The following is a 72,089-nucleotide window of genomic DNA, read 5'->3' as shown; positions in this document are numbered from 1 at the left end:
CATGAGTTATGAAAAGAGCCTGCTGAAATGAGCTGTGGGTCGGGATGTTAGGCTACACGATGCTGCTCACATGAGTTGGGAGAATCTGCAACAAATGCAGGGCCTCAGCCATCGGTAGATGACTGCCTTCGGATGTACTAACGTCCATAGTGTGAATACTGCAATAAAATAGAGAATTACGAGACAGTATCTGCAAGTATAGAGGTTAAGTTGTAATAAAGATTCTACAACGAAGTAGGTGAGTACTCTGAGGATCGTACCTAAGGAAGGCAAGCACTAGATTAATTCTTAACCTAAACACTTAAATGTGTAATTAATACTTTTTAAATTAGTTATAGCAGGAAAGTAAAATAAGAGATACTTTTAGGGTTTCTTAAACTAAGAGATACTTTTAGGGTTTCTTAAACTAATAAAATAGCATAAAAGAATTGAATTTCAAGAGGTAAAGAGAATAAAGTGAATCAAATTTGAAGATGGGTGATTAGCTTGTTTTAGCAATCCCAATCAATTGTCATCTCAGGTTTCTCTAACTAGTCACTACCCTAGCACGATCTTCCGGTCTTCCACTAACATAACGAGTTAGCAAAAACTACTTATCTTCTGACTTCACAGTCTAGACTGGCTTGGGGTAAAGGTGTTCACGAATGGGCAATACCAATTTTGGGTTAATTCCCATCTTGATGACTTCTCGGGGTTTTCAGACCTTGGGTTTGTTTCACGTTCTTCCTTTCCCAAATAGTTGATCCGTTGAGTAACCCTACAAAATAGTTAAGAGGTCATGCCTCCACTTGCTAATCTCCCATTGAAGGATTAGTTCCTCATGACTTTCATAAACAACAAGAAATAGATGGAAGAACTAATCATAGTGAATGAATTGAGTAGAGAGTTTAAGAAGAGCCTGATTAGTATTGATAATAAGTGTGAATCTATAGAAGTTGATCTCCTTTACAAATCAGATCTGTTGAAAGAAAACAAAGAACAAATAAACTAAAACTATGAAAACCTAAGAAAGCAAGAAAACAAAACTAAATCTAAGAAAGAATCTAAGTTAATAGAGTGTTTTTTAAGAAGTGACAAATGAGCCTATTTATAACCTTCAGCCTTCAGGTGGCCGTTGTCCTTAACCCTAGGTTAGCTGACATTCCTAAGCTTTAAAATTTGCTTGTGCAGACCAAAATGCCCCTTTTTTGTGTTTAGTTTCCATCATAGAGTCAATGTCGCGACACACCAGGACCTGTGTCGTGACATAGCAACCTTGTATGCTCCTTTGTAGCCATCTTCAGGGGTATGTCACGACACCCTCAGTCTGTGTTGCGACATCGAAGTCATACTTGAGTTTTCTTCATTATGTTCCCTATGTTGCAACATCAGACCTCCCGTGTTGAGACATAGCGTCCAATATCGGCCTAAAATGCCTTCTAATGGTCTTCTGCACACTCATAAAGTACGTTAGCTCTCCTTTAGGCCTCATTTGACCTTTGAGGTCAATAAAAGACTCAATTTGCACATTTTATTGAATGTAAGTAAAACTAAAGAAACTTAACTAAAATGTAATGAAAATGCTTGTATTCAGGCTCCTTAAGTGTGAAAACTGATTTAATCTACTATACCAAATTACGACAGATCAGTAAGACATCCAAGACCAGCACCCAAATCTGTAATAACCCTAATGGTATGTCATTTGTATCCTAAGCACTCACGAGGGTCATACGGGTCGTGTTTCATATCTATATCATTTAGTCATATACATATTATTTTATCACAATAACTCATACATGTAGTTTCCCATTTTCAAACATAACCTTAATTTAATTAACATTTCCATTTAGTTCATTTAGTCCATTTCGTTCTTTACCATTAAACAAGTAAATGAACTCAATCACATCAGATATAGTTAGACATTATATCACAAAAATAACAACTAATTAATTTAACTAAGTTAAGAACATACCTAATCCAAAAACAACAACAAACCCAACAAACCCAACATCAATGATTACACCGCTAACTTTCCTTTCCCACGATTATTGTCTGACTCGTTTCTTAATCTAAATATAATAATTTAATTCAATTATTCAATCAAATAATTTAAAATACTTAAATTCATATAATTTACCATTTATCAAAATTTTAAAATTTTACCCTAAACTTTTACCTTTTATTCAATTTAGTCCCTAAACCCGAAAATTTTAAATCTATCACAATTTAACCAAATCAATGCTAGCCGAATTTCATACATTCCCTATACAACCCATATTTATCCATTTTCACAAGAATTCATGTAACTTTACTATTTTTAACAATTTAGTCCTTAAACTTTAAAATGAACTAAAATCACTTTACAAAATAGTCCTATTTAATTATCAAACTTATAAATCTATCATAAAGCTTCAAAAATCACAAATTCATCCATGGGAAATTTCTAAACATTTAAATTTTTTCAAATTAATCCTTGAATTATTTAAATTAAGCTACAACGATCCCAAAAATACAAAAATCATTAAAATGGATAAGAAATACTAACTATGCAAAGTTAAATATCTTGGCGAACCTTGTGTTCTTTTAGCTATGGGGTTTCGGTGGTAGAATACAAAATATAAGGAAGAAGATGATGCTTTTGTTTTCATAAAATATCATTAAAATTTTCTTTTATTTAATTTTTGTCATTAAAACATTATTTTGGCTTATAAACTACACATATACCGTCCAATAACTCTAATTATGGTACATTTATCATTTAAAACCACCCACTTAACCATTTAGACTCATTTAATCTATAAAAACTAATAGTGATTAACTTTTGCGACTTTTACGATTTTGTTCTTTTTCTTAATTAACTATCAATTCACCAAATTTTTGGACCAAATTTCAATACACCTATATAATCACTCTATAAATATTTAATAAAAATATTTACATGCTCGATTTATAAAATGAGGTCTAGATACTTCATTTTCCAAAACCACTTGACTTTAGGGACAAACTACTTGTACTTAAATATTCATTCAATTTACAAAAACTATCAAATTAAAATTTATTATAATACTACATTGGACTCGTAAATATTAAATAATAATATTTATGGGCTCACTCGTCAGATTTGTGGCCTTGAAACCACCGTCCGAAACCACTGAAAAATGGGTTGTTATAGAAATTGAACTGATATATAGTTATAATATGTTGTTAAATGATGTTTGGAATTGATAATTGATTTAAATGAGATTTGAACCAATCGGAGAATAATCATAGAAAAAGGAAAATTGAGGATTAGTCCTTAACACCTTATCAGTCATTATTCTTTCCAGGTAAGTTCATATGGTATAATTATGCTTAAATCCCTATTTATGCTATATTTTGGTTTTATGTATTCTTTGTTAAAATTTAAAGTAAATTGCAATTTAGTACTAATGGGTGAGATTGGGATAATTGAAAGGAATAAATACATGAGCTTACATTATGAAAATTACCACGATGAAGCTTTGTTAATGTATCATACACATGGTTACAGGTTGATTTTTGATGATTTCGAGATCCAACATTTGTTGCAGACTTGAAGGTACGTGTGACATAGGTTTAGCTCAAATGAGTAACCTGATATTGTTTTATAGGTTCAGCCCGGACGGGTAACCTTACATGTAAATACAGCCCTGGCCAGGCAATTTGATGTGTCGATAAAAGGTTTAGCCCAGACGGGTAACCTGACACAAATGCATATGATTAGCTCGAATGAGCATCAGATATGATTAGTACCTGTGTATTTGAGTTCTTTTACGGTGTTTCATTGGGTAATTTACAATATGCGAAACGTGGAATTGAATTACAAGTTATGTGCTTAACAATCATATGTATCAAAGTGTAAGACTTAGTGACAAGCTTGTGTATACATATGTGATTGAAAGTTGGATGAATTGAGTTTCAAAGTTATAAATTGTTATGTTTAGTATTTGAATGTTACATAATTGAATATGAATCAAGCTCACCTTATTGTGATTGTGTTTTGTTATGTTAGGTAATTGAGTTATATACGTTATTTTAACCTAAGTACTTGTTATATGAGGTAAGATAACTGTTTATTATATATGAGCTTACAAAGCATTATGTAATGCTTACCTCATCACTTTTCTTACTCCTGTAGATTTTAAATTTTGGAACGTGTCGATCAGATCCTCGAAGAGCTCACACTATCCATCTTTTGATTAGGTAGCCTTTTGATCATTTTGAGTTTGGTTGTATGTTGCATGTACTTAGGAGTGTTAAGTTGTTTGTAATGTTAAGCATGTTTTGAGACATAGTTGATTATGAACACTTATAGTAATGTTAATTGGCTCATGTTCATAGTTTTGGTATTTTGCTATACACATATGGATGGGCAATTATAACAAATGAGGTATGCATGAATCAACTTATGTATGGAATGGATAAGTGATATATAATGATAAAAATAGGTTGAATAAATTTATTGTTTCATGTATCCTTATTGTGAATTGGTGCCAAATGTGGCATATTGGTTGTAACACTTCATACTCGGTCCAACCACTAGACTCGAGTTACGGGATGCTGCTACAGAAAATATAAATCATCATATGCAATTCTGATTTAAAAATCAGTTTATCATTTCATAATCCATGCAAAAGATGATTAACAACCTAATTCGGGTCTTAATCGAGCTTACGAAAGCTCTAAAACAAGTTCGGGATTGAACAGGGATTAAATTGAAACATTTCACAAAATAAAGGCAAAAATGTAAAATAGAGGTCACATTGCCATGTGAAAGGTTGAGACTGTGTAGTATTGATATACACAGCCGTGTATCTAGGCCGTGTAACTCACTGAGGTCATGTGGGTCAAAATGCAAAATTTCCAACAAAAGTCACACGGTCCTGTGACTGGGCCGTGTAACTAATTGTGTCTGTGTAACCTAATTTCAACCTATCATATAGTGGCACATGGCCGTGTGTTCAACCGTGTGACACTAAAACTTGTCATTTTTATGCTTACATCAAGCCAAAAATTAGGTATTTCTAAAAAACACATTTTGATACTTGCAAACATTGCTCAAAAACACTTCAAAAGCCAAACCAAAACATAATAAAAACAACCTATTAGTGCCTAACCAATATGCCATTTTGGCACCATCACAATCAAGATAATACATTATTAACCATTCACCAAGTCACAAGCATGGTACTTAAGATATCACTCACATACCAACAAATCCAATTTTGCCTAAGTTTATCAAGTCACAACCCAAGCTTGACCAGTTAGGTATTAAACATAAACTGCATTCAAGTACGCCAAAACTTATTGTAACACCCCTTACTCGGCCCGGTTGTTGGACCTGAGTAATAAGATGCTACTATAAAAATCCAACAAACAACAAATACTTTAAATAACAAAAACTCAATTCTTTATCATTAAATCATATATAATATCAAACATATTAACAATTTTGAATTCTACAAGGACCTATCTATGAGATACAAGTATATAGTGAGATTGAATTGTAACATTTTAAAGTTTAAAGGTTAATGATGAAAATCCATAGTTGTTATCGATACCAAATCGATACCAAAATTCAATTCTGTTTACTTTGCAAAACAAGGGTATCGATATTTATTTTATGGTATCGATACTTTATGAAAAAGTATCGATACTCAAATAAAAATCGGTACCACTTTGGTATGCTGTTTATTTTTAAAACTGTTCATATGGTTAGGTATCAATACCAAATGTGAAAATATCAATTCCTAAATTTAAAAATGGTAAAATTCCCCTTTAAAAGGTCCACTTTATTCCCAAAACTTACCTAAACTCAATTGATATGCCTAGACATAATTAAGGCATGCAAATCATCATCTAAACATACCTATTCATCTATAACCAAACAATCAATTTCATTTATAATACATACACCAAAGCATTATCAACCAAATGCAAGATTAACATGATTAAAAACAAACTATACAATCATGTGAAGCTTAAGTGTAAAAATGATTTGTATCCATATCATACTAAAACATAAACTAAGCATAGTAGGCATTAAACTATATTCAAGCATACCTCAAAAAATGCCTATCATATAAAATTCTCCACCATAAAACACTAAACACATTATCAAGACCACCATTAAGCTATCAACAAATTGTTCATTGCCAAAACACCTTATACAATTACATAGCTATGAAAACATCAAGGTTCCAAAATGCTATCAACTATGTTAACAACAATCCAACACAAGACTCTCTAGGTACATGCCAAGAACCAAAATAAGAACATCTCCAAATGTTGAGTCCAAGATTATCTTTGGATGTTGAGTTGACATGCAAATCGAAAAGTACCTAACCTATGCACGAAATTAAAATATACGCTGAGTATAACTCAATTGCATTTCCATAATCCAAACATTATTTGCAAAATATTATACATTAAAATATTCAAATTAAAACTAGAACATATTATTCTATTATATAAAATTTACTAATGTTAATTCATGGCAATTTCCATTCATACATATCCATTTCCTATATTAATCTCCAATACACCTTTCATTTCATGTTACTTGTCATTTCAAATCGATACTAAAAATGTAGCATTTACTTTCCCTATTAACACGACTCGGATACATGGATCTAACCAATACACTCATGTGACACCCAGTGCCTCATCGGATAAATTTGAAGCAAATGGTTGCACCCAGCGCTATAAATAAATTTGACAACTAATGTCTCATCGGTTAAACCGAAGCAAATTGGCACCCAGTTCCTCATCGGCTCATAGTCGAAGTAACCCTGAACTCTTCCTATCCTATGGCATGCCATCTATATCCGACTTAGCCCGAACAGTTATTAGGGTTTTTATTTCATATTTCCAATAACCAATGTTTCAATTTCATATACATTCTCAACATGTGTACATTTCTTCAACTTTATTTTCCCAAAAAATAATTTCAATTCATACATTTATAAAAACACATATATTTCTCAAATATGCATAATTGAATCCTCATAATCATAAATTACTCAAAGCAGCCCAATTGAGAAGAATTCTCACATCAAATTCCTACCCTAAACAAACAGATTAATAGGCAATAATTTATAAATTAGTTCGGATTATAGAAACACAAACCATAAACTCCGAGTTATTCATCGACGACCTTGTCTTTACGTAACTTTTGCAATAAAATAAACAACACATTTCATCAATTCACAAACATTTTCACCTTTAATTGCTAATTTACGTAACTTTTGCATTTAATTCAATTTAGTCTCGAAACCGGAACTAGCATAACTTTCACATTTAATCCTGAATTTTTATACCAATTTCATTTTAAGCTAAATTTAACTCCCTATTTCTTATTTTTACCCTTAAACTCTAAAATTTTTTCAATTTGGTCCCTATAACTCAAAATTAACTATTACTTCACAATTTAGTCCTTTTTCACTTCTAACCTAAAAATCTATCAAATTAGTCTCTAAAGCTTTAACTAATCAATAATGGTAACATCTAAAATCTTAAACAGTATTGAAAAATAGGACATGGGTCAGCTAGCTTATAGTATCGGGATTCCAAAAATATAAAAATTACGAGAAAATGACTAAATTGAGCATACCAATTTGAAACTTGAAATTTATAAACCCTAAGTCCGTTCTCACCCTTTTCTTCTTCTTCAGGTCGATTTGCATGTAAAATAGAATAAGAAATAGGTTTTGATTCTTTTAATTCCACTAACTATATTTTATTCCTTATAATTTTATTCCTTAACATAATTATAATCCCATATAAAACACATATATTATTAATTCATAACCGTCCACTATTATAATACCATATAATGTTTTATTTAATTTATAAGTCATTTATATTCATTTCTATTTGTAATTCCTTATAAATCTTACTTTATTCACTTAATCGATTTAGTCATTGTACTCTAATTAAGCACTAACTTAACGAAATTACCTACCCTAAATTCAATTCTCTTTTAAGATAACTCTGTAAATATTTAATAAAAATATTTTCGAGTCTAGTTTACGAAAATAGGGTCTTGAGACCACACTTTTTGACACCACTGTTTTTCAGGTCATTACACTTATCAACTTGGTCTAATGAATTCAGACATATGCTACACATTCCATTTAAGCATTACCATTTTCATACATTTCATGATTCAAAATCAAGAATACTTTTACTACACAAACATTCATCATTTACCATATCAACATGCCATAGAATTTTTAGAATTTAACCTTATATGTCAAACAATAAGCACACTTTACAACATCAACCTTTAAGCTCAAAAAATAATCCCAAAATAGCCTATATACATGCCATATAACCGAAGTAAAAACGATTTTAAATCTGCCAAAATTGAAGCTTAATAGTGTGAGCTCTAAAGTTGATTCGGCAGCCTTGCTTCGCAAAATGTCAACTACAAGAAACAGGAAACAAAACCGAGTAAACTTTACGAAATCTTATTAAGTTCATATAATAACGCATGCATAATCTTACCTTATCAACCAAAAATACAGTTATATAACTATGTATTTATGACACTTTCAATCCTGGTATTTCATTTCATAAGAAACATGAGTCTTTTATATACTCATGTAACAGAACAATCGATAACACATTTTAGTAAAATCAATACAAATATTAAATACATATTCAAGTCATCAAGTCATTCACTTCTTTTATTAATCAAGACAGCTCAATGAACAATAGTAAAAGAGTTCAGATACACGAGTTATAGTATCAAGATACACTGGGGTGATAAACAGAGCACGAAACTGAATATAAGAGCACAAAAGTACAAATAGGGCACCAGAGTGTATAACTGGACACAAATGTGCAGTCAAGGCATTGTAATGCAAACAAAAGCATGAATATGCCATCAAAAGCACCGTAGTGCTAACATGAGCATGGATGTGCTATTAGGAGCACCGTAGTGCTAATAAGAGTACGAAAGTACTATAAGAAACACTTATTTAGGATTTAGGAAATTCATGTTATCACAACACTTCCAACACTAAAGCATATATTAAATTCATCTCCATATCGTGCAATACTCTACACAGAGTTTAATTATCCCATACATATCTAAATACCTTTCATTTAAGTCCAAACTCAACATCATCAATGTCATTTCATTCAATATTAATTTAGAATATATATATATATATAAGTATTTATAGCACAATTAATCAACATTTATAATGATTAAAAACTGTATGAACTTACTAGGCACAAACAATAATAGTACGAGTGTCAAGGACTAATCAGAACTTTTCTTTTCCTCTACAACAAGTTATTTCCAATTATGAGTTCGAACACTTTAAATCATCTCATTTCATGTATATGATATCTTTTATTCATTTTCACAATTTCTCTAAATTTTTATTTTTATTCAATTCATCCTTACAATCGAAATAAACATATAATTCATTTTAATCTCCAAACTTTAAATCCAGGTTCAAACACATCCTTATACAACTCTCAAACATCTATATGTATAAGGATTTCATGTCAATTTCAACATATTCTCATTTTACTACCTAAACTCAAAACAAACAAAAATCACTTTATAAAATAGCTATATTTTCTATCAAAGCTTCAAGCTTAACCATATAACATCAAAACCTACAAATTCAACAATGTTAACTTTTCAAAAAATTTCAGTTTTACAATTTAATACCTAAGTAACTAGATTAAGTTACATTGATCTCAAAAAACATAAAATTTACAAAAAATGGACCTCGAATTAACTCACGTGCATGGAATGCGCCTTAAGCTGGAAATGAACAATGGCTTCCTTTGGTTTTAGGTTTAAGAAACAGTGGAGAAGAGCAATGACAAAGATGCCAACTTTTCTTTATATTTTATTAACCTTTAACTTATTATTTTTATTACATTTTAACAAAATTTTATTAAAACAAAAGCACTTAATCGTCCACTACAAACAACTATGGCATAATTGCAATTTAAAATCATTAAATTATGCTTTTAGAATCATTTAGCCCATTTAATAGTAATTAACTTTTATGATTTTTATGATTTAGTCCTTATACCTTAATTAATCATCTAATCACTAAAATTTTTGGGCCAAAATTAATTTTTGGGACAAAATTAAAGACACCTATATAAAAACTCCGTAAATATTTTTAATATTTACAGACTCGATTATGAAAATGAGATCCCGATACCTCATTTTCCAAAACCCCTGACTTTATTGTCAAACAACTTGTACATTAATTAACCATCCAATTAGAAAAATTTATCAAATCAAAATTCACTATTACACTGTGCTAGGAAATGTGTCCATATTGTAGTAAACATGTAACTCTTTTCTATTTATTTGAACGATGAATAAATAAATTTAATTTCACATTTCACTATTATGTCTTTTTAATTTCACATTTCACTATTATGTCTTTTGTATTTTCTGCCTTTTAAATTTTACATGCATAGCGAAATTGTGACAAGCAAATATTATTTCATTGATTGTCTAAAGTTCAAATTGAAGATAAGTGGCATTGTAAGAACGTTTACATTGCGAGAAAGATGACTTACTTCAGTAGATAATCTAAATGAGCCTGTAATCTCGTAAAAGAATCAAAGTAAGCATTTGATTGAAATACTGAAAAGGGTTATTATGTCGTCTACAATTCCAATTGGGGAGATGGCTAATCTTGGCAACCGGAGTAGTTGACTCCACGAGTAGAGACATAGATGTATTCATTGGTAGAATGATATATTAGACTGGACCCAAGATAAATTAATTCTGAATCCGTTTGTGAGTTAATTCACTTGTGACATTCATGGTGTGATTTACCTAAATCCTGAGTTAGAAACTGACCATGCATATGCAACTCATGTGCTTTGATATAAGTAGAGGCTTATGCTCTTTGATATAAAGAGTTAATGATATCCTTTCATTGGCATTGTGTGGATTGATAAATATCGAACGTGGTCGTGGGGTGCTTGTTCTTGAACGAGCAATTTATCCTAGTTATTTGTTGGCATTGATCATATTAATCATTAAGAAGACAAAATGGTGACAGAAAGATAAAATAGGAGTGTATTGAGTGAACGAATTAACTCAAAGGAATCAAATATATCATATGAGGGTAACACACACATGACAAGGTCATTGGACAAAGTAGTTGGATGAATTGCTTTCGTAAAAAGTATACAATAATGATTTTTCAATCATGCTACTTCTTGTGGACTGACTCCATGATTAAGTAATTGTGAATTATCGAAACGATGCTTCTAGACATAATTACAATCACTAGAGTCAAATTGTATATGTCGGATTGGTCCCTCCACTAGCTCAACAAAAGCTCGATCGGACTGCATTTGAATCAGAAGAAAATTCTATGACTTTGGAAATAATTTAATTGAGTCAATTTATTCGATGTGGAATTAAATTAGGTGGTCATGAGAATTTTTAGCCAGAGAATTTGATTAAAGAATATTCTTGAAAAATTAATTTGGAAAATCTAAGTGATTTTTGGAAAATTAATTTTGATCAAGTAAAATTAAATTAATCAAATTAATTAAAATTAATATGATATTTTTGGAAATTAATTTTCAAGTCAAACAATTGGCCCAATGGGTAATTGAACTTAAAAATTGGACCTGAGATCGTAAATTGGGCCTAGAAGCCCAGAACCGAGACCAAGACCCCAAAAATAGTCGAACCGGGCTTTGTTTAGAAAATCGGGTCAATGGTCAACTATTGGCTAGATCGTATCAAACGAGTTGTCACTGACCCGGACCGAACTGGTAGCAGTCGAATTGGCTCGGGGTGTCGTAAGGGTGTCGCACTTGCATCATCGGATATGGTGGTGCCGACAGTTGCGACAGCGGTGTCCCAATGGCCGATGGCGGTTGGTCTTCGGTGATTGAATAGTCGAATAGTTACCCTCCTATTGGGACTCTACCTGAGAATTTGATTTCAGATTAACTATTCCAAAAATAATAATATTTTAATAGTTTAATATTAAATTTAATTTAATACTTATCTTAATAGTATTTTATTAATTTAATATTAAAGTGATTATCTTAATATTAAATTTAATCTAATATTTATCTTAATAAATATTATATTAATTTAATATTAAAGTGATTAAGTTTAATTATAGTTGAACTCTCTAAACTCTCCCTGTATAAAGAGAGTCTTGGGTCATTATTTTTTACTAATTTGAATTCAAGAGAAAGTTGTAGAGAGAAAATTCTCTAAAGAGATTATTCCAGAAAATTTCTAGAGATATTTTTTCGATTTACAACTTGACCCAAAATTTTAATGAAATTATGAAATTACCCCACCGGTAATTTTAGTGAACAATTGTAACACCCCAAACCCGGCCTAGACGTTATGGTCAAATCTGACGATATCACATGGTAGTGCTTTTCGAAAAATATGTCGTTGCTAAATCCTCTTTTCTATTTAACCATTGTTTTATTATCTTATATCAACTTCAAATCGTGTCGTTCGTTTTCAAAACATTATTCATTTACAAATCGTTATTCAATTTCAAAACGTTTATTTTTATTTTTATTACGGAAGCTTTTAAACAGTTTTCTTATTCATGGTATTTTTGATAAAACATTAATTTCATTTGAAAACCCGAGTTTTACCTAACACTAGCAGATTTAAATCATAAAACCGTATAAAATCCAAATTTTAAACCAAAATTCGTAAAGGCCATAATTACAGCAAACTACTCCCAAATAAAAGTAAAATCATAAATAGGTAGTAAACAGTGTAAAAGAAGTCGTGTGGCCCCCACTGAGTCCTCCGCTGCACCGATCTGTCTATATTTAGGGACTACCTATACAGATTAAACAGAAGGGGTTGGTTTACGTAAACTCAGTGTGTAATCCCCATATAAATGAACAGACAGTAAACAAATAATCACAGTTTGGGCTTAAGCCCTTTTCAGTATCAGTATCAGTCCAGTTTGGGCCTTAGCCCATCTCAGTACAAAACAGTCATGCAGCAGGGCTTTAGCCCATTAGAGTATTAGTGGCAGTGACAAATATGCAGTCATAAAAATCCTACCCATCCAGCCTCTACACACCATCTCCGTCCAACCCTACACTCCATGTGGAGAGATAATCAACCCACTCATCCCTACACTCCAAGTAGTATCAAATGCGACACTGGACAGTAGTTTGCAGCTGAGCTGCCAGTAAATTTGGCTCGAGGCATTTCAGTACACTTCTTCCAAACATTATAATCCCCCAACCCAATGCAATGCAATATACAAATATGACATGCTATATCATAATATCACGCATGTAAATAGGGCATACAGTATCAAATCACTGGGACATCATCATGCTTAATCATATCAATCATACAGTCATTTTATTTAATTAGGGGTCTAGGTAAACTTATCGACCCTACAGTAGGTTCACAATTGACTTGGGCGACCCGTGCAACCTTATCAGTGAAACAGTGAAAATAGGCCAAAAGCCCATGATGTTCGCCCGTGTGGCCCACATGACCCAAATTGGCCTTGGCCTCGTAATCCATTTTAATATAACCCGTGCTAGTTACTTATTCATATGTGTTTCCACTATCTACCTATATGACCTTTCAGAGCTGTCTACTTGAGTCACAGTTACTAAATTATTTGTATCTTAAGCTACAGAATTCCAAATTAAGATTCGCAAATTTTTCCTGAAACTACTCATATATCTTCTTACCATAAAATTTTCAGAATTTTTGGTTTAGTCAATAAGTACAGTTTATTCTTTAAAGTTTCCCCTGTTCTGCTGTCTAACAGTTTCGACCTTTTCGTACTAAAAATTAATTATCTTCTCGTACAGAATTCGGATGATGTTCCCGTTTGTTTCTCTTGAAATAGACTCATTCAAGATTTTAAAAATAAAAATTATAACCCATAATTATTTTTATACAATTTTTAATAATTTCCAAATTCAGGACAGGAGATTCCAAAATCATTCTAACCCTGTCTCACTGAAATTCAAATACCTCATAATATGAAATTCTTTTGCTTACTTCGTTTCTTCTATGAGAAACTAGTCTCAAATATATTTAATCCCATATATTTTTCAGTCTCTAATTTTATTTCCACAATTTATGGTGATTTTTCAAAGTTAGTTTACTGCTGCTGTCTAAACAACAAACAATTTTAGCTTTTCGTCGAAACCCTTATTTTTTGTGTTTCGGGTACACGCCTGTTATCGTTTCACTGCAAATACGCTCCTAAACACTCCAAGACCTAAAAATAAATAATTAGAGCCCAATTTAAATCACTAAAGAAAACTCACAATTGAAAATCGTCTACATCAAAATCTATAGCGAACCTAAACACTTATCGACAACGAGCCGAAACCCAAACGATCAAATCTCTGCAAAAGCATCTACCGCTACATGATTTTCACCTAATCCGAAAGAACAAAACAACCCTTTTTCAAAAAACCAACCACAAAACGAGAGAAAATGGTAAAACGAATACTTACTGAATCGAGTGAGTTCATTCGTCGAGCACGATGGAGGCATAAAAGAAATCAAAAGAAAAGAGGGAGGAAACAATGAAAATTTAGCAGAAAAGGGGTGAATAAACGTCAGAATGATGGAAGAAATTTCGGGGAAGAGGGAATAGAATTTTGGATAAATCGAAATTAGCAAAAAGATTTTGATAAAATCCCAAAATCCCTTAATTATCTCACCACTACTCCCATTATACCTTAATTTCCTCCACTAATCCTACTAACCTACAACCACTCCAAAATCCCACTCTGCCGAAATACTCGTCCATCACTGCGCAAAAATAACACCTACACTTCAACATGGATTTGAACTCAAAACCTCATGCAATTAAACAGTCCACTTAACCATTAGACCAACGGGCCCATTCTGTTATTTATTACCGACTATTAAACTTAAGCCCTTTAAGCCAGGTTAAGGCTTTATTTATAAAAATATTAAAATTTGCCCAAGTCATGGCTTGAACTTGGGACCTCCCACATACACCCAGAGCACTTAACCACTAAAGCTGACAGATATTTGTGTCACACATTTACAATACCCAAAATTAAAATTTTAGCGCATTACAACAATTTTCTGATTCGAAGCGAGCCCACACTCGGTAGACATGAGCTTGAGGATAGCGGAGAAGACAACTTGGTTGAAGCGCTCATCCTAGACAAATCGAAAGGTATAATTTTGATTAAGTGTTTATTACTTTAGATATCACAACTAAGATCTTGTTTTGGAAAAAAATTTAAAACTCTGGTTTTTCCTTAAATTTATTTTCTGCTATTTTTCTAAACCTTTTTTTTTTCCAACAATTGGTATCATGAGCCAGGTTGTTTTCTATCTATAAGTATAAACAAATAATAAAAATTAATTTATCTTCTTTTTGAATGATTTGATTACATAAAAGTGACATTTTTAGATCTTATACATGTTTTGAGTTATATATGGTAATGGATGCGATATTATATATTTGTTATATAATTATTTTTTATTGCCGAGGTTGTGGTTCTTAGGAAATAGACTGTGGACTATCAGCTCCATGTAAGACTGTTTATTTTTTTAATTATTCATAGAATTCTTGTGAGCCGGAAATGGATATAAGACTGAAATGTAATTTTTCCAAAACAAGCCCATGACGAGGAAAATATGCAATGGTGGTTAAAGACCTAAGGAATGCATTGTGGCGAAAAATTATGTAATTTTATTTTTTCATTTATTTTCTAGAAATGGAGTCATGGAAACCTTGGTAAACAATTTTATTTTAATTGCCTATGTCCTTATAAATCTGTTTTATAATATTTATAATATTTATATTATATAATTTTATAATTGTGATATATATATGAGATGATCCACAGTTGATCGATTAAAAAATAAGAAGTGTGGTAATGAGAAAATACATGTATTGTATTGTTCTATTCACTTCTTTAGGTTATTTGATAACTGTGAGAAGTGTAGTAATAAGAAGATGCATGTCTAGGATTGGCTCTGGCTAGGAAACCCTTGGTTTTTAAGTGATCAAATTTGACTCACCTCCATTTCTTGGTACCCTACCTGGTGCACAGTTCGCATTCACTTCTTCGATTTTTAACTTAAAAGAAAAACTGTGGAAATCAAAATCATTTGTTTTTTTATTGATTTATTCTTGTGAATGGATATTATAAAATGATCATAGCATGCCATGCATATTGGAAGCATGCCATTTAGACTAGGTAAGAATGCCACTAGGACTATTGTATGATTATTCTTAAAATTTAGGATAAAAAAACCTTTTATGTTTTTAAAATATTGAGTGGGAGAAGGTCCTTGAACAAGACCTACGACCTCCATTGATGGTTCCTAAGTGATAGCATGATAAAGTTTCAAGTCGGTTCCTACCGTGGCCGCACCCCAAGGTAAACTTTGTCATGTAGGTGCTCTAGGTAGGATTTCCTTTTAAGGACAACCAGTTATGCATGAATTTCAGAGAGATTATCCCAAGATGACTCACAAATGAGATTATGTTCATCATGGGTGTTGAGTCAATGGTTATGTAACAACCCATTTTTCAGTGATGTCAAAAATAGTGGTTTTGGGGCCACCAAATTCAACGAGTAAGTTCGTAAATATTATTATTTAATATTTACGAGTCAAATATGGTTTTAAAAATATTTTTGATTTGATAAATTATGTTATATAAGTGATTTATTAAGTTCAAGTGGTTTTTAAAAAATGAGGTATTAGGACCTTTTTTTATAAATCGAGCCGTAAATATTTTTATAAACATTTAGAAAGTGTAATTAAGGTGGTATTAATTTTTTTGAAAAATTTTAACATGTCGATGGTTAATTAATTAAAAGGACTAAATTGTAAAAGATGAAAAATGTGATCACTATTTGATTTGAGTGATTAAATGGCTTCATGAATGAAAGTATATGGACTAATATGGTAAATATACCATATGAAATATGAGTGGGTGGTTGGCTTTGTCTTATTATGAAAATATGTATGTTTTATTAATTAAAAACAAAACAAATTAAAAAGTAAATAATTAAAGTAAAAGATATCATCTTTTTCTTTTTATGTTTTGCGGAATTTGAGAAAGGAGAAAGCCACTGTTGGACTTTCAAGCTTTTTCCAAGCTTTATAAGTTGCATGTAAGTCCAATTTAGTCTCGTTTCTTATAATTTTTATATTTTTAAGATCGTTGCAATTAGGTCCAGCTAGCCTGTACCTTCGATTCTGAAACTGTTAAAGATTTTAAATGTTGCCATTGATGAATCTTGTGATTTTTTTTACGTTAAATGATGAATTTGGAATGTTGATTGATAATTAAAAGTATTTTGTTAAATGATTTTTGATGAATTTTTCGATTAGGGACTACATTGTTAAAATAGTAAAAGTACAAGGATTTGATGTGAAATTAATACAAATATGGGCTGATATGGGTGCCATGAATATTCGGCTGTTATAATTTGGCATTAAAAATTGTTAATTGTATGTTTTGGGCTCAGAGACTAAATTGAATAAAAGTAAAACTTTAGGGGAATTTTGTAAAAATATTAAAAATGATCACATTGCATGAAATACATTGTTTTACTGTCTAAGTTGATAAATTGAATGAAATTATTAATTTAGATCAAGATCGGGTGGAAAATTAAGAAAAATGAGAAATTACCAAAATGCCCCTAAATTTTGGTATTTCTGCAATTTAGCCAGGTAAGTTTGTATAACTGTATTCTGTATAATTTTGACTAAATTGAATGTTAATATGTGATTATATTGTGATTAAGTCAATATAATTAAGATAGTATGTAATTTACCGTGTTATGAAATGACATAATCCAACGACGTAGGATACAAATGACATGTCATTAGGGTTTACATGATTTAGGTTCTGGTCCTAGACGTCCTACCAATGGCTGAGGTCCAACATGTGTTGCAGATCGTGTGAGCATCATCGTATAGCTACGTTCTGACCCACAACTCGTGTGAGCATGCGCATTTTCACAGCTCATGTAAGCATACTTATTCACAGATCGTGTGAGCATACATGTATAAGAATTGATGGATTACATCTATATGAGTTAGCACACTATGTGTGAGCTATCCCGGGTATCCAACGGTATTCTAAATGGTTCAACAGACATTATTCTGATAAGAAACGGTAATAGAATTATATGTATTATGACATGCACATATATGAACATATTTGATATGATGATACATGGAAATTATGTAAGTTGAGATGAGTAATAAACTCAAGTTTTAAATGTTGAGAATAAATTGTTATCAATGTTGAATTTATATGCAATATGTTCAAGTATGCTAACATGTGTTGTTGTTTGATGCTTAGGCATGTGCCAAGCTATTGGTTGAATGGTATTATGTTTACTTATAAGTTTCATTAAAATGGTAAGTGCTCAAATGGAAATATGATTGTGTTCACGAAAGAGTGGTAAGGTTTAAATTATGCAATTTCTTATGAAATGATTTAACATGTGATTAATTCGAAAAGAGCTATGTTTAAATGCACTCAGTTCAAATATGTCTCCTACTTCTCTTATTAGCATTCTTACTGAGAATAAATTAAATGGGGATAACTTTCGAGAATGGAAACAGAACTTGTTGATAGTTCTCAACTATGAGAAATACAAATTCGTTCTTAACGGAACGTGCCCTACTGAAGCTCCGCCCAAAGTGAGAAATACTTGATTGCTAGATGTTATATGTTAGCGAGCATGAGTAGTGTGTTGCAAAAGTAACATGATAATTTTCGTACTGCCAAAAAGATCATGAAAATTTTGGAGGATTTGCTCGGAGGCCAAGTCGCATTGGCTCGACAATCCGCTATTACAAATTTGATGAACTCTCAGTAGAAACCCGACATTCTGGTCAAAGAACATATGTTTAAGCTTATGGGATTCTTCGCAGAAGCGGAGGGCAATGGGGCTGAATTAGACGTGAACACTCAAATTGAAATAGTATTAAAATCCTTAACCAATGAGTTTGCTAGTTTTAGGGTCGATTACAACTTAGGGAATAAGACACTTCCCTTGAATCAACTCATGAAGGAATTACAATCCTATGAGCTGATGTTGAATGGTGGTAAGTCAGTTCAGGAGAAACCTAAGGCAAACTTAGCTATGGGACCCTCGTCCTCTAAGGGGGAGCAGAAAGCTATGGAAAAGAAGAAACCGACTAAGTCTTTGGTTCCACCTTGTGTGGATAGGAAGAAGGCTAAGAAGTCAAACGATCTTAAAAAGATCAAATGTTTCTTCTATAATAGGAAAGGGCATTTCAGATCAAACTGCAAGGAGTATTTGAATTACCTAGCCAAAAAAGGCAAAGGTATGGAACTCTTTATGGTTGAAGTTTGCTTAGTGGAAGAATCAATTGACAACTAGGTTATTGATTTTGAAGCCACTAACCATGTGTGTGTTTCTTTACAGGGGTTCAGCGAAACGAAAAGTCTACGTGATAAGAGCCTCTCGTTGCGAACCGAATATGGAAACTATATTTTCGCTGAAGTAGTGAGAGAAGTTATTTTACACTTTAATAATTTTAGGAAGATTTTTAAAAAAGATGTGTTTCATGTAAATCATTTTAAGAGGAATTTAATTTTTGTAGCATGTTTATTTTATGATCGTTATATCGTGACATTCAATAAAGGGATTGCTATTCACAGAAATCGTTCTTTAATCTGTAATAGATGGATGGAAAACAATCTCTAATCAAAACAAATAACTACTCGATGCTTCAAACTAAAATAGTGAATTAAAAAACTTAAAACTCCTCACTCTAATAAGGGGTACCTATGGCACTTAAGACTTGGTCATATTAACTAAGAAAGAATCACTAGACTTGTGAAAGATGGTTCTTTAAGTATGCTTAAGGAAGTTAGTCTTCCACAATGTGAATATTGCTTGAAAGGTAAAATGACTAAGAGTTCTTTTAATGCGAAAGATACAAGGGGCAATCAACATTTAGAACTTGTGCACACTGATGTATGTAGTCCCATGAGCATCAGTGCTCGAGGAAGTTACGATTATTACGTGACTTTTATCGACGACTATTCTTGATATGGATATGTGTATCTAATGCACCGCAAAAGTGAAACCTTTGATAAATTTCAGGAGTTTTGTGCGGAAGTGGAAAAGCAATTAGGTTTATCCATAAAGAATCTTCGGTCTGACCAAGGTGGGAAATATTTGTCCAACGAGTTTTTAGGATACCTCACAGAGAATGAGATTTTATCTCAATTGACTGTGCCAGACACTCCACAGCAGAATGCGTAGCTGAGAGAACGAATATAACATTGTTTGACATGGTTCATTCAATGTTAAGTTATTCACAACTTCCGACTTCCTTCTAGGGATATGCGATACAAACAGCTTGCTATATTCTGAATAATGTGCCAACCAAGTCTGCTTGTAAGACACCTTCTGAACTATGGCATGGAAAAAAACTCACTTTAAATCACTTTAGAATATAGGGTTATCCGGCACACGTTCTGGATAAGAATGCAAAGAAGTTAGATGCACGAACAGAATTGTGCATGTTTGTAGGATATCCAAAATCCAAAAGATAATACGATTAAAGTTTCTACTCATGCTAATTTCCTTAAGAAAAGTTACATGGTTAACTTTAAGCCTCGAAGTAAAGTGGTACTCGAGGAACTTTCAAGAGTAGCAGAACAATCAACAAGTTTAATTCTCGAGAAAGTTGTAGAAAGATTTGCGATAAACAACATAGGGGAATCCATCGTAGTCCTAGTGTTTCTAAGAAATCAGACTTCTTCATTTATGATGGTAGTATTTATAATATGGAAGTCAATCATAAGGATAATGACCCACTCACTTACGATGAGGCTATGCAGGACGTTGATTCCAATCTCAGGAAACAAACCATGGATGCCAAGATGAATTCTATGAAATCCAATACGATGTGAGAGCTTGTAGACTTACCTGTTGGGATTAAACCCATAGATTTAAAGTAGATCTACAAGAAGAAGAGAAGAAAGAAGGGAAACTGGAAACTCACAAAGCTAGACTTGTAGGGAAAGGCTACACACAGAAAGAGTGCATCGATTACGATGAGACCTTCTCTCCAGTAGCCATGCTCAAGTCTATACGCATACTCTTATCCATTGTCGCTTCTTTCGATTACGAGATTTGGCAAATGGATGTCAAGACAGCATTCTTAAATGACTATCTTAATGAGACCATTTACATGGCTCAACCCACTAGCTATGTTGGCTCAACCCACTAGCAGAAAGTTTGCAAATTGCTAAGATCTATTTATGGACTTAAGCAGACGTCCCGCTCATGGAATAAAAGATTTGATCAAACTATCAAGACTTTTGGATTTGATCAAAACACTAATGAACCTTATGTTTATAAGTGTATAAAGGAAAAAAATATGGTTGTAACACCCCAAACCCGGCCCAGATGTTATGGCCAAATCCGGTGGTGTCACCAAGAAGGGTTTTGAAAATAGTGTCGTTTCAATAAAGCATTGTATAGTCGTTTGAAGAATAAATCCGTGTTTTTAATTATTACCGAAAGCGTTATTTAATTAATTCAGTTGCTAAAACATAATTTATAGCAGAAGCCTTAAAATCGTTATATTTTAAAAACCCAATTCCTATTCTCAAAAAATCATTTGTTTTCGTGAAACCGTGGTTTTGTCGAGCATCGTAGTATAAAAATCATAAAACACATCCAAAACCCAAATTAAAACAAAGAGTCCGGAGAGTCCAATAATTACAAAACTTCTAGAAATAATTCTCAATTAACTAAAAAGCTTATTTAAGGATTGGTTCACAAATTTGTGGTCACTGCGAGACTCCGTCACACCGATCCGCCTATGTCTGTGGATTACTTGAACAGAACAGACAAACAGAGGTGAGTTTTTGTAAACTCAATGTGTAACTCATCAAAAATAGACATGCTGAACATAAAGAAAACACATATACAGTCAATTCAGATTCGGACACAAGTCCTTTACAGATACAGATAATAGAATTAGAATAGCAGATCAGATATATAGAATCCTACCCTCATCCTCTACACACCATCTCCGTCCATCCCATCACAGTATGCGGGGTTTAAAACACCCACCCAAACCTACACATCATATTGTCATTACGACACGTATAAGATAATATGCAGCCAAGCTGGCAGGATATAGGCGAAGATCACCATACAGTATACTTCCTCCACATATACAATCCCCATCCCAAACATAATTACAGATTACAGATTCTAGAGATGTCATGCTTAACATGCTCGCATACAGATATTAGATATATATAAATATATAGTAGATTAATCAGACATGCATAACAGTGTCCTACTTAGAGCAACTTATCATAATATCAGATCACATAGTCTAAGGTGTGGTTAGCCCTTATCAACCCTATAGTAGGCCCACAGTCGATCAGAGTGACCCATGAGACCCTAGGGAAAATTTCAGAAGTTTGGGCCCACATGCCCGTGTGGGCCAACATGCCCATGTGGCCCACATGCCCAGATTGGCCTTACCCGTGTGGTCCACATAGCCTGGCCCAAAATTCACACGCCTGTGTGACATACTCGTGTGGGCCCACACGCCCAACTCAGCCTAGCTCGTATGGCCTACATAGCCATAGTCGTACCATCACACGGCCGTGTCTTACGCACGACCGCACTTTTGTCAAACACACGGCACGGACAGGCACACACCCATGTGGTGTCGACAGAATGCTTTTTTGGCTTTCGTCAAATCTCGATTTTATGCATTTCGAGAACACACCTAGTTCATTTTTGATGCTACAGTAATCTCGAGCCCTCTAAAACCTAAGAAAAAGAATACCAATCATTGATTTAGCGGTTAATTAACAAATTCGTCACCAACAAACTGACAATAACCTCAACTCACCGTCGACAAAAACCACCGCTAACACCGTTCAGACAATTGGAGTAAAACTCATTGTTCACAGCCTTCTCCTACACCAGAATAGTCGTAGAAATGTCAGATTCCACGATTACACCAAAACACTAACACGGAAGGAACTAACCCACCTTACAAAAAATGAAAACTCTAATAGATGGAACTTACTTACCTTAACCGAGAGAAGAATATAGAATTACGAAACTAAATATGGGAGTTAATGGGTGATGAGCAAAATTGAGGAAGCAAGAGGAAACCGAGTTTGCAGAGAAGGGAAAAGAAACGTAAAAAATAGAGAGAAAGCTTTTTGAGAAATTAAAATAACAAAATAAAATAAAACAGACATGACAACATATCCCCAAATTTTCTCCCACTCCCCACTCACCCACTAACTCTTAACCACCTTATAATTTCACTTCCACCCAACCTCTATCTCACAACCGAAACAAAAATTAATACCCTCGCTCACACCGAGATTCGAACACAAGACCCCTATCATACTAACTCTCTTCCACTCGAACCAGTAGGTTCATTCTGATATGGATTGACAGACAATGTTATATAAGCCCACTCAACAAGGGTAAGGCTCGATTCTAAAATAACAAAATTTCCAAATGTGGGACTTGAACCCAAGACCTCATACACACACCCAGAACACTTAGCCACTAAAGCAGATACACATTTATATCAGATACTTATAGAAACGTAATAAAATATTTAGGGCGATACAGTAGTCTTCCTTTTTTTATATGTCGATGATATTCTACTTATCAAAAACGATGTAAGAGAATTGTCATCGGTTAAACTGTAGTTAGATCAACAGTTTAGCATGAAAGACATGGGTGGCTAGTTATATCATTGGAATTTGAATCTTTAGGGGTCGAAATAATAAAATGATAGCTCTATCTCAAGTTTCATACATTGATAAGGTACTGAAATATTTTACAATGATCGATACGAAGCCAGGTGTTCAACCAACTGCATCAAGTTTTCATCTTTCTTTAAGTGATTGTCCTAAGACAACGGAAGAAAGAGAGCATATGAGTAAGGTTTCATATGCATCGGTAGTTGGAAGGCTTATGTATGCGATACTTTGTAACACCCGTAACCCGTATCTACTGCCATAATAGGGTTATGGAGCATTACTGAAGTTTACAAATTAATTTACAGACATTTCATTTCATCAAGCATTCATATTTAAAACCAATCAAAATCAAAACATTAATGAGCTAACGTTGGCCAATTTAACTTATACACGCCATTCAATGCATTATTCCCCTAACATGCACAAACTCAACATTCAAGTTAGTTCAATAATTTCCATGTATCAATAATATATATACCATGATTGATGAGCTCATCAATACCATGATTTCTATTTCCTTGTTATTTTTTCATATTTATCCCGTTGAATTTCTCAGAATTTCGATGGATTTTCAGGGGTACACTTTAGTTTACAAATCCGGGTCCGTCAATTCATATTCATGTGTGCACATTTTCATTTTAGAGAGCACACTCCCGCGAACCTCATCCTTACATTGGGATTACCAGTCAAGGCTAAATCCCCTGCAATGACAATTACTCTAATGAGCTTGGATCTGAATTACCAGTCCAGGCTAAATTCAGACCCTAATTCAGATTACTCGTCCGAGCTAAATCCATTTTCCACATATTCTTTGGGAGGGATATATCAGGATAGGATCACCCGTCTAGGCTAGATCCTTTTTACTGTCAATTCCATTTCAAAAATCCATCGAATTTTCCTTTCATTCAACCGGGATTTATTTTCCCTTTTACTCAAGAATATCAATACTTCATCAATTATCATACGATAAACATCCAAATCATATTCACATAAATAAAAATATATTTCAAGCATTTAAGAATATAATTCAAGTTACATGAACTTACCAGGCTAAATTACCAAAATACCAAATTTTAGGGACATTTTGGTAATTTTATATTTTCCTCAATTTCCACCCAATCTTGATCTAAATTAATATTTCATTCAATTTATTAATTTAAATAATAAAAAATTCATTTCATGCAATTTGGTCACTTTTTGAAATTTTTACAAATTTACCCTTAAAATATTACTTTTATTCAATTTAGTCCTTAAACCTAAAACATGCAAATTACCCATTTTAATGAAAACTCATGCTAGTTGAATAATCATATATTTTCCTCCTCCTCCTCTCCATTCCACATCCTTAATGTATATAACATGCTTATATGTAACATTATCTATAATTTCACTATTTATTTATTTGTTCATTCAAAGTTGTCCACTTGAGTCATAGTCACAAAATTATTTATATATTGAGCTACGTAACTCTGAATTGATATCCGTTAATTTTATCTAAAACTAGAATCAAATATATTCTTACTATAAAATTTTCAAAATTTTTGTTTAACCAATAAGTACAGTTTATTCTTTAAATTCATCTCTATTCATTGTCGACGCTTTTGACCCTTCTTCACTAAAAATTAATTATCTCATCGTACGCGAATTCAGATAATGTTCCTATCTATTTCTATTTAAAATATACTCATTAAAGATTTTAAAATATAAATTTAAGCCCTAATCATTTTTATCCAATTTTTATGATTTTCCAAAATTAGAATAGGGAACCCAAATCATTCGACCTTATCTCACAAAATTTATTATAACACATGATTTACAATTCCATTGCTTACACCGTTTCTTCTATGAGAAACTAGAATCAATAATATTTAATTTCATATTTTATTCATCATCTAATTCGATTTCCACAATATTTGGTGATTTTTCAAAGTTAGACTCGTCTTTGTCCAAAACTATTTTAATGTAAGATATTGATTACTAAGTTTATAACTTTCTTATTCATTTTCTCTATAATATTTTCCATCACTTTCTCTTATTTCCTTCACTAATATATCAAGACCATAAGACTTTATTTAAGAAAAATCTACTATAACCTCATTTCCATGCTTTTTCAATAATAACCAACTTAAAAATATATTAAAATCTTGATGTTCTTACCTTATCCTACTAGTTGCAACCTTTAACTTGATTTTCTCTCTCCTCCAGCTTCTCTTTATTGAACCTAACTTGCTATTCTATCTTCCCATAGTCTCCTTGTTATCTTTCTCTCTTGATGGATATGTAAATTCTTTTGATTCCTAAGTGAAAATGGTGAGTATTTGGTGAAAGGACCAAATTGTAAAGAAAAGAAAGTTTATATCTTTCTTTTCTCTACATACGTTGGAATGCATGGGAGATGATGATTATTCATCTTTTCTTCCATATATATATACTAAATAAAATAATAATAAAATGTCATTTAAAAATCAAATTAAAATATTAATAAACTAATATTTATTTATTTAATCTAAAATATCTCCAACATCATCATTATTTTCTAGATTTCCCTTTCTTCTAATTGACCATTTTGCCCTTTAGATCTTTTAAAATTCCATCCTTGAGTCATCACTTAATTTGGTAAAATTACGATTTAGTCCCTCATAATTCTTCATTCATTCAATTTGGTCCCAATTCATCCATTTTCCTTAGTTTCTAGATTATTCCACCGTTAAAATATATACACTATTGGTCCTTTAACTTTTTCATATTTACACTTTAACCCCTCAAATTTTGAGTATTTACTCTTGGGTAACAAAACTTTTCTCACTTTTGCAATTTAATCCTTTCTTGAATTAATATGTCATAATATACTTCCCAATATTGCCATAACTCAAAATTACCCTTTTTATCACTTTATTTTCTTATTTTACTACATCAGGAATATTATCTTACTTACTGTAGTAATTTTCGGGGTATTACATACTTTACAACCGTTCAGATATTTGTTTCGCAGTAGGAATGATTAGTCATATCAAGCGAATGCAGTTCTCAGGCATTGACAAGTTGTAAAGTATATATTAAGGTATTTTAAAAGAACCAGAGATTATATGCTTATGTATTTTGGGGAGGACCTTACTCCTGTTGGATACACAGACTCAAACTTCTAAACCTATAAAGATTCAAGGAAATCAACATCAGGAAATGTATTCATTCTAGGTCGTGGAGTCATAGTATGGAGAAGTGTAAAAACAAACTTGCACTACTGACTCTATTATGGAGGCAAAGTATGTGACTGCTTCTAACACAACGAAAGAAGCAGTATGGCTTCAAAAGTTATTAACCAAACTTGAAGTTATTCCTGGTATGGAGAAAGCTATAACATTGTATTGTGATAGCAGTGTTGCAATAGCTAATACCAAGGAAATGAGAAGTCACAAGAGAACAAAACACATTAACTGAAAGTATCACTTGATATGAGAGGTGGTATTTGAAGGAATTGTAGATGTGATGAAAGTAGTTTCTGAAGATAACCTTACAGACCCATTTACTAAGACTATCAGAATTAGGAGTTTTAACAAACACATCGAGAATGCGAAACATGACACATTTACTTCACTAGGGCAAGTGGAAGATTGTTGGGAAAAATTCCCATATTGTAGTAAACATGTAACTGTTTTCTATTTATTTGAACTGTGAATAAATAAATAAAGTTAATTTCACATTTCACTATTATGTCTTTTGTATTTTCTGTCTTTTATATTTTGCATGCATAGCGAAATTATGACAAGCAAATATTAGTAATTGATTGTCTAAAGTTCAAGCTGAAGATAAGTGGCATTGTAAGAACGTTTACATTGTAAGAAAGACAACTTACTGCATAGATAACCTAATTGAGTCCGTAGTCCTATAAAAAAAATCAAAGTGAGCATTTGATTCAAATACTAAGAAGGATTATTATGTCGTCTACAATTCCAATTGGGGAGATGGCTAGTCTTGGTTATCGAAGTAGTTGACTCCACGAGTATAGCCATAGATGTATTCATTGGTAGAATGATACATTGGACTGGACCCAAGATGAATTAATTCTAAATCCGTTTGTGAGTTAATTCACTTGTGACGTTCATGGTGTGATTTACCTAAATCCTGAGTTAGTCACTGACTATGCGTATGCAACTCATGTGCTTTGATATAAGTGGAGGTTTATGCTCTAAAGATGATCGAGCCCGTAGCCGGTATGTTGGTTACATGACTTGTGTATGGCATGGCTTTACTAACAACTGGGAATTCATAGTTCAAATAAAGAGTTAATGATATCCTCTCATTGGCATTATGTTGATTGATAGATATGGACATGGCCACGGATTGCTTGTTCTCAAACGAGCAATTTATCATGGTCATTTGTTGGCAGTGATCATATTAATCATTAAGAAGACATAATGGTGACAATGAGATAAAATAGGATTTATTGAGTGAACGGGTTTAACTCAAAAGAATCAAGGATATCATATAAGGGTAACACACACATGACGAGGTCATTGGACAAAACAATTAGATGAATTGTTTTCATAAAGAGTGTACAATAAGGAGTTTTCAATCATGCTAATTCTTGTGGACTGACTCCATGATTAAGTAATTGCGAATTATCGGAACAATGCTTCTGGACAAAATTGCAATCACTAGAGCCTAATTGTATATGTCTGATTGGTCCCTCGGCTAGCTCAACAAAGATTAATCGGACTGCATTTGAATCAGAAGGAAATTTTATGACTTTGGAAATAATTTAATTGAGTCAATTTATTCGATGTGGAATTAAATTAGGTGGTCGTGAGAATTATTCAACTAGAGAATTTGATTAAGGAATTTCTTGAAAAATTAATTTGGAAAATCTAAGTGATTTTTGGAAAAATTAATTTTGATTAAGTAAAATTAAATTAATCAAAATAATTAAAATTAATATGATGTTTTTGAAATTAATTTCAAGTCAGACAATTGGCCAAATGAGTAATTTAACTTAAAAATTGGACTTGAAAATTGGACCTAAGATCGTAAATTTGGCCCGGGAGCCCAAAACTGATACTAAGACCCAAAAACTGGTCGAACCGGGCTTAGTTTGGAAAACCGGGTCGATGGTCCAAATAGTGGTTAAACCGGATCGGTCGGGTCATCACTGACCGGGACCGAACCGGCAGTAGTCGAATTGGCTCGGGGTGCTGTAAGGGTGTCACACCTGCATCACTGGATACGGTAGTGTTGGCGGCTGCAACAATGGCATCCCAGTGGTCGACGGCAGTTGGTCGTCGGTGGTTGAGCAGTGGAAGAGTTACACTTCTACTAGGACTTTACCAGTGAATTTGATTTCAGATTAAATATTCCAAAAATAATATTATTTTAATAGTTTAATATTAAACTTAATTTAATACTTATCTTAATAGTTTAAAGTGATTATCTTAATATTAAATTTAATTTAATGTTTATCTTGCAGATAAACATTCTATTATTTTAATAAGATTTAGTATTAAATTTAGTATTAAATTTAATCTAATATTTATCTTGATAAATATTATATTAATTTAATATTAAAGTGATTAAGTTTAATTATAGTTGAATTCTTTAAACTCTCCTATATAAAGAGAGCCTTGGGTTATTATTTTTTACACACTTGAATTTAAGAAAAATTGTAGAGAGAAAATTCTCTGAAGAGATTATTCTAGAGAATTTTAGAGATATTTTTCTAATTTACAACTGACCCAAAAGTTTAGAGAAATTGCGAAATTACCCTACCAGTAATTTTTGTGAAAATTTTTCTGATTCAAAGCGAGCTCACACTTGGCAGACATGAGCTTGAGGATAGCGAAAAAGACTACTCGGTCGAAGCGCTCATCCTAGACGAATCGAAAAGGTATAATTTTGATTAAGTGTTTATTACTTTATATATCACAACTAAGATCTTGTTTTGGAAAAAAATTTAAAACTCTAGTTTTTCCATAAATTTATTTTCCGCTGCATTTTCCAAACTTGTTTTTTCCAACACACTGTATTTGACTCGTAAATATTAAATAATAATATTTACAGACTCACTCATTGAAATTGTGGTCCCAAAACCACTGTTTCCGACAACACTGAAAAATGGGTAGTGTAATTGATTTTTTGGATTGATTAGATGATTATATGTTATGTTTTGGCATGGAATTGGTATGTTTTGAATTAGGTTTAAATGATGTCAATTGCATTCTTATGACCTATTTGAAAGGTTGATTTGAGATAAGTACCAAATGGCCAAATTTTACCAAAAATATATTTCTCGTCCCAACGTCGGTCTTCCCTCGCCATAATGTCGGCCAACAATTTGTGACGTTTCGATGTCAAGTGGTCTAAAGTTGTGACATGACATACTGTTTGCCAAATTTGTGACATGCTGCACTTTTCAAACTTTGCAATTTGGTCTTTATTAGATCTCGGGTTAACTTTAAAGCTTACGTAAGCTCGTATTAAACTCGGGAAAGGTTTAAATTTGTTTTGAATGACTTATATAATGGTATATGATGATTTTTTACTTGAATTATTCGTTAAAGGTATGTAATTGTTCCGTTTTGTACTGTAGAATTTTGTAGCTCAGTCCCAACGATCGAGATGGGTTAGGGGTGTTACAGAAACAGTATGTGACATCGCGATGAGAAATGTCCTATTATGTTACGGCGAGACAAGGAACCTCATTGTCTCGATGAGCACAAAACAGTAAGTGACGTCGCGGTGTCGAGTAGCCTGACATCGTGACATGACAAACTGTTTGGCGACACCATGATGTGGTAGTGATGATGTCACACGTCAACTTTGAATTTTGAATTTTTTACAATGTGGTCCTAATTCTATATCGAATTAACTGTAGAGCTTCCATATGCTCGTACAGGACCTGTAGACTATTGAATTTTTTTTGTATGCATATTTGAGTTAAAAAATTTATCAGTTAACAATATGAATTGACTATGTTTGATCGTTGTTGCTCCAGCAACGAATGTGGCACCTTGTAACTCGGACTCACTGATCGAGTTGGGTATAAAGTTTTACATTTTACCTTAACATTAAAAGTAAATTTTTTAATGTATTTATTGTTGTATGTGACATGAATCTTTAATTGCTTTCAACTGTAAAGGTTGTAAATAAGGTTTGATATGAAATGAATTGTTGACATTATAAGTAACAAATATATTCACTATTTATTATTATACTAATTAATTGGTTTAGTTGTAAAATTGTGTTAGTAGTAAATCACAACTCATTATCGAATAGGAAAAAGTGTATTGAGTATTATGATTAACATTGCAAATATGAAAAATGTATTGATTGTTGTAAATCCATTGATAAATGGATGTCCATATAACTCTCAAAACTCTCAAAATCATTATCTTGTAACTCTTGTAATTCTTATAACCCCTAAAGAATTTATAGAGTAACTTAATTTTCTTTTGTAACCATAATTGTAAAAATAGAATGTCGGTAATGACAATATATCGTAAAGAAAAGAGAAATAAAAAATAAAGAACACACAGATCTTTTACGTGGAAACCCTTTAGAGAAAAAACCACGGGAAGGGGAGAAGAATATTCACTATGTCGAATTCGAATGATTACAAGTGAAGTAGACTATGTCTGTTTATAAACTTGTAAAACCATATTCTAATAGGAGTGTAGTAAGATTGAAACACCTTATTCTAATCAATATCAAATAGATGGAATTTAATAAGGTTTAAAAAACATTATTCTAAAAAAAAATAAAAGAAGTGTAGTTCTATAGGGATTTTACTTTTATTTTATTTTACCACTGTATTTTATTTAAATAAGGACTCGGGTCACTTAATTCTAACAATCTCCACCTTGACACGAATTCTCAATGAACAAGTTCTTCATCGCGAACTCTCAACGAATAAGTTCTCCACCTCTTCCATAAAACCCCTTAAGGGTTTAACTTCAACAATGAATACCAACCAAGTCTAAGCAATGCTCAAACTTGGTTATAGGAAGTGACTTAGTCATCATATCTGCAGGATTTTCATGAGTACTAATTTTGCTTGCAACAATATCACCACGATCAATAATATCACGAACAAAATAATACCGAACATCAATGTGTTTTGTTCTCTCATGAAACATTTGATCTTTTGTAAGGAAGATGGCACCCTGACTGTCACAAAATACTGTATTGATTTGAAGGTCTTTATTGAGTTCACTAAAGAGTCCCTTCAACCAAATAGTTTCTTTACAAGCCTCAATAATCGCCATGTACTCAGCTTTAGTGGTAGACAAAACGACTGTAGTTTGCAAAATGGCTTTTCAACTGATTACACAACCTCTGTTTGTAAAGACATAACCTATAAGAGATCTTCTTATATTAAGGTCTCCAGCAAAATTAGCATCGACATACCCAATGACTCTATCTCTAGTTCTTCCAAACTGTAAGCAAACATCAGTAGTACCTCGTAAGTATCTTAAAATCCACTAAACTGCTTTCCATTGTTCTTTACCGAGATTCACCATGTATCTGCTAACTGTACTAACTGCATATGATAAATCTGGACGTGAACAAACCATAGCATACATGAGAGATCCCACTGCATTAGAGTATGGAACATGTGACATGTACTCAATCTCATCATCTGACTGTGGAGACAAAGCCGATGAAAGTTTGAAATAGGCTACTAAAGGAGTACTAACAGGCTTAGCACTCTGCATATTAAACCTGCAAAGAACTTTCTCAATGTACCCCTTCTAACTTAGGTATAATGTACTTGCTTTTTTATCTCTGATAACCTCCATACCAAGATTCTTCTTTACTGGTCCCAAATCTTTCATCTCAAATTCTTCACTTAGTTGGGCTTTAACCTTTCTTATCTCTCATTTATCTTTCGCTGCTATCAATATGTCATCAACATAAAGGAGTAGATATACAAAAGAACCATCATTGTTTTTCTTAAAGTAAACACAACTGTCAAAGCTACTTCTTTTGAAATCATGACAAGTCATAGAGGAATCAAACCTCTTATACCACTGTCTTGGTGACTATTTCAAACCGTAGAGGGGCTTTTTCAGCAAGCAAACATAGTCCTCTTTTTCAGAGACTGTAAAACCCTCTGGTTGTTGCATGTAAATATCCTCCTCAAGTTCTCCATGCAAAAATATAGTTTTTACATCTAACTGCTCAAGCCCCAATCATGCATGGCCACAATACCAGGCAAAGCTTGAATCAAACTATGTTTCATAATTGGGGAGAACACATCTGTAAAGTCCACTCCTGGAATTTGACTGTAACTCTTTGTAACAAGCCTTGCTTTATATTTGGGTTCTTCAACTCCTGGAGTCCCTTCTTTCTTTTTAAACACCCATTTATAACGAACAGCTTTTTTACCTTTAGAAAGTTTCACAAGATCCCATGTTCTGTTTTTGTGGAGTGATTCCATTTCCTCTTGCATAGCAAACATCCACTTTTCTGAGTCTTTAGGAAGAACACCCAAACTTTTTTGGAAAAATCATCAATAAAAGTTAGTTTATAAATTAGCTCCACCTCTCGAAGACACTCTAGATGACCCTACAGATTAGAATGAATATACTTCAACGTTCCCTTCTTGTTATGGATTTCTCTAGTGAATTGAACTCTCTTTTGCTTCCCGAAAACGCAGTGCTCACAGAACTTCAGTTTGCAAATTTCTTACCCATCAAGAAGTCCTCTTTTGCTCAATTCTGCCATGCCATTTTCACTCATATGCCCTAGGCGCATATGTCAAAGTTTAGTAATATCATCATCTAACAAGGAAGAGGAAGCGACAGCTGTAACGCCAGTAACAGTAGAACCCTGCAGAACATATAACTTGGCAGTCTTTCTCTGCCTTTTCATCACAACGAGAGAATCTTTGGAAATCTTCAAAACCCTACTTTCAACTATGTATTTGTACCCTTTAAATCAATAGTACTCAACGAAATTAAATTTCTCTTCAATTTTGGAACATGTCGTACGTCACTAAGTGTTCTGATAACTCCATCAAACATCTTAACTTTAATTGTTCCAACACCTATGATTTTATATGAAGCATTATTTCCTATCAAAACAACACCTTCAGACATTGTTTTGTAAGTTATAAACCAATCCCGACATGTGAAATGTGCAGCCTGAATCAAGGATCCATTCCTCGCTCACTTTAGAATTGTTGACAGAAGCGACTAGAAGTTCACCATCGCTGTAGTCTTCTACAACATCAGCTTCACTGAAATTTTCTGGTTGTTTTCCCTTTTGATTCACAACCTCCCTTTTGATCTTGTTCTGTAGCTTATGGCACTCAGATTTAATATGTCTTTTCTTCTTGCAAAAGTTACAAGTTTTACCTATGTTTGAAGACTTCAATCTACCCTTAGATTTACCACGAGGATTCCGTTCTTGTGTCCTTCCACGATCATCATCAGCATTCTGGTCTTGTCTCCCACGAACAATGAGACCCTTTCCCTAAGAGTCAGTTTTAACCACAAGATGTTTCATCTTATCATACGAGGTCAAAGAATCATAAACCTCATCAACTGTGAGAAACTTGCGACTATATAAAATCATGCCTCTAAAGGTTGAATAAGACGAGGGCAACAAATAAAGTAGAATCAACCCTAGATCTTCCTTATCATACTAAACCTCCATGACCTCCAAGTTTGAGAGAATTTCTTTAAACACTGTTAAGTATTTGTGCACAGATGCACCTTCCTCCAAACGATGAGCATAAAGACGCTACTTCATATGCAGCTTGCTGGTTAAATTTTTTGACATACATTTTTGTTCCAGCCTCTTCCATAATCCAACGGCGATTTTCTCCTTCATCACATCCTGTAAAATTTCGTTAGACAAATGCAGATGTAACTGTGTTAATGCCTTTCGATCCTTGCGCTTCTTCTCTTCCTCCGTCAATGTCGAAGGCATCTTATTTACCCCTAGTAGGGCTTCCTCTAAGCCTATTTGTGCAAGAACTGGCTGCATTTTATCTGGTGTTGCGATCCAATAGCAGAATTTCATACTTCAAAGATGCAATTACCGTGATTGAGATGAATAAACTGGAAGCTCGGATACCAATTTGTAAAAATAGAATGTCGGTAATGATAATATATTGCAAAGAAAAGAGAAATAAAAAATAAAGAACACACAGATCTTTTACGTGGAAACCCTTTCGGGGAAAAATCACGGGCAGGGGAGAAGAAAATTCACTATGTCGAATTCGAATGATTACAAGAGGAGTAGACTGTGTCCATTTATAGGCTTGTAAAACCATATTCTAATTGGAGTGTAGTAAGATTGAAATACTTTATTCTAATCAATATCAAATAGATGGAATTTAATAAGGTTTAAAAAGCCTTATTCTAAAATAAAATAAAAGAAGTGTAGTTCTATAAGGATTTTACTTTTTTTATTTTACCACTGTAATTTATTTAAATAAGGATTCGGGTTACTTAATTCTAAGAATGATGATTGAGGCCTTATAAATAGAGGGAAAGTATAAGTTTTTGGTATCCAATGAAAGTTGAACCATCCTTTCATTTTTCTCTCTTGTCCATTCTATAATTCTCTTAGATTATACTACATTATCAGCATGAGCTTACTAAGGTATGAGAATAAGTAATCTCGTCGTGCAACATCCTTATCCATTTGTACCTGGTTGGTCTTTAATTTTTTTTGGAACTAGTTGGTTCCTGAACTTGTATTCCGTCCACTAGGTTGGTACTTATAAACTTTTATAAAAATATGTTCTTTTATAAACGTTTAGACTATATATTTTTACGTAAGTCGTTATAATATAATATTTTATAAAAATATGTATTTATATTTTTTTATAATATAATTTCATAATTTTTTTATAATATAAATTTTAATAATATATGTTTTATGTAAGCCACAATAATATAATTTTTATAATATATTTTTAATATATATTTATAAATTTTGTAATATATATTTTGTTTATATTTTATGTATTTTTAAAATAATAATAACCTAAAATTGATATTATAAAAAAATAAAATATATATATAAAGTTACCAAAAAAAACACATACATATGTATTTGAACAACCATTTTCTAGCTTCATTCTTGATGTGAAAAAATTATAATTTCTAAATTAATTTTTATATATTCATATATTTTAAATTTATGTTTACCACATGGAATACTGAGAGATTGCCACATGGCACCACGAGATTAGCTAGAAATGTCACGTCAGCACAAAATAACGGTTGTAGTGCAAAGGTACCAACTTGGTTCACGGGATACAAGTTTATGGACTAACTAGGTCCAAAAAAAATTAAGGATCGATTAGATACAAATGGACAAGTTTAGAGGCCAAAATATATATTAACTTTATCTAAATCTTGATTTTAAAAACAAGACCTACTTTAGATATAACTAAAAAAGGAACTACTTTGGAACTCAAAAAATTTACCTACAACTCTATGTTTATATATATGCTAGCATATGTGCAAAGAAACCATAAAATGAAACATACCACATGGTTTAGAAAATGGTTTTCAGTCACATAAAAATTTTAAAAAATTTAAAAATCGAACCGATTTATTATATTTATAGCAATAATTTTTTTCCCGAAAAGTACTTGTGTTTTGTGCGAGACAAAATTGTATCGTTCCCAACTTTTAATTGAATGACCTTCTTCGCTATCCTCGTACCCCGAATTGGGTTGAGTGTGGACTCAAGCAACATGAATCAAACACATAACAAGAAACAATTTAATTACTTTCAATAAGAAAATAATTATTGAAAGTATTTCTTTCAAATAAAACCGGTATAAATTGTAGTTATCAGAAAATAGAATTTATTCTTAGAAAATAAATTTTCACTACTTTCTGAAAGAATAACAATATATGAAGCTTGTGTGTAAATAGTTCTACCAGTGTCATCTATTTACAAGAAGCGATACGAGAATTTTGGTTGAATAAGAATAGCACAAATAATATTTATTTAATAGAAAACACTGCTCTAGCCTAACTAGAAGAAAGGGAGGCAACACATGTTGGATCTGGTGCCCTAAGTGTAGTATATTCATTTGTAAACTTGTAATTTTTTCGAACAGGTTGGTTAATAAAATAAATTCATTGATCACATTAATATACTTCGTATAATTGTCCTCACATGGTTTTTGCAAACAAAGCAATATGGAAGCAAATGTTGCTCATTGGTTGTATATATGTTTAATTAATACTAAGCGATATTACGTGGTTGGATCATAGTACGGAAAGGCAAATTGTATTAGTAGACGAACCTAAACATGTCTTTAGTCTAATTGAAAATGAGAAAACCGATTAAAACACTAATATGTCGTCTATCAAGTCCAATTGGGGAGATGCTTTGTCTTGGGCATCGGAGCGGATGACTCCAAAAAGATAGAGACATAGATGTGATGACTAGACTAACAGTACATTTTACAAGACCCAAACAGAATAGATCTTGAATTCGTTTATGGATTTATTCACTTGTGACGGCCATAGTGTGGCATACCTAAATCCTAAGTGGATGGCAGCCTATGTATGGTGACTCGTACATTTTGATGTAAGTAAAAGCTTGAGTTCAAATAGATAAGGAACCGAAAGTTGGTGTGTTGGGTGTACGACTTTTGTAGTATGTAACGTCACTCACAATAGTGGAATTCATATCCCAAAAAAAGGGGTAACCGATATCCTCTCATTGGCATTACATGGTTGATGAAAAGGAAATATGGTCATGGGTCGTCCGTCTTTATGATGGATGACTTGATCGTTATTTTATAGTGATTGACTTTTCATGAAGGAAGATGTAATAGTTACCATGAGATAAAATAGGATCATATTTGGAGAACGGATATTATCCCAAAGAGATCAAGGATATCCTATGAGGGTAACACACTTATGACAAGATCATTGGACGAACATTGAATAGTTACTTTTGTAATGGTTTGTCGTTGGGGAGAGCTCAGTCACGATATTATAGTGGAATGACTTGGTGACTAAATGAGTTTATAATTAATAGGCAAAAACCCAAAACTTAATTATAATTCATTTGAGCCTCAACTACATATGTCCAATCGGTCCTTCAATTACACAAGTTAGCTAGGTATCACTCTTAAGTTGCATGTGAGGTAGTTCTCGTACGATTTTGTTTTATTGCTATGTGACTTAATTGCCTGATTTAGTCCAAGAGTCGTCTTTTCTTTTGCATGTTTGGTGTTTTTTCTTGAAGACAAACAAAGAGTTAAGTGTGGGGGAATTTGATCTGCCATAATTTGATATGGCAAATTAGACTTTCTCGGTATACTTAAGGAGCTTATTCTCAAGAAAATTAGTGTTTTTTTTATAGTTTTTCATAACTTTTAGATTTTAAGATAATAAGTGTAAATGTCTCATTTTTACTCATTTTGTGGCCTAATTTGGCCAATAGTTCCATTGGGGGGCCTAACGTGTGGTTGAGTGGTATATGGATATGTTGGACTTTGAAAACGAGTGAAAACGACACCAAAAGAAAAGGTATTGCGATATCCAAACCTTGGAATCGTGATACCTCTAACAGACTTGAAGATTGGAGACACCCTTCGGTGGTATCGTAATAACCAATTTGGGTATCACGATATCCACCCTCAAAGAAGACCCTCAAGTTCGAAACTGATGGGGGTATCGTGATATTGAAATCGTGAGAGGGAAAAGTTAGACAAAAAAGGGTAATCTTTGTCCACCCGACGCAACAATCACACAAGGTCCGTGTAGGGGTAATTTTGGTAACAAAATTTCATCAGCCATCAGCCTAAAGCAGCCAATTTTGTCTGAGGAAAGAAGATTCAAACATTAGTTTAGTTGTTAGCTTTAGTTTCTCTAGGTTTTCTCTTAGTTTTTCTGCAACTTTTCTAGGGTTTGTATTTTCTCTTCTCTTTTCTTAGTTTTAGAGTTTATTTTTCTACACTTACTTCTTATTCTTAATGTTCTTAGTGTTAGTTAAATAACTTATCACTATAGCTTAGGTTTATTTGCACTTTCAATCCTTGTACATTGGTGTAAGACATTTGTAGTTTTAGTTTAATGTATTTCAGTTTCTTTTACTTTAAATCTGCTAAAGTTTACTCCTTTTATGTTTATTTCTTTAGATTTTCTTATTGAATGTCTTTAGTTTCATATTCTTTAAATTTTCTTGCATAAAAATCCAAACTTTTATATTTTTCTCAAGCTTTACTTTAATGGCTTTTTTGCTTTTCACTTTCATGTCCATTAGCTTTATTTTCAGCATGAGTAGTTAAACCTCAAAGGGGTTTGGTTGATGGATATGTGGGTAAGTTAATTTTTTAGACAAGGAACTAAATTAAATAGACCTAAAAAGTTAGGAATTGATGCCCCTAAGGGAATATCTAAACAAGTGAGATTGGGAGGTAATTTTGTTGTGCACCAATTTATTAGTCTCGGATTAACTAGTGAGATCAAGAGATAAACCCGATTAATTTTTCTAAGTTGGTAAAATTGAGATCGAAAAATAAATTTAAGTCACTTAGTAATTTAAGCCATTTAAGTCCCTCATTCGAAGACTGGAAAACTGCATCGAAATCAACCTACCACCATTAGTCATTTATTGGTTAATCTCGTAGTTTTGTACTATTTATAATTTGGTCCTTAGATTAGCATATTTAATTTTCTTGCAAAACTTTCTTGTTATGATTTGTCGTATTATAAAATAATACAAGTAGTTGCTTAAACTTTACAGTATACGCTATATATCACTCAATAGCTATCTCTTTTGGGTTCGACCCCTTGGAAGACTTCGTGTTCCATTGGAACTATAAATATTAAAACTGACTTATACGCTTGCAGTAAAATCGCACTTTAAATTTGCTTTATAAAATCGTTTGTTTATTGCGCACGCATGCATGTAGTCACAAATAACAGTAGCAAAGAATATTTCAAATGGTTGTCCCCTATATTAAACCAAAATTAATCCTCAAATTACCAGTAAGCCATTCAACCAAAAAAGCATAAATAAGAACTATTAACTCCATTGGATCCCAATAAACTTCTCTAAAGTCTAGTGGTCACATGACACACTCTTAAAACGTGTAAGACTAGTTCCTCCATTACTCCACAAATTGAACACGTTGGATCCTCTGCCATACCTTCTCTGCATCCACTTAACATTCGTTAACAATATATTTTCCATTGCTTGCCATAAGATGTAAAGCTTAATTGTGATAAAAGGGGTGAATTGGTGATTAAAAACTTTGCAAGAAAGATGAATAAAAATTGACACAATGATATATAGTGGTTCAACCCCAATTGCTTACATTCATTACCTTAGCTCTTCACAATTAAGGGTTTCCCAAATCCATAAACCCTTTTAAGGATAGTGTTTAACTTTTACAACACTATCTTTTGAATAGACGAGATAGACCCATTTCCCATTAAAGTTTTCTACCCACAACCTTAAGTGACCTCTCACAAATTTTAAAAATGAATAGTTAAAAAGAAATACCTATCAAAGGCTTATATACAATAATCAAGCTCACTTAAATGAATTACTAACACTTGAAAATAATGAAAGAAAATAAAACTAAAAGTGTGAACAAGAGAAATATAAAAATTACAAGTGAAAGATTGGATTTTTACACAATAAGCTTTATGAACTTGTTTCTTGTCTTCTTTTTTATGTTCTTAAGTTATATTTATACCCTTTTATTGATTTCTAGTCGTTTAGAGTAATTAGAGGGAAAATTGAGTCATTTAAGACATTTACTTGAACATTAAATGCAGTTGCAGGGGCCTATGCTTCAATACTTGGACTTTAGGTTCTAATACCCTGCTTAAATAGAGTAATCGTTAAAGCTGTAGATACCAGACTCTAAGGTTGTGTTCAAATACCTCTTGCTTTGGGGTTCAGTTCCTCTTCATTTGGGGTTCAATACCCCAAAATGTTCAAAAATTGATTTGGCACCCCAAGTTTCAGAGCACACAATCTTGGGTCCAATACATAGTAATATATATAGACACTTAGACCCAAGGGGTTCGATACCTTTAAAGTCAGTAAGTTGTGTTATGATATCCTTAATAACGGTATTGGATCATAGCCCAAGTTATGCTAAAACTAAGTTTTAAAAGTACTTTTAGGAGCTTCTAATCTTCATAATTTTTTTCTAGATATTTAAACAATTTTGAAAATTACTTGAAAATAATTTTTTAAGGTTTAACATGAGATCTTATAAAATTTAATTAAGGAAATATTTTGTTATATCAAAATATTTGAAAAATAAAAACTAACATAAGAAAACCTGAATACGTTGAGGTATAGGGCATTCCCAAACAATCTTCCATTACATTCTTTTTCACCCTAAAGATCTTCCATCAAACTATTATAAGCATCTCTAAGTGAAACGATGTTGTGGATCCACCAGATCTTTGGTTAACAAACTATACACACAAATTTTGAGTTGAAAATTGACTTGAAATTTTGAGTCAAATTTATTGATAACTTTGAAAGAAAAGTTACAATCTCTGGATTTCTTTACAAAGAAAACTTCTTTGATTCTTCTCTTCGATTTGGCTGTAATCCAAGTTTGTCTAGACTTGGTCTTGGATGGATGTGATTGCTTCAAGAGTCATGTTGACTTGCTCTTGAAACAGGTTTGGACCTTCTTTCTTTAGTTGATTTGGATCGAAAGACAACTTTTTTTAGAAACGACTTTTGTCTTCTTCTTCACATATGAACTGGATTGGAAGGTGGGTTTTCTTCAGAATGAGTATGGTGTTCGTCAAAATTTCTTCAACTTCTTCAGATAATTTTGATGAGATCTTTTAGGCTTCTTGAACTTGTGAATTTGTAGAATGGCTTGGGGCCACCTTTCTTATAGTGCTAATTACTTGAATAAAAGAAAGTTCTACAAGTAATTAAAGTCTTTTATTTATTATTTTTCTCTTATTAATTGATTAAAGATGAAATAATAATTTAATTTTATCTTTAATTATTTTATTTTTAACTAGTGGTAAATTTATCTATTAATTAACTTAAACTAATTAGAGAAAAATAATTATGATGTCATCAAATTGTCACCATGATAATTTTGGCTTGACTTACAATAACTTCGGCTTGATACGTGAAGATTTGTAATTGGTCCGAAAATTTTCCTCATCTATACAAACATTCATCAATAATCACATTATCATCACATGAATCTCTAAGAAGACCTAATTATTGTATTCAACTGTCAAACCAAAACCGAATCGCAGTGTCATCCTAGTGACCACATCAAATTAACTTTAAGAAAATCCTAGATTTTTTATAAGTGATCTCTATGGAGCATAACAATTAGCTCTTTCTATTGAATTCAAAGAATCTCATCAACTCGATAAAAAATATTTTTAATCGAGAGTAATTTATGCTTTGACAGTTATTTGTGACTCATGTAACTCAATCAACTATATCAAAACTTAAAATTTTCATTTTTACTTGTGTTTCTATTATATATATGATTTAAAAATTAATTAAAAAGTTTATAAAAATGAGTTTTAGCTAGGTTCGCTAATCAATAGATTTTTTTACTTTTCATTGGACTTGTACCTTGACCAGTTGGTCCGGTTCAAAAAATATTAACAAAACCCAATGTTATTGGAACTGGATTGAATCAATTAATTGAATTGAGAACTTATCAATATATCAATCCAAACAAGGAGAATAAATGAATCTCTAAGTGTAAGATTAAATCGAAAATCAATGGTATAACGAGATCCGACACCTATTTGACTTTTATAACATTGATTAAACGTTGGTGGGTAACCGAGTGAGCCCAATAAGCCTACTCACGCCAAGATCCCAAAGGAAAGACGCTGAAGTGCGGGAGGGGAAAAGTTGAGAAACAGAGGGCAAAACCAAAACAAAGAAGAGAAAGAGAAGAGAAAAGAAAAGAAAAGAAAAGAAAAGTCCCTATTCACTTTCTCTTTCTCCTCCTACTAATATACTACTACTGCTACTACTACTACACCTTTCCCTTCCCTGCAATTTTAATCCCCCACCCCACAAAATTCTTTCGCCATTTCACACACTTCCTCTCTGTAATTTCACCTTTCACTACTAATTCAATCCAATGCCTGCTTCTTCTTCAGGCAATCTCTCGTCCCTCTTTTTTCTTTTAATTATTTTCTCATTTTCCGTATCCAATGATAATAAAATTTAAGTTACCCTAATTAGGTTTTTCACTTTACCTAGAATTATTTTTTTTAATTTTTTTTGGGATAGATGGTCGAGGTAGATGGAAGCGGCGGAAGCGAGAGCGAAGATTGAAGCACCAGGTGGAAGAAAAGGATGTGGTTCCGGAGGAAGACGATGAAGAAGAGAACAACGATGACCTTGACAACTCCGGGGACGATGCCGCCGGTGTCGCCACGGATCCATCCTTACCGGGCTCCAGCGAGAGTGAGGTCCTGGCCGGCGGTGGATTTCGCATCTCAGAGTTCCCTCCCGTGGTGAAGAGAACCGTGAACCGTCCTCACGGTTCTGTAATGGCGATCGTGGCATCTGAACGGGCGGGTTTGATTGGGGATAGTAAGGGGCATCAGCAGGTTGAGCTGGCGGTTTTGGAGAATGTTTCGCACGGGCAGATACAGTCGGTTTCTATGGAAGCTCCCGTTGTTGATCCGGAGAAGTATGTGATCACCCCTCCTCCTATAATGGAGGGTCGTGGTGTTGTTAAGAGGTTTGGGAGTAGGGTTCATGTCCTGCCAATGCATTCAGGTTCGGTTCCGCTGTCTCTTTAATATCTTCATGTTTTAAACTTTTGCCTGGTTTCAATTTTGAGTCTGACTTTGGCTAGCCGAAAGAATAATGAACAAGTTTAGGGGGTTTAATTTCAACGAATTTCCTATAAATCAAGGGTATAAATAGATGGAGCTTATTTATATTAATTGACTGTAAGTGGTATTAAGATGTAGGATTGAAGTGTTTCAAAGGTTTGACTTTCGTCTGTTTCTCGTAGTGAACGCACGCTGCTAATATTTGGTGAATGTTCTTTCTTTGTACCTTTTAAAAAAAAAAAAGTTCTTTCTTTGTCAGCTTGAATTTCAGATGCACTGTTGGAAAAGTCTTTTGAGAAAGTATATAATTTAAGTTCCTTTTTGTATTTGACTGGGGAACTTTATAATCGTTTTCTTATGTGAGTTGATTAGTGCCTATAGTAGACCTTCTTTTGATTGGACTCTAAGAAATGTCTTGAATCTTGATCTAGCTCAGACAAGAGATGTAATCTAAATTAAAACAAAAGTTAAGCAATTTAAACTTGGGTTGGTCTTATTTACATGATATGTGTGTTGTGTCGTGTCATGTCATGTCATGTCTAGCATTAGTAGAAGAAACACGCATTATAAATTCCAAGCTTATGTTGCACCCTCTCTCTTTGTGCACTAAAATCTTCTTATTCGTGTACTAATATTTGGTTGTGTTTGTGGGTTTCCTTGCAAGCAGAGTGGTTTTCACCAGCCACAGTGCATCGTCTAGAAAGACAAGTTGTGCCACTTTTCTTCTCTGGGAAATCACCTGAACACACGCCAGAAAGATATATTGAATGTAGAAACCAAATAGTTGTCAAATACATGGATAATCCTGGGAAGAGAATTACAGTTTCTGATTGTCAGGGGTTGGTAAATGGTATCAATAATGAGGATTTAACTCGGATTTTTCGGTTTCTTGATCACTGGGGAATCATCAATTATTGTGCAGCTGCACCAAGTCATGAGCCATGGAAAGTTGGATCCTACTTAAGGGAGGAATCAAATGGTGAGGTTCATGTGCCATCAGCTGCTTTAAAGTCTATTGATAGTTTGATCAAATTTGACAAGCCAAAATGTAGGCTTAAGGCAGCGGATGTTTATTCCCCATTGTCATGTAATGATAATGATGTCTCTGACTTGGACAACAGAATACGAGAGCGCTTATCTGAAAACTATTGTAGTTCTTGTTCTCAGCCTATTCCCACCTCATATTATCAGTCTCAAAAGGAGGTATGTGACTTTATGGCCATCTTAATATTTATATTTTTCATGGTAAGTCTTGATGGTTCTTTCTGATGTTCATCTGACCAATTCCTTGCTCCATATGTACAAATTTTACCTTGAAATTTAATGAACTGCATACCATGTATGAAGGGATGGTTTGTGGAATATTTATTAATAGTTTTCCCCTTTTTTTTTGGGGAAGAATAATACCATTCTTGAAATTGTTAGAGAAAACCCATTTCGCTTAGGATTTTGGCAGCTTTCGCTATATCAGCAGAGTCACTCCTAGGTCATGCCACCTTTGAGTTTGGAGCTCAAACACTTTTGTCTGATCATTCATCCGGCAGTTCCATAATGTTAGGAACACTAGGACCTGGTGTACTTTTCCAAAATGTTTGTCATATATGATATTTATTACCGTTTTCTTTAATCTATACAAAATGGAAGTCACTGGAAGTCTATGTTAGGTAATTTCTATTTGGTTTTGGTGGTCAAGAAATGAACTACTAAAGATTTCTATCTTTACTTGTAGACAATGAAGTTTCTTGCTAGAAGTAAGCACTTGTTTATGGTAACTAATTCTTATTCACCATAGGATGTGGTTTACAAAGATGAGTTTTAGCGTTTGGTTTGACTTGATTTGATTTGGTTTCTGATCCTATATACTCTTTCAGTGAGTAGCTTAGGTTACTTCTCGGTATATTTTTGGGTGGCTACAAGGCATAAAAACGTAAGCCAGACAAATCATACAAATTAGTTAGAATGATTACTTGCTTAAAAGTATTCTGAGAATTGAATCATGAGGTGAACATTGGTCTGGTTCCAGTGTCAAAGGACTAAACTTTGATAAGTGCATCATAGTGGAGCTAAGTTTAAAGTGCTGTTGCTTAATCTGAAATGTTAAGGTTCACATGAAGCACTTTGGGAATTCGTAAACTGTCTTTTAAGATGTTGATTTACTGAAATCTTTATGTTAATAATGCTCATTTGTTGCTATTTGACAGGTTGATACGCTACTTTGTTCTGATTGCTTCCATGATGGGAGATTTTTTTCTGGTCATTCAAGCATAGATTTTGTTAGGGTAGAGTCAAAAGATTATGGTGACCTAGATGGAGAAAGTTGGAGTGATCAGGAAACGCTAATGCTGCTTGAGGCATTGGAAATTTACAATGAGAACTGGAATGAAATAGCTGAGCATGTTGGTACTAAGTCAAAAGCACAATGCATACTTCATTTTTTACGTCTACCCATGGAGGAGGGTCTATTGGAAGATATGGAAGTCCCAAGCATGCCCAAATCAATGATTGTTTCAAATGGAGATGGCCGTGGAATATTGCACTCAAATATGAATGGGAGTCTAACAGGTTTGTTATTTACTTAGTGTCTTTAGTACTTATCCTCTATGGAATGAAAATATTAAGTCCTTATTTTTACCCCTAAATTTTGCATGCTTTTTAGGGCCCAACCTTCAAGATGCAGATTCCGAAAGCAGGCTTCCTTTTGCGAATTCTGGGAATCCAGTAATGGCTATGGTATGCTGCTAGCTTATTCCAGCACCAAATTACTCTTTCAGTCTTATTCGTAACTTTGGGATTTTTATTTTATGAAAATATTACTGTGGAGACTGAGCATAGAATCAGTTATTGTGTTTTTTTTTTTCTCTCATAATGGCCTCAATTAAACTATATTAATTAATGACACTTTATCTATTCTGCTGGTATCCTGGATAACCAGCTTTTGGCACAAGAGAAAAAGGAAAGATGCAAAAGCTGTTAATATTGGAATTATCTTTTTGGTCAGACAAATAAGAATCATGATTAGTATTAGGACACCTTTTGGTGTCGTAACGAAGTTGCGTTGAAAGCTTATTTCCTTACTGCAACAGGTAGATGGGATGAGAAAAGCTGTAAACAGATTAAAAAGAATGAAAGAAGCTGACGAGGGTTGAATTGCTTAACAAATATCCCAATTAGGCATTTCATATTTTGGAGAATCTCATTTCATCATTAATAATTTCCATGCAAGAGAATTTTTGCCCCAAGAGATATTGATGAAATTTTAAACAATGATGGATCTAATTGTGTTGGTAGCTTTTTCTTGCATGGCTCTAACTAGTGGAAATATTCTAGGTTGCTTTTCTGGCCTCTGCTGTTGGACCCAGAGTTGCTGCAGCTTGTGCCCATGCATCATTGGCAGCTTTGTCTGAAGGTGAAAACTCAGCAACAAATGGATCTGTTGGTCAAAATGAGGCGGAGGTTCATCCACTACCTCCAGAAAAAACTAAAGCTGCTGCCAAAGCTGGTCTTGCTGCAGCAGCTATGAAGGCGAAACTATTTGCAGATCATGAGGAACGAGAAATTCAAAGACTGTCAGCTAATATCATAAACCATCAGGTTTTTTCTTTTTCACATGCATCTTCTTTCCACATATATTCCTGGAAATATGCTGAACAATTGTTACTGAAAAATGATTTGACCATCTTTTAAAGACTCGAAACTAGGTCAAATGAGGACTTATTGTGTTATGTAATTGCATGATGTTATTCACTGAAAAACTGGAACAAAGGAAAACCCAAAGTGGCATGCCTCTTTCTCTGAAACTATAAACTTATATATGCCTTAAATTGAAAGATTCATCGAGAAGTTTGACATCTGTATTCTGCTGCTTGGCCAGCAAACCTGTCTTTGGCTTCTGCTTCTAAGTTGAAATTTACTTTAGCTCTTGGTTCGCATATCTGTTACACCCGTGTATATACTAGGTTTCCATAGTGGGAGATTTGATAGATTTGGTGTTATATATCGAAGCTCTATATTGGGATGCCAGTGTCTCTTTAGCTTCCCCAACAAGTACCTTTTATAAATAATATAAGATTATGTGATTGTGATGGATGTTGGAAAATGCACCTACTAGATATTTGGAGCTTCCACCGAAAATTGATACCCCTAGGACATCCTAAACATTCTATTTTTCCATACCTTAGATTTGTATTGTAGATAAACTTATTTTCAAGCTGCTTTGCAGTTGAAGAGAATGGAGCTGAAGCTGAAGCAGTTTGCAGAAGTAGAAACCTTACTCATGAAAGAATGTGACCAAGTGGAGAAAACAAGGCAAAGGTTTGCTGCAGAGAGGGCCCGCATTGTATCAACTAGATTCAGTCCTGTTGGTGTCACATCACAAATGAGTCTTCCTGGTGTTGCTTCTTCCATGGCTAACAATAACATCAGCAACAACAGGCAACAGGTAATTTCAACTTCGCCTTCACACCCACAACCAAGTGTTTCTGGATATGGCGGCAACCAGCCAGTAAATCCCCATGTGCCATTCATGCAACGTCAACCAATGTTTCCGATGGGCCCAAGGTTGCCCCTTACAGCCATGCAGGCATCCACTTCAGGGTCTCCAAATGTCATGTTCAACTCCCCGGGGAATACACAACCCACTATTAACCATCCATTAATGAGGTCAGCATCCGGGACTAGCTCTGGTTAAGGTTGAAATGGAAGATGGGAGTGTAAATTTGGATTTCTAGGGTTGATTTCCATTGGCATTGTTGCTGGGTTTCCGCACTTAGAAGAGAACAGGTAGCATGGGTAAACAGTGGAAGCCTCATGCAGCTTCTTGTATGCATAGAAGTTACCTGAACTAATGTTTAGGGCTTGTGTAACATCATACGAGTTAAGGTAGCATTCGGATTTTAATTATGAATTCCTTGAGATTAATTACTGCAAATCCTGCCAGAGTCATCCTTAACATGCTTTGATAGTCCAGCTAAGATCGAAACTAAAAGACCTTAATAAAAAGAAAGCATAAACATACATAATTAATGAAATTTAAATGAAAGGAGTAAAGGGTTTTACAGTTTTTAATTATCTGGGTAAAAGATTATTCATTTACAAATGTTTGGATAAAATTTTAATCTATGTTTTGGGTATATACAAGTATAGTAACCCAACCCAACCATTTAAGACCAGTGAAATTTATATTAGGAGTGGAATAGAATGTCCACCTTTACAGATTCCACAAGATAATTACATGGGGAAGGGGCATACATATGCTCATTATTTCCTTCGCTACTATCTAGTCCAAGAAAAAGAAAACAAAGATTAGGTACGCCATACAAATTTACAATACTCCAAAACACATAATTACACCATACAAATTTAGAATACACCGCATTGGGGCTTGGCTAACCCCCATGGTCCGACCAACTTGATTCCACGCCCTGGCATTTCATTCAGCCAATGACAATCCTCAAATGCACATTCGCCCTTCCTCGGCCATTCCACGTCAACTGGATTGATGTACAATGGGGCCCACGTAGGGGTCCCATCTTCATAAGAATTGTGGGTCAGCCTCTTCAAATCAGAACCGTCCAATTTCATCGTGAATATCTCACCATATGGTTGGTAGTGATGTGGGTTTGAGATTGGCTCTGCTGATATTCCACCGTAATCCGTAGTGAATACCAATAACTTCCCATCCGGACGAAATGACGGGTGGTTGACCCGTCCGGATGAACCGCTCCTAAGCAACCTTCTTAACCCGGTACCGTTCGGGTGAATCATATATAACTCGAAACTACCTGACCCTGGATCATGTCGATCCGAAGAAAATGCAATCCAATCACCATCTGGTGACCAATTACACATTGTATCCGTCCATGGACCATCTGTTAGTCTTTCAATCCAACTCGTCTCCCCTTCGATTGCATCCATTATATACAAGTTCTTGTGACCCGACCGACCCGACCTGAATACGATCCGTTTCCCGTCGGGTGACGGCGAGGGAAATGCATTGTTCTTACCATCTATGGTCAACCTTTTATAATTTGATTGCTCAACATCATCAACGTTGATGGATACAATATCAACTTCAGTACTCACACTTGAAAACTCCGGTCCAGCACTTGTGTATACAATTCCCTTTCGGACCGGGTCCCAAGCGCTTCCAAAAGCATTCAAGTGGAAAACCTGGCGCAGGTTTGAACCGTCCCGGTTCACTACATAAACACCGGGGAAATCCACGTAGGCTATTCGGTCACCCGCGGGTGAGAAAGATGGGAATGAACCGTACATTCTGAAAAGAGAGAGATTCGGCACTGGGCTTTTAACATTTTCAAGCAATAATTGAGTAGCTTTTGCTCCATTACTTTCTCCCCTACACTTATGGTACCCAACTCGGGCTGAGTCGGGTGATATGAACGGGTTTAAGTGATGGGTTGTAGGAGAAACATGCCGAGTTAGCTCAGTAAACTCGTTTTTAACAGTGTCAAACAGTTCTATGTGGCGAAAACTTGAATTGGGTCTTCTTGTAGCTACTGCTATGAACTTATGGTTACCTGGGGATGTAGCTGGTGTGAAAGCGTGGAGACCCGGTGGTGTGACTCGCTGAATCGTCACCAACTCGGTAGAAACGGGTTTGTCTTTAGGGAAAGTTGCTTTGTAAACGCTTATCCACTGGTCTTCACTTCTCCTATGGAAGTATAGAGTTGAGTCATCAACCCAACACGGCCACCCACCGTGTTCAACAACCTTGACTCGGTGAGTCCCATCACGAGTCAAGAAAACATAAATATCAGTACTCAGTTCTTCCACTTCCCCACCCCACCCTTCTTTCCCATACGAAGCCACAGCTGTCCAAACCCCAGACGGAGACACGGCGGGGCTAAAGTCGGCGATTCCAGAAGGAGTGAGTCGTCGAGTCAACCCGGTTCCTAAATGAGTCGAGTACACAGCAGCCCAACTCGTCCTGGGTTCACCTGGGTCCTCATGAGTTGACACGTAAATCAAATTCTCACCACTCAAACTCGGCCTATCTTTCATTGAAACCCGATTCTTGCTTTCTTCTAAACCCAACAACGGAGCCTGAAGTCGGACGGGAACTTCAAGTGCCGATCTCGATCTAGTACTTCCCGGCGCACCGTAATAAAGCGCGTCGTAGTAAATATTCGGCATCCCGTTGCGTTCCGTCACGTAGACGAGCTGGAGGGGCGGCGGAGCTTGTGGACCTGGGGTTCGAATTAGGCTTCGGTTATGTAGCAGAGAGAGAACAGAGGACGGTGAGGTCGACGGGAAGTGGCCGTTGAAGTTGACAGATTCGCCGTCGGTAACCCGAAGTTCATTGGAAGGACTTGGTGGGTCGGAAGTTGGAAGAGTATAGATGTCCCAAGCGTAATTTGATCGGCCAAGTGTAGTGAAAACGATGGTTCCGCCGGTGCCCGGAGCTTCATGCTCCGACGCCGCCGTGCATAGCAAAGCGAAGGAATGGAGAAGAAAAAAGATGCAAAGCGATTGGGGTTTCATAGCTTAGCTTTTCTCAGACACTGCACTGGCTTTTTTGAGTGGGAAGCTGTAGGTATTTATTGGATGAGATGTTTAACTTTAGGTTTAATTCTGCTTATACTCTATATATTTTCAAAATTTTAAAATTTACTCTTTATTTTTAGGTTTTTTTTTTTTGCCGGAACTCTTTATTTTCAGTTTGGATAAATTATAAAAATATTACTTATGTATGGTTTAAATTATGTTTTGGCCACTAACCTTTAATTTTTTTACGTTTTGGTCACTAGTATCATCAATTTATAGCATTTTAGTTATCCAATGTTCAAAATTTCAGAAGTTCCATTTTCTTCAAAATTTCAAAAGTTGAGTAGGAGGACGGAAAGTAAAATTAGACCTTAACTTTAAGGTTTGATTTTTTTTCATTCGTTTCCTTTTATGTGGTAAGGGATGACGTTGTTGGAAAAATTTGTGGATCCCACATTATAATATAATCCACGCGAGGTAGTAGAAGAGTCGTTAGATCAGATATGTGGCAATGATGTGGTGATTTTGATTTTGGGGTCTTTGTCAATGGGGCGGATGTTGTCAATTTTTATCCACAAGAGTGGAGAAGATGCTGTTGATGTTTAAAAGTAGTTTTTTTTTTTTTTTTGAACGTGGATTATTGTGATTTGTTAATTGTTATTAATTTCAAACCCGGTAGAAGTAATTGGAGAAGTTGATTATTTTTTCAAACACTGCGAAATACAGATAAAGAACAGGGGTTATATACGATTCGATTTTTCAATGTTTGTAGTGTTTAGCTCAGTTTTTTTAACATTTAGAATAAGAAAATTTAAATCTATCACTTCAGTGTTAATTTTCTCACTTTTGTAATTTAAATATATTCTCATAAATAATGTTCATCTCTTGAACAGATTAAGTGCTCTCTCAATCAACGCAATCTCTTAATTAAATAGAGCTTTCAAGACTTACTAACATAATGAAGATTTAAATCAGTCCCTCTTAAACATCTAAACTAATTGAATACAATATAATAATAACAAATAAGGTAAATAAGGATTGTTGTCAACTAAGTCTTCAACATTCCAGTCCGATCCAACTTTCTTGATTTAAGGGATTAGATAGTATGATGTGGTCCAATTCTTCAGACTTGTTTCTCAAAGTGATATGATTTTCATTGATTGGTTAGATACAATCTACAATATCAACACAATCTAAAAATCCAATTCAATAAATTGCCAATCACCTAAATATGAAAATGGACGCTTCCTCAATACATATGTTATTCCATATTTTCCTACAAATTGTTTATTGTAATATATAATTTCAAAAGTTAACTTTTTCAGTTCTTTAGGGGATTATTATGACGTAATTGTCGAGTTTAGGATAATATTAAATCATCATAGGAGTATGCACTTTGTATGGCAAAAGCAAAAGAACTGCAAAATACAATCAACAAAATCTCAACTCTTATGGGTGTTTGATTTGTCATAATTCGGTGTAGTAGATTAAACTATTTTTTGCACTTTAGGAGCTTTAATGCAAGCTGTTAAGTTTTAGTTAAAGTTTTTGTAATATTATTTAAATTCAATAAAGTATGTAATTTGAGTCTTTTATTAACCTTAGGGGCCGAATGAGGCCTAAGGGTGAGCTAATATATTTTGTGAGTGTGCAGGAGACCATTAGAAGGCGTGCTAACTCAATATTGGTCATTGTGTTGCAACACGGAAAGCTGGATGTCGCAACATAGGAAGCAGAATAGAAGAATTCTAAGATTGCCTTCAGTGTCACGACATAGTCTGAGGATATCGTGACACACCCCTGAAGACACCCAAAAGATGAAGCATACTACTGTCGATGTCGCGACATAGGACTTGGTATATCGCGACATTACCTCTGTATAGGAAATAATTACAATTAATAGGTGTTTTAGTCCGCACAATCAAACATTAAGCACGAGGACAATAGTTGACCTAGGGTTAAGGATGACAGCCACTCTAAAGTCTATAAATAGGCTCATTTAACACATGTTAAGGACAACTTTCATATTGTATACTTTTCTTCCTAGTTCTAGTATTTAGTTTTTCTCGTTTCTTAGGCTTTAGGTTTATTTCAGTTTTCACTCTTTGCTTTGTGGAAGAAATAAGATTTGTGAAATGTGATCAAACTCTATGAGGATTCAACATTCTATTTTAATACAAATCAGGCTTCTTTTAATATTCTTGAATTATTGTTCATGCCTATTCTTTTTATCAAGTTTATATTTTTTATAAGATCCATAAGAAACTAATCCTCCCGTAGGGGATTAACGAGTGAAGGTATGATTAACTAACTGTTTTGTAGGGTTCTCTTAAGCGGCTCAACTGTTTAGGAAAGGAAGAAATTAAAACTTAGGTTTGGCAACCCTAGGAAGTCATTAAGGTGTGAATTAATCCAAAATTGGTATGACTTATTTGTGAACACCTTAACCCTGAATCAGTTTGGACAGTGAGGTCGAGAGATAAGTAGTTCTTATCGACTTGTTATTCTAGTGAAAGATCGAAAGATCCTATAGGGATATCGACTAGTTGATTGAACAAGAAAATCTGAAGCGATAGTTGATTATGATTACTGAAGCAAGCTAATCAACCATGCTCAAATTTGATAAATTTACTATTTGATTTCTCATTATTTCTTTATTTCTTTTCAGTTTATTTTTATCATTATTAAGAATCCTAAAAACCTTCATTTTTATTTGATCGTAATATAATTCATCTAAAGTACTAATTAGATCTATTTATGCTTAGGTTAGAATTAATTTAGTACTAGCCTCCCTTGAGTACGATCCTCGGAGTACTCATCTACTCCATTGTAACTATATTACAACCTGACCCGTACACTTTGGGATACCGATTTTTCATATATTTTTTGCATGATTTCTATTCTGGACGTTGGACAGTCAGTGTTGAGTTTAGGGATTGTGTAGTTTGACTATGAAAATTATTTATTCGTTTGTCCAATCAATATTTAATGCATATAAGTCAACAACCATGAGAAGTGACTTTCACTTCTATACACACACGCTCTAATCCATTTCTCCTCTTTCCACCAAAAATCTGTTCAAATTTCTTCAAAAAAAAAACTTATCATGAAAAATTGCTATTTTAAGGTTTCAAGAAGAACATAAGCATCAATATGGTAAAATTTCCAACATAAATTTTATTTTATTTTATATTTCATAAATGTTTTAAGATTTTGTAAAATTTATAGTAATTTTTGTGATATTTTGAAACAATAAAACTTGATGGACGATTATAGACTACTTGAAGAGTATTGGTTTATATGTGATATCTATGATGACAAAGTTTATTACAATACTAGTGTAACAATCTATTTTTCAGTGGTGTTGAAAACGATGAGTTCGGAACCCTATTTTTGATAATCGAGGTCGTAAATATTAATTAATATTTACAAAGTTAGTATAAAGTTTAATTAAAGTTTGGCCCTTAATTTTGTCAAAAGGATAGTTAATTAATGTATAAGGATTAAATTATAAAAGTGGTAAAAGTTAATCGCTATAAAATTTTAATTAATTGAATGACCAATTGAGCAATTGGACCCTTCTTAAATTGATAAACGGTAGTAGAGGACAATAGGAACCCACCAAATTTTGTTAATAATACTTAAGTTTAATTAATAAAGATTAACTAAATTAATTGAAATTAATTATAAATAAATCAAAGTACATAAGACAAGATTAAAGTCATCATCTTTATTTTTGTAACGATCCGATTTCTAGTGGTACCAAAAATTACGAGTTTGGAACCCCATTTTTTAAACCAAGTCCGTAATATTAAATAAAGGTAATTACAAACTTATTATATAGGTGAATTGAATTTGGATAGGTAACTAATATGAATTAGTGATTGATTAAGGTATAAGAACTAAATTGTAAAAGTCGTAAAAGTCATATTGTTATAGATTTTATTTAGTTAAAAGACCAAATAAGCAATTGGACCAACTATGATTAATAATTGGTGGATTATGATGTCAAACTCCACTACTTTTAGTTAAATATGATTATATTTACTAAATGAAGATTTAATTAAAGTAATTAAGGATTATTAATTATTAATTAAGGTATAAAAGCCAATTAAAAAGTTTTCATCTTTAATTATTCTTCTCCTCTCCACCGAATATGCATGAAGAAAGTCGTAGAAACCATTTTGAAGCTTCAACACAGTCGCCCTTTGCATGGTAAGGAATTTAAAGTCCATTTTTCGTAAATATTATATTTTTGATATTGTAGAAGCTCGATTTATCTAATTCAAACATTATTTTTCAAAGATGTTAAATTTTTAGAAATCGTCATTGATGAATGCTTGAAGCTTTTAGTTTTAATTTGTTAGATTGTAAGCTTAAAAGTGAAAAATGACTAGTTTGTAAAGTTGAATTGCTAGTTTTTAACATAGGGGCTAAATTGTATAAATTTCTAAATTAATGTTAAATTTATATAATTATGGATAATAGAGAGTTATAGAATGTTGTAATTGAGATCGGTTTCAAAATTGAAGCTCAAATTTGAAAGTTATGGCAAATTCAGTTTTAGGGACTAAATTGAATAAAATAAAAATTTTAGGGACATTCAAAATGAAATTGAATTGATACATACACATAATAGGATGATAAATCATTTGTGAAATTGATAAATTGATTGGAATAATTGTATATGTCGAAAATTAAACCAAATCGAAAATAATCGAGGAAATGACAAAATTGTTGAATAGTCCTTAAAGTTTCAACTTGTTTCTTGATTTAACCAAGTAAGTTCATATGGTATGGTTATATGTATTTTAATATATTCTTGAATTATGAAATTATTTTTGTGTGATTGTAATGTGAATTGTTTACAATTTGGTACAAAAGGTGTGATATGGACTAAATCGTAAAGAAATGATAAATTTCTTGATAAATTGAATATGATGAATTGCAATTTTATATATTTAATGAATTGATATTTGATTATGACTGATCGACTAGTATTGGTATGAATTTGATTAAATATCAAAATAGAGGATTAAATGAATAATTTGTAAAATATATATGACCTTGTAATAAAATTTGATATTATATCATTTCTAAAATATTATTCGTAGATAAAAACGATGCAGGATCGTCGAAAGGGAAAGGAAAGGCGAGAGTCGATGACGGGTGACATGAGCTTTCGATTTGTATTTCTATGACCCGAAACTAATTTTAGTTAAAGCATATTCACGATATATTGCATTATATAAAATTAAGGTAAGATATTAATAGATATTGAGTTGAAAATGCTGAGGGTGGAAGTGAATATCGAGACAGGGAATGAATTGTATAGTATAGAAAGTTGTATGAATTGATTAATACATGAAATTGAATATGAATAGTGATAGTATATAACAAAGCATGTACTTGGTGAAGTCCCTTGTGTTTTGCTAAGTTTGGGATGTTTGAATTAGAAGCTAAAAATGTTTATAATTATGTTTTGCAAAATTGGTAAATGGAAGTTGATATAATTTGATTATATGTTTTAATATTGGTAGATGATATGATAGAATTATATAAATTTCGAATGGAAATGTGACATAAATGATTAGTGCCTTGTTGGTATAGGTATGTTTTGACCATGTTGGAATGCTTAGATAGGTGATTTGGTAATATGATAAGTGAATTGGTATGAGACCACTTAGTTGTTGGTTAAGTATTACATGCATTCTTTACAAAGAATTGTAGTATAGAATGTTAAAGTTGATAGGTAGAATGCATATGGTTATTGGTGTATGTTTTATATATGTTTTATGTGATAGGATGAAATGAATTAAATAAGTAGCTCAAATAAGTATTGTAACACCTGTAACCCGTATTATTGCCAGAATAGGGTTACGGAGCATTACCGGAGTTTACAGATAAATTATTTAGACATTTCATATAATATAGCATTCATATCAGAAATCAATCGAAATCAAATTGTCCTTTATATGAGCCATCGAGACCCAAAATATACGTTACAAATAAATAGGGACTAGATCGAGTACTCAAAATTTTTTTTAGAAAACATTGAAAATTTTCAAAGTTGCAAGGGACACACGGTTGTGTGGCCATGCCGTGTGACTCACACGGTCAGGAGACACGTCTGTGTCTCAGGCCGTGTGGGCATTTGAAATAGGGACACACGATCATGTTCCAGCCCATGTCTGTGCCCATGTAACTCTCTGACTTGGGTCACACTACCAAGTTAAACGCCCGTATGCTAGGCCGTGTGAGCATACTGACTTGCGTAATTTAAAAGATATAGGGGACACACGGCCGTGTCACCTGGCCGTGTGACACATGGCTAAGACATGCGTCCGTGTCTCTGCCCGTGTGGATGAAAATAGGTCATTTTCTAAGCCATATTTCTTACCCAATTTGACACCAACCTAACTCAACATTTTTGCACATCAACAAACCATAACAACACATTCAAAACAAGTCAAAATCAAGTCTTAAACAAGAAATATCACCACATACAACCAATATGCCTTTAGGCACCTCAAATGACAACTTAAAAACATGTCAACCAAGTATCCAAACTTATCTAAATGACCAAGTACATATATGCATATTCAAACAATTCACTTTTCATCATTCTACCATATTAAACACACATCAAATATGGTAAGGCCACATATATATACGCATAAACACAAGCCATGTAAGTGGTTAATCTCAACAAAACAATTATAGCCAACATTGACTAAATTATCATATACATGCCAGTCTAACAGGAATGAATTTACTGAAAGGACCAAAACGACTGATGGATAGTGTGAAATAGCTCCAACTAACTTCCAACCGGTACGTGCTTCTGAATTACTATAAAACATGGAAAATAACATAGAGTAAGCATTTAAACTTAGTAAGTTCGTATAATACAGAATTTAACTTACCATATTTCCACAAAATAGGTAAGTAAACATAGCATATATGTGTTATTTTCCATATTTTATTTGATTTAAGCTTAGTAAGTTCGTATAATATAAAATTTAGTAAGTTCAAAAGCCTAAACACATGATCACCAGCATATTAGCCATGAAAATCAAATAAAATTCAACACACATGGTTGAATTCATAAAATAATCATATACCATGTATTTTATGTATATACCGATAATAGTTCATATAGACCTGTACTCGTTGAACCATTTAGAATATCATTGGATACACGGGTAGTACACACGAGGTGTACTAAATTGTAATCCATCAATTCATATTCATGTATGCTCATATGATCTATAAACGGGAAGCTCCTCCGAGCTAAATAACGGGAAGCTCGTGCGAGCTAAATAACGAGAAGCTCATGCGAGTTGTATAACAGAAATCTAATGCTAGCTATAACGGGAAGCTCATACAAGCTATGGTGTGTTCGCAGCACATTCAGGACCCAAACCAAATTAGTAACCCTAATGACATGTCATTTGTATCCTACGAATTTCTAAGGTTCAAACGGGACTCGATAATTGTTAGATATACTATCGGTATTTATTCATGGCAATTGTACAATTCACAAACAATAATTCAATTTAACACATATTAATGTACAATTTAATTACACGAACTTATCTCGACGAGTTTATGTAGATACGAATGCGACTAATCTGATATTTTTCCTTTGCCTCAATCTAACTCCGTACTAGGTCTAACCGGATCTATACAAATGAATTTAACTCAATTCAATATAGTTCATATTCAATTTAGTCCAACACACATTTTTTACAAAATTACTATTTTGCCCTTATACTTTTAATTTATTACAATTTAGTCTTTAGGCTCGGAAAATTACTTTCATGCAATTTAATACTTACTCAAGCCTACTCAATTTTTATAAATATTAATAGCAACCCACATAATTCAAAATTTCACAATTTTACCAAAATTTATCATCTTTTCAATTTAATCCCTAATTGATAATTTCATCAAAATTCTCTTTACAAAAGTTGTTTATCTAACAACAACCTTTCATTTTCTATCATAAAGCTTCAAAATTCAAGCATACTCATCAATGGAAAAACCCTAATACTTTATCAATTTTACAAATTAATCCCGAGCTAGATAGATTAAGCTACTACGATCTCTAAATATAGAAATCATCAAAATAGGACAAGAATATATACCTAATTAAGCAAAACAAGCTTGCTAATATCTCAAGCTTCCATAGCTAGGTTTTCTATTTTTTTTATTAATAGATTTTTTTATTTTATTTAATATCACTTTAATTGATAATTTCCAAAATTAACCTTAATGTTTCATGAAACTTCCAATGATGACTATTCATGCTTAACCACTAAGCATGTTAATGGTCTATTTACTATATAAGGATCTCCAAATTAAAATTCTATAGCTATTTAATACCTTTAGCTATTAGAACTCAACTTTTGCACTTAATGCAATTTAGTCCTTTTCATCAAATTAGGTATGTAAACGATAAAATTTCTTAATGAAATTTTTATATTGTATTTCTATCATACAATAGAACATAAAATAATAATAAAAATAAATATTTTTCTGACTTCAGATTTGTGGTCCCGAAACTACTATTCTGATTTCACCAAAAACGAGCTTTTACAACTCTCCCCCTAAAGGAATTTTCGTCCTCAAAAATCTTACCAGTAAAAAGGTTCAGATATTTTTTCTCATAATTTCCTCGGGTTCTTAGGTAGCTTCTTCTATTCCATGTCTCTACCAAAGAACTTTTACTAAAGCTACATTTTTATTTCTCAATTCTTTCACCTCTCGTGCCAGAATTCTAGTCGGTTCTTCACTGTATGTCATGTCATGCTGAATTTCTACATTCGTCGGTGAGATAACTTGTGAAGGGTCAAATCGGTACCGACGTAACATAGACAAATAAAAGACATTATGAATCTTTTCTAGTTCTGATGGTAAAGTTAATCGATACGCAACAGGTCTAATTCTCTCAGTAATCTCATACGACCTGATAAATCGTAGACTCAGCTTTCCTTTACGACCAAACCGAAGAACTTTCTTCCAGGGCGAAACTTTCAAAAATACTCTGTCGCTGACTTGAAACTTTATATCTTTACGTTTATGATCCGCATAAGATTTCTGACGATCTGAAGCTACTTTTAAGCTATCTCGGACTACTTTCACTTTTTCCTCAGTTTCGTGAATCAAATCAACCCCATGTATTTTCCTCACTCAGCTCAGTCCAATATAACGGAGTTTGGCATTTGCGACCATACAGAGCCTCATACGGTGCCATTTTTATGCTTGATTGAAAACTATTATTATATGCGAATTCGACTAATGACAAATATTTTTCGCAATTGCCTTCGAACTCTAAAACACAACACCGAAGCATATCTTCAAGAATCTAAATCACACACTCAGACTGACCATCAGTTTAAGGGTGAAATGCGGTGCTAAAATGCGATCGCGTACCTAGAGCTTCCTGTAACTTTTTCCAGAATTGCGATGTAAACCGCAGACCTCTATACGAAATAATGGAGACTGACACTCCGTGTAACCTGACAATATCCGACACATATAACTCCGCTAATCTGTCAAGTGAAAAATCTGTACGTACTGGAATAAAATGTGCAGACTTTGTCAAACGATCAACGATAACCTAAATAGCATCTTTCTTTTTCGGAGATAGGGGTAACCCCGATACAAAATCCATAGTAACTCTATCCCATTTCCACTCTGGTATCATCTCTGGCTGTAACAGTCTTGAAGGTACCTGATGTTCAGCTTTAACTTTTTGACATACCAAACGTTTTGATACAAAATCAAAAATATCATGTTTCATTCCCGACCACCAGTGTATCTATCTCAAATAATTGTACATTTTATTACTCCCGGAATGAACAGACAAGCTACCACTATGAGCTTCGTGCAAAATTTTCTATATAAGCTCTAGATTCTTCGGTACACAAACTCTACCTCTAAATAATAAACAACCATCGGGTCCTATCTGAAATTCTAAATTAGAAGTTGACTCAGACTATACCCGTTTAGCTAACATCTCACTATCACATTTCTGAGCTTCACAGATCTATTGTAAAAACGTTGGTTTAGCTTTTAACTCTGCTAAAATCGAGTTATCATCAGATAGTGACAATTGGGTATTCATCGCTTGCAAAGCAAATAAGGATTTTCTACTCAAAGCATCAGCAACTATGTTTGTTTTTCTCGAATGATTATCAATAACTAACTCTTAATCTTTCAATAGTTCGAGCTATCTACGCTATCTCAAATTCAAATCTTTCTATGACATTAGATAATTTAAACTCTTGTGATCGGTAAATATATGACATTTTTCACCGAATAAATGGTGTCGCCAAATTTTCAACTCAAAGACAATAGCTGTCAACTCTAAGTCATTTGTCGGATAGTTTTTTTCATGTGGCTTTAACTATCTAGAAACATAAGCTATTGTTTTACCTTCTTGTATCAAAACAATTCCTAAACCGTTCAATGATGCGTCACTAAAAATTACAAATTCCTTACCCGATTCAAGCTGAACCAGAACTGATGCTTCAGTCAACAGGGCTTTCAACTGGTTAAAACTTTACTAACATTTATCAGACCATTCAAATTTTACATCTTTCTGTAATAATCGTGTTATCGGTGTAGCTATCATCGAAAACCCTTTTACAAATCTCTGGTAATAACCAGCTAATTCCAGAAAACATCTGACTTCAAATACGTTTCTCGGTGGTTTCTAATTAACAATCGCTGAAATTTTATTCGAATCAACTCTGATGACTTCAGCTGATACTATGTATCCCAAAAAACCAACTTCCCGAAGCCAAAAATCACATTTGCTAAATTTAGCAAACAATTGTTTATCTTACAAAGTTACAGAACAATTCATAGATGCTCGGCATGTTCAGTCTCATCTAGGGAATAAATCAGACTATCATCAATAAATACCATAACAAATCTATCTAAATACGGTCTGAAAATTCTATTCATCAAATCCATAAACATTGCAGATGCGTTAGTTAAACCAAATGACATCATAAGAAATTCATTATGTCCGTACCTGGTTCTGAATGTCGTTTTTGGCAAATCTGAATCTTTCACTCGTAATTGATAATAGCCAGAACGAAAATCAATCTTCGAGAACACTGTGGCACCTTTCAATTGATCAAACAAATTATCAATGCGAGGCAATGGATATTTATTCTTGATTGTAACTTTGTTGATCTGATGGTAGTCAATGCATAATCTCATCGATTCGTCCTTTTTCTTAACAAACAGAACCGGTATACCCAAAGGTGAAAAACTAAGTCGAGCAAAAACCCTATCAGTCAACTCTTCAATATCAGTGTTGTTCCTGGTACAAGTTCTATAGAAAATTCGACTTCTCTGACTGACAGTAATCTAAGTAGCTCCTCTGGAAACACATCAGGATACTCGTAAACCACCGGAACTGATTCAAGCTTTGACCTAGACACTTTAGTTTCCAATACATAAGCAAGGTAAACATTACAACCTTTTCTCACATATTTATATGCTGACATAGCTGATATCACAATAGGCAACCTATTCAATTTATCTGATTCAATATGAAGTATCTCACCATTCTGACATTTCAATATGATATGCTTTCATTTACAATTTACCACAACATCATGCAAAGTTAACCAATCTATGCCCAATATCACATCAAATTCATCGAACGGTAATAGCATCAAATCAACCGTAAAATAGTAACCCTGAATTATTAACGAACAGTTCTTGCAAACCTTATTAACTAACACATACTGAGCTAGAGGGTTCGATACTTTAACCACGAATTCAGTGGACTCAACAGGTGAATTTTTACTAGATACTAATTTTTTGCAAACATATGAATGAGTCAATCTGGGATCAATTAAAGTAGTTACATCAGTATCAATGAGAAAGAAAATATCAGTAATAACATCTGGTGCAGAAGCATCTTCGCTTGCACGAATAGCATAAACCCTAGTTGGTGTTTGTGCCTTACACTTTACAATAGAGTCTTTCGTCACACCACAGCTACCACTCACATTTCCAAGATTACGAGGTGGTCTACCTGTCACAGCTGTGTTACTCGGCCTCGAAGTTGAATATTATCTTTCTCAGATTTCTCCGGGCAATATCTAAGATAGTGGTCAAATGAACCACATTTGAAACATGCTCCGCTCTTCATTCGACACTCACCATAATGTGGCTTGTTACAGTGCTTAAACTTGAGTCTGGTGTTTCTAGCATTATCCACACATGCTACAGATGTAGCCTGAGATTTAGGACTGAAGCTTCGGGTACCTCTGTCTTTACCGGAGTATCCCCAGAAGCAGTAGAACAGTAGTATTGTTTTTTAGATTTCTTTGATGCTGACTGATATGACTTTTCCATCAATCTCTTTCTTCAGTCTCTGGCTTTAATTTCAGCGTGTTTTTTCTCTTTACTCAGCTCTTCAGCTTTATATGACCGTTCAACTAGCACAACAAATTCTTTCAATTCGAGGATTCTGACTAATAGTTTTATATATTCATTTAAGTCATCTTCAAACCGCTTACACATTACAGTTTCAGTTGGAATACATTCTCGAGCATATTTGCTCAATCGAACAAATTCCCGTTTATATTCAGATACTGTAATACAGCCCTATTTAAGCTCTAAAAATTATTTACGTTTCTGGTCGAGAAACCTCTAACTGATGTATTTATCTCAGAACTCGATTTAAAAGAATTCCCAAGTGACCTGACCTTTCTGCACGACAGAAATCAACGTATGCCACCACTGATAAGCTGGATCTTTTAATAGAGATATTGCACACTTAAGACATTCAGCCTATGTACAAGATAATTCATTAAGAAATTTGATAGTATTTTCTAACCAGAACTCAATTCTCTCGGGATCATCCTCAGCTGTAGCTCGAAATTCTTCAACACTGTACTTATGGATCTTATCAATAGGAGGCTTACCAATTCTAATAGGTTCTACATTTTGAGGAATAATGGAAATCCATTGAGAAATAGGTGGGGGTGGAGGTTGTTGAGCAACCGGGTTCGTTTGTACAAACTCGGTGAATCACTCATTCATCATCTGAAAGAAGGCTTCTTTAGCCTTTCCTCCCCGAACTTTAGATACGGGCATCATACCATTCGAAGCTACTCCTTGAGCGAAGGCTTGAGCGTTACTCTCTACTTTATCAGAATCAACTCGGTTGGATGACATTGCTATATGAAAACATGTTTTAAAACGACCAGTAGATATCACACTATCACAGGTTATATAATGGCATGTATAGTTAGACTCATATACGCTACATTCATTTTGAGAATTGACTAAACCGTAGCTCTGATACTAATAAATGTAACACCCCTAACCCGTATCTATTTTCGAAATAGGGTTACGGAGCATTACCGGAGTTTACAAATCAATTATTTAGACATTTCATATAATATAACATTCATATCAGAAATCAGTCGAAATCAAACATATTGTCCCTTATATAAGCCCTCAAGACCCAAAATACACGTTAGAAACAAGTCGGGACTAAATCTAGTACTCAAATTTTTTTCGAAAAACATTAAAATTTTTCAAAGTTGCAGGGAACACACGGCCGTATGGCCAGGCCATGTGACTCACACGGTCAGGAGACATGCCCGTGTCTCAAGCCGTGTGGGCGTTCGAAATAGGGACATACGGCAGTGTCTTAGCCCGTGTCTATGCCCGTATAACTCTCTAACTTGGGTCACACGGCCAAGCCATATGCCCGTGTGCTAGGTCGTGTGAGCATACTGACTTACAAAGGGACACACGACCGTGTTACCTGGCCGTGTGTCACACATAGCTGAGACACGCGCCCGTGTGAATAAAAATAGACCATTTTTCAAGCCACATTTCTCACCCAATTTGACACTAACCTAACTCAACATTTTTGCACATCAACAAACCATAATAAGACATTCAAAAAAAGCCAAAATCAAGTATTAAACAAGAAATATCACCAACAACCAATATGCCCTTAGGCACCTCAAATGACAACTTAAAAACATGTCAACCAAGTATCCAAACTTACCTAAATGACCAAGTACATATATGCATATTCAAACAACATTTTACTTTTCATCATTCTACCATATTATCAAATATGGTAAGGCCACATATATATGCATAAAAATATACCAAACACAAGCCATATAAGTGGCTAATCTCAACAAAACAATTATATGCCAACATTGGCCAAATTAACCTATACATGCCATTATAACCGAAATTAATTTACTGAAAGTACCAAAAGGACCGATGGATAGTGTGAAATAGCTCAAACCAGCTTCCAACCCATAGTGTTTCTGATTTACTATAAAATATGGAAAATAACACAGAGTAAGCATTTAAGCTTAGTAAGTTCGTATAATACAAAATTTAACTTACCATATTTCCACAAAATAGGTAAGTAAACATAGCATATCTCAATCAATTTGGCCAAAATCCTAAACACATGATCACTAACATATTAGCCATGAAAAGCACATAAAATTCAACACACATGGTTGAATTCATCAAATAATCATATATAATGTATTTCACGTATATACCGGTAATATTTCATATAGAATTGTACCTGTTGAACCATTTAGAATATCGTTGGATACAGGGTAGTACACACGAGGTGTACTGAACTGTAATCCGTCAATTCATATTCATGTATACTCATACGATCTATAAACAGGAAGCTCCTCCGAGCTGAATAACGGGAAGCTCATGCGAGCTGAATAACGGGAAGCTCATGCGAGCTGTATAATAGGAAGCTCATACGAGCTGTGGTGTGCCCGCAACACATGCAGGACCCAAACCAAATCAATAACCCTAATGGCATGTCATTTGTATCCTACAAATTTCTAAGGGTCAAATAGGACTCAGTAATCGTCAGATATACAACCGGTATTTATTCATGGAAATTGTACAATTCATAAACAATAATTCAATTTAACACATATTAATGTACAATTTAATTACACGAACCTGCCTCGACGAGTTTATGTAGATATGAAGGCGACTAATCTGATATTTTTCCTTTACCTCGATTTAACTCCGTACTAGGTCTAACCGGATCTATACGAATGAATTTAACTCAATTCAATATAATTCATATTCAATTTAGTCCAACACATGTTTTTTGCAAAATTACTATTTTGACCCTATACTTTTAACTTATTATTATTGAGTCTCTAGTCTCGAAAAATGACTTTCATGCAATTTAATCCTTACTCAAGCCTAGTCAATTTATATTTATATTAATAGCAGCCCACATAATTCACAATTTCATAATTTTACCATAAATTTATCATCCTTTTCAATTTAATCCCTAATTGATAATTTCATCAAAATTCTCTTTACAAAAGTTGTTTATCTAACAACAACCTTTCATTTTCTATCATAAAGGTTCAAAATTCAAGCATACTCATCAATGGAAAAACCCTATTACTTTATCAATTTTGCAAATTAATCCCCGAGCTAGCTAGATTAAGCTACTATGATCTCGGAAACATAGAAATCATCAAAAACGAAACAAGAATACATACCTAATTAAGCAAAACAAGCTTGCTAATATCTCAAGCTTCCATAGCTAGGTTTTATATTTTTTTATTTGGTGGTAGATGATGATAATATATTTTTTTATTTTATTTAATATCACTTTAATTGATAATTTCCAAAATTAACCTTAATGTTTCATGAAACTTCCAATAATGACTATTCATGCTTAACCACTAAGCATGTTAATGGTCTATTTACTATATAAGAACCTCCAAATTAAAATTCTATAGCTATTCAATACCTTTAGCTATTAGAACTCAACTTTTGCACTTAATGCAATTGAGTCCTTTTCATCAAATTAGATATGTAAACGATAAAATTTCTTAACGAAATTTTTATACTGTATTTCTATCATACAGTAGAACTTAAAATAATAATAATAATTTTTTCCAACTTCGAATTTGTGGTCCCAAAACCACTTTTTTGATTTTACTGAAAATGGGTTGTTACAAGTATGCATAGGTAAGGTGAGCAATTGTGGTATGAATTTATGATAGTTTGAATGAATAATTGAGTAAATAGACTGAAATGGTATGATTAATGCTAATTTGTGCCTTATTGAATTGGTTGTTTTTGGAATGATTATGCAAATGTGAATGATACTTATATATGCATGTTTGAGTTTGATATGATATGGAAATAGATTATATGAATGTTGAGAAATGTGCTTATATTGTAGTAAAAGTGTAACTTATTTCTATGTATTTGAGCGATGGATAAATAAATAAAATTAATTTCACATTTCACTATTATATATTTTGTGTTTTTGTCTTTCATGTTTTGTATGCATAGAGAAATTGTGACAAATAAATATTAGCTTACTAATTGTCTAAGTTCAAGTTGATGATAAGTAACAATGTAAGAACGTTTACATTGTGAAAAAGATAACTTACTTCAGTAGATAATCTAAACGAGTCTCTAATCTTGTAAAAGAATCAAATTGAACATTTAATTCAAATACATAGAAGGATTATTATCTCTACAATTCCAATTAAGGATATGGATAGTCTTGGCTATCCGAGCAGTTGACTCCATTGGTAGAGACATAGATGTACTCACTAGAAGAATCATACATTGGACTGGATCCAAGTCGAATTAATTCTGAATCCGTTTATGAATTAATTAACTTGTGACGTTTATAGTGTGACTTACCTAAATCTCGATTTAGTAACTGACCATGCGTATGTAACTCATGTGTTTTGATATAATTAGAGGCTTATGCCCTGAAAATGATTGAGTTGATAGTCGGTATGTTGGGTACATGACTTGTGTATGACATGGCTTTACTAGCAACAATAGAATTCATAGCTCGATTAAAGAATTAACGATATCCTCTTATTGGCATTGTGTGGATTGATAAATATGGAACATGGTCATGGGTTGCTTGTTCTCGAACAAGCAATTTATCACAGTCATTACTAATCATTAAGAAGGCACAATGGTGACAATAAGATAAAATAATATTTTATTGAGTGAACAGATTTAACTCAATGGAATCAAAGATATCATATGAGGGTAACACACACATGGCGAGGTCATTGGAGAAAACAGTTAGATAAATTGCTTTCTTAAAGAGTATACAATAAGGGGTTTTCAATCATGCTACTTCTTTTGGACTGACTCCACGATTAAGTAAATTGCGAATTATCGAAACGATGCTTCTGGATATAATTGCAATTACTTGAGCCTAATTGTATATGTTTGATTGGTCCCTCTGCTAGTTTAACAAAAGCTTGACTGGATTGCATTTGAATCAGAAAAAAATTCTAAGACTTTGGAAATAATTTAATTGAGTCATTTTATTTAATGTGGAATTAAATTAGGTGGTCGTCTGAATTGTTCAATTAAAAATTTTGATTACAGAATTTTCTTGAAAAATTAATTTAGAAAATATTAGTGATTTTTAGGAAAATTAATTTTGATCAAGTAAAATTAAATTAATCAAGCTAATTAAAATAAATATAATATTTTGGAATTAATTTTCAAGTCAAACAATTGGTCCAATGGGTAATTGAACTTGAAAATTAGACCCGAGATCGAAGATTGGACTCGAGAACCAAAAGCTGAGATCAAGACCAAAACTAGTTGAACTAGTCCAGGTGTATGAAATTGGACTAACGGACCAACCAATGGCTGGATCGGACCGGTCAGGCCATCACTAGCCCGGACTAAACCAACAATAGTCGAGCCAATCAGGCCCATTTGGGGAAAACGACGACGGTTCGGGTGCAGGGAGAGTCACACGGGCAATGGCACCACCGGGCACGACGACTACGACGACGACAATCCGGTGGCCAACGGATGGTCGACAACGATGGTTCTTCGGTAGTAAAGTAGTGGAAAAATTAGAATCCTAGTGGGACTCTACCGGGTAACTTGATTTCAAATTAACTTTTCCAAAGATAATATTGTTTTAATGAATTTATTATTAAATTAAATTAAATATTTATCTAGTTATTACTTTATTAATTTAATATTAATATGAGATATTAAATTTAATTTAATATTTATCTAGATAATATTTTATTAATTTAATATTAATGTAATTAATTCTAATCCTAGTTGAACTCTTTCTAAACTTTCTATGTATAAAGAGAGCTTGGGTCAATATTCTCATATACTTGAACTCCGAAAAGTTGTAAAGAGAATTCTCTGAAGAAATTATTTTAGAAAAATTCTAGAGTTATTCTTGTTATTTATAACTTGACCCTAGAAGTTTAGAGAAATTAAAAAATTGCCCCATTGGTAATTTTGTGAATTTTTTTATTTGAAACGAGTCCACACTCAACAGACGTGAGCTTAAGGATAGCAGGGAAGACTATTCGGTCAAAGCATTCATCCTAGACGAACCATAAATGTATGGTTTTGATCAAGTGTTTATTACTTTAGATAACACAACTAAGTTCTTGTTTTTGGAGAAAAAAAAATTAAAACATTGTTTTTCTCTTAAACCTATTTTTTGCTATATTTTCTAAATCTAAAATTTCAAGAACTGATATCAGAGTCAGATTATACTTTATCTATAAGTATAAAAAAGAAAGGACGGAAAATAGAATAAGTAGTCTAAAATTAAAAATATTAAAGCAGATAATGGTGGTTAAGAAATTTTTGGAACCACTTTGGATGACTTTTCTTTCTTTTTTTTTTTTTTTTTGTAATTTCTCCAAATATTCTTTATTAAGAAAATGACAAATTGGCAGTTGGCAGCCTAAAATTTAGATTTCAGGCAATTTCCAGCCAATTAGCCCACCTTGGTGATCCGATTTAGTTGAAAATCAAAGTTTTGTTTGGTTTAATTCAATGTAAAAATTCATTTAAATAGATTTAAAACTCTTTTTAAAATTTTTATTTTTAAAAAATACTTTTTATTTATTAATGATAAGATTTAAATCTAAAGTTTTTTTGAACAATCTTATTATAAGTTCTGATCATATCTGTTCTTTTTTAATATGATGCTTAGAACTACCCATAACCCTTTCACAACACATAAATAGGAGAATAATGCACTTTAGCGCACTCGAACCCACGTCCTCCTATATTGACAACAATGTTTATGCCAATCAAATTAAGACTCAATCGATAAATCTAAATCATTTTAAAATTAAGATTGTACCCTTAAAATCAAATGGATATCTTTATTAATAATTTATTATATAATATTTATCTAATATTAAAAACATTTTAAACATTTAAAATTCAATTTAAATTCGTGTATTCCAAAGAGTTGTATTGTTTTTCTTCTCAAAAGAGAAAAAAGTACCAATTTATAAAGTATCATAGAGATTTTTATTAAGAGTTTGATTGCATTCTTTTCTTATTTATTTTGAAAATAAATAAATTAATCAATGTATATTAAATTAAAAAGTAATTTGAGTCATTCCGCTAAAAAATTCATTTATTTCTACTGTTAAAATTTAGTCAATATGCGTCAGCATAAGGTACATATGCCACCTGTAACTGTTAGGTTATTTTGCCAGCCATTCTAGTTTTTAACCATAGAAATGGATGAAAATTTTAACATAAAGGACCAATTTGCTCTTTGATTTAATGCACATGAATAAAATTGCTCATTTTTTAAGTGAAGAGACAAAACGTAATCTGACTCTTGATACATAAATTTTCATGATACTTTTACGCATGTAATACTAATTAAAAATCTATATTATTATTTATTATTTAATCTCCGATTGTTGGTGTCACAAGTCAATCAAGCATCAATTTGGTTAGGAATATTATGAAAATGCCTTTTGTAACTAAAATAAATTATATCATTCGAGGGTACTTTAGTCTTTTATTTTAACAAAAAATTAATAAAATATGCATATAATGGGATTCGGACTCACATCGGTGTGAACAGTAAAATTTTATTTTTACTATTCAACTAAAACTTCATTTTAAAATACTTTATACTTTTTTATTTTAATATGCACAAATTATTATCTCCATCAGTTGTATGTCTATACTTACTATTGTTTAAGCTCTCGACTAAGTTGGTGTTACAAGTCAACCAGATACCAACTTAGTTAGGAAAATTATTAAAAGGTATTTCGTAATTAAAATAAGTTATATTATTCGATGATACTTTAGTATTTTTATTTTAAAATAACCAATAAAAATACACATGTGGTAAGATTTGAACTAACACAAATGAAATTGGTTAAATCTTAAATTTTCCACCAAACCAAAACTTCATTTAAATGTATTTTATACATTTTTTATTTTAATATGCACAATTTATTATCTTCATCAATTGTATATCTATACTATTAATAAAACCCTTAATTGAGTTGGTGTCACCCTTAATCAAGTCACCAACTCGGTTAGAAAATTACGAGAATGTCTTTCGTAATAAAATAAATAATATTATTTGAGGGCGTTTAGTCTATTCACTTTAAAAACCAAAAAATATACATATAGTGAAATTTGAATTCACACCAATTGTATTAGTAAATTTTTTAATTTACCACTCAACAAAAGTTTTATTTTAATATTTTTATACATTTTAATTTTATTATGCACATTTTATTACATCCATCATTGTATATATTAATAATGTATTCGATTGAGTTGGTGTCACAAATTAATTCGACACCGACTTAAGATTGATAACAACATCATAATAAACAATTTAATCTAATTTTTCTTTTTAATAACATACATATATACTTCATGTGTTATTATTAAATTAGTTTCAAACCATAAGTTTCAGATTTGTTTTATGCTATTTTTAAATGGAAATTTGTGTTCTAAATTTAAGGTCTCCACACATATACGTATGATAGGACTGACTTAAGATTAATGACAACACCATGATAAACAATTTAATCTAATTTTTATTTGAATAACATACATATTTCATGTATTATTATTAATTAGTTTCAAATCATATGTTTTATTATTTATTATATGTTATTTTAAACAGACA

General features: G+C 33.1%; 2 protein-coding genes across 2 annotated transcripts; one reads left to right on the top strand and one right to left on the bottom strand.

The window, feature by feature from the left end:
* Positions 1–42,591: 42,591 nt before the first annotated feature.
* Positions 42,592–48,509, top strand: LOC105797153 (SWI/SNF complex subunit SWI3C). The gene is made up of 7 exons (XM_012627091.2): positions 42,592–42,895; positions 43,029–43,523; positions 44,250–44,785; positions 45,784–46,144; positions 46,239–46,312; positions 46,910–47,173; positions 47,802–48,509. The coding sequence occupies exons 1-7, from the start codon at positions 42,877–42,879 to the stop codon at positions 48,267–48,269; spliced, it is 2,217 nt and encodes a 738-aa protein (XP_012482545.1). The 5' UTR covers positions 42,592–42,876; the 3' UTR covers positions 48,270–48,509.
* A 215-nt stretch (positions 48,510–48,724) lies between these two features.
* On the bottom strand, positions 48,725–51,133 carry LOC105797154 (hypothetical protein). Its single transcript, XM_012627092.2, has one exon. It carries the CDS (start codon positions 51,080–51,082, stop codon positions 48,941–48,943), a length of 2,142 nt encoding a protein of 713 aa, XP_012482546.1. The 5' UTR covers positions 51,083–51,133; the 3' UTR covers positions 48,725–48,940.
* Positions 51,134–72,089: the final 20,956 nt, after the last annotated feature.

This window comes from Gossypium raimondii, chromosome 3, assembly GCF_025698545.1.
Source record: "Gossypium raimondii isolate GPD5lz chromosome 3, ASM2569854v1, whole genome shotgun sequence".
NCBI classification, from domain to species: domain Eukaryota; kingdom Viridiplantae; phylum Streptophyta; class Magnoliopsida; order Malvales; family Malvaceae; genus Gossypium; species Gossypium raimondii.
The sequence above is the reverse complement of the archived record's forward strand: the minus strand, read 5'-3'. Positions and strand labels throughout refer to the sequence as shown.

Coding starts and splice junctions, on each gene's coding strand:
- LOC105797153 (XM_012627091.2), top strand. Junction 46,145..46,238: donor TATGAATGGGAGTCTAACAG/GTTTGTTATTTA, acceptor CATGCTTTTTAG/GGCCCAACCTTCAAGATGCA. Junction 46,313..46,909: donor GGAATCCAGTAATGGCTATG/GTATGCTGCTAG, acceptor GAAATATTCTAG/GTTGCTTTTCTGGCCTCTGC.
- LOC105797154 (XM_012627092.2), bottom strand. CDS start 51,082: ATGAAACCCCAATCGCTTTGCATCTTTTTTCTTCTCCATTCCTTCGCT.